The sequence below is a fragment of the Vombatus ursinus genome, unplaced genomic scaffold (genome assembly GCF_900497805.2).
Source record: "Vombatus ursinus unplaced genomic scaffold, bare-nosed wombat genome assembly UNPS02014797.1, whole genome shotgun sequence".
Classification (NCBI taxonomy): Eukaryota; Metazoa; Chordata; class Mammalia; order Diprotodontia; family Vombatidae; genus Vombatus; species Vombatus ursinus.
The window spans coordinates 7,599,532-7,671,620 of record NW_020954575.1 but is presented as its reverse complement, the minus strand read 5'-3'; the positions used below and the strand labels follow the sequence as shown (position 1 = coordinate 7,671,620).

At 38.9% G+C, this 72,089-nt stretch overlaps 2 protein-coding genes across 2 annotated transcripts in view; both read right to left on the bottom strand.

The window, feature by feature from the left end:
• Positions 1 to 12,880: 12,880 nt before the first annotated feature.
• On the bottom strand, positions 12,881 to 40,027 carry TRIM25 (tripartite motif containing 25). Its single transcript, XM_027870354.1, has 8 exons — positions 39,314 to 40,027; positions 35,546 to 35,641; positions 34,447 to 34,680; positions 29,855 to 30,026; positions 21,844 to 21,921; positions 21,641 to 21,715; positions 17,688 to 17,786; positions 12,881 to 15,105 (listed from the first exon to the last, which is right to left on the bottom strand). Exons 1-8 carry the CDS (start codon positions 39,941 to 39,943, stop codon positions 14,576 to 14,578), a joined length of 1,914 nt encoding a protein of 637 aa, XP_027726155.1. The 5' UTR covers positions 39,944 to 40,027; the 3' UTR covers positions 12,881 to 14,575.
• An 18,238-nt stretch (positions 40,028 to 58,265) lies between these two features.
• The window catches only part of COIL (coilin), a 30,643-nt gene continuing 16,819 nt past the window's right edge, over positions 58,266 to 72,089 (bottom strand). The window contains exons 2-7 of the mRNA XM_027870276.1: positions 65,492 to 66,596; positions 63,140 to 63,226; positions 62,155 to 62,202; positions 60,223 to 60,292; positions 59,854 to 59,942; positions 58,266 to 58,523 (exon numbers count right to left, since the gene is read on the bottom strand). Coding sequence (XP_027726077.1) covers positions 58,440 to 58,523; positions 59,854 to 59,942; positions 60,223 to 60,292; positions 62,155 to 62,202; positions 63,140 to 63,226; positions 65,492 to 66,596 — 1,483 coding nt within the window. The 3' untranslated portion in view covers positions 58,266 to 58,439. The remainder of the gene's footprint in view (positions 58,524 to 59,853; positions 59,943 to 60,222; positions 60,293 to 62,154; positions 62,203 to 63,139; positions 63,227 to 65,491; positions 66,597 to 72,089) is intronic.

The window sequence follows — 72,089 nt, the reverse complement described above, 5'->3', positions numbered from 1 at the left end:
CATTGAACCTAACTATTTCTCATAATTGGGATGTTCTGCAAAAAAAAAAAAAAAGAGTATTACAAACACAGAGGAAAGGATGGAGGTGGCAGACATCATATGAACCTCATTCATATCTGAACCAGACATAAGAAGGGTGAAAACACACACATAGACATCAAACTTGGTGTAGAAATACATTAAATTCAACAGGGAAACAGGGAAAAATAGGGAGAGGTCAGAGAGGGGTTTAAGAGGGAGAGAAGAGTTGTGGAAAACATAGCAAGACAAATATTGGAGTGTGGATAATAAAGGGGAAAAGAAAAGAAGAAGAAAGGTTAAGAACCAGGAATCAGGATCTGAGCATGGGGAGGAGACAAGTTTACTTCAATTACAGACCACTAGAGGTGATCACCTGCTTTTTCTTCCACCTCTTCCTTCTTCATTGGAAAAGAGAAAGACAGAGAGGAAAGAGAAGAAAATACATTTCATGATGTGATGGAGGGATGTACACAATTGGTCATAAACATAAAACGGAAGACAGCAAAATGGATGAGACAGCTAAATCCAACAATATCTTGCTTACTTGAAACACGGTCATTCAGTTCAAATGAAGAACTGGAGCAGAATTTGTTATGTTTCACGAGGACCTGAAAAACAGGAAGGCGACAGTAAAAATAGCTTTGGCTAAAAAAGAAAAACAAGTCTAATGTTTAGAAGCACTGCTAGGCCCAGGGGGCTGGGGCGCTATACCCATTCCCCTTCTACTAATGTCCCTCTATTCTGGATCAAGACACAATGTCTGGATTGGATTCAGTCCTGGGGGAAACTGATCTCTAATGTGAGGGGTCAATCTCTCTCTCTTTTTTCCCCCCCAAACTCTTCAACTTGTTGCATCCCTCACCCTGGTGTCCTGGTGAACATTTCTTTTTTTTTTTTTTTTTTTTGGCTAGGCAATGGGGTTAAGCGACTTGCCCAGGGTCACACAGCTAGTAAGTGTTATGTGTCTGAGGCCGGATTTGAACTCAGGTCCTCCTGAGTCCAGGGCCGGTGCTCTATCCACTGCATCACCTAGCTGCCCCAGAACATTTCTTAAGGCTTAGGTTGTAGCTCATACCTAGGTTCTCCCTAAAGTGGGAATTATAAACATACTCAATGTACAATAGGAATCAGATATGGGATAAGTATTTATTTCCTGCACACAAAAGAAAGCAAACTCACAAAAAAAGAATTGACAGAACATAAAACAGGTAAGGACTTATAGTTACTTTTATATCCTCTCAAGAGGCTGATAACACTTAAAGCTTATCAGAACTTAAGGCAGTTTGGGGGTTCTCAAATGGGTATTCTACATTTCACTTTACCTCTGCACTATTTAAAGAATTTCTAGTCTATGTCTTCTGCCTGTTTGGGCCAGGGCTTGGACCCACCATCCTGCTGACAGTCATGTTCTCAGGCAATGATGAAGGAACTTGCATTGCCACCAGACAGCACTGCCAGAGGGACCTAGAACCTTTTCAGCTCAGAAGGCCACCTCCAAGCCTAAACACATACATCTTGTCCATCTAGAGAACATTGTTTGGTAACCACCTAAATTGGCAAAGATGATTAAAAAAGGAAAATGATAGTTGTTGAAAGACATTTGGCAGGATAGGCACACTAATGCACTGCTGGTGGAATGTGAATTGGTACTAGTCAATCTGGGAAGCAATTTGGAACTGTTCTCCAAAAGTTACCAAAGTCTTCATTTCCTTTCATCCTCAGATGTCACTGCTAGACTTATACTGCCTAAGAGGTAAAATAAAGAGCGAAAGGACCCATATGTACAAAAATACAGGGAGTATAGCAGGGAGGAACAATCAGTAGGGCTGGACAAACTATGGTACAGGAATGTAAAAGTAGAATATTATTGCACCCTAGGAAATGATGATAGGGATGGATTCAGAGAAGCAAGAATTCAGGAGAATAAAAACATTACACACCAATACAGAGGTCATTATCATGCATACTTGACCAAAAGGATATACACAGACCTAAGTTTTTCAGTTACAGCTGTCCGTGAATGGATGAAAAAAGCATTTATTAAGTGCTTACTATGTGCAAAGCATTATGTTAAATGCTGTGGATACAAACAGAAAGCTAAAAAGATCCCTGATCTAGACAACACATATAGGAAAGCACAACTGTAGGACAAATGGAAAGGCTTCATCATCCTTAGAAAGCAAGAACAAGGCAGATGAAAATGTAACATTTTTGGCATCACTATTACTAGGTAATTGTGAACTTATCAAAGATAATGTCCTATTTTTTCAATCACCCAATTTATTTTATTTTTTTAAAAAAACATATTTTATTCCCCCCTAACCCCAATTCCATGTTAAAATTTTTTTTGAACATTTGGTTTTTTTTTAGTTTTGAGTTCCAAATTCTATGCCTCCCTTTCTCCCCTCCCCCCTTCCTGAGACAGTAAGCAATCCGATATAAGTTATACATGTGCAGTCATGTAAAACATTTCCATATTAGTCTTATACAAGAAGACTCGAATAAAGGAAAAAAAGAAAGAAAGTCAAAAATAGTATGCTTTAGTCGGTATTCAAACATCAGTTCTTTCTCTGGAGAGAGCTAGTAGGGGCAGCTAGATGGCGCAGTGAATAGAGCACTAGCCCTGGATTCAGGAGGACCTGAGTTCAAATCTGACCTTAGACACATAACACTAGCTGTGTGACCCTAGTCACTTAACCCCATTGCCTAACCAAAAAAAAAAAGAGAGAGAGAGAGAGAGAGAGAGAGAGAGACAGTATGCTTCATCATTAGTCCTTTGGGATTTTCTTTGGTCATTGTATTGCTGAGAATAGCTAAGTCCTTCACAATACTTCACTGAACAACATTGCTGTTACTGTGTATAAAGTTCTCCTGGTTCTATTCTTTTCACTTTGTATCAGTTCATGTAAGTCTTTCCAGGTTTTTCTGAAATCATCCTGACTGTCATTTCTTATAGCACAATAATATTCCATTACAATCATATACCACAGCCTATTTAGCAACTCCCCAACCGATGGTCATTCCTTTGATTTCCACATCTTAGCCACCACAAAAATGTCTTATGAAGCAGTTAGCAATCTTGAGACAGAATAGAATGCTTGCTCTAGAGTAAGAGTTCTTAACTTGGGGTCACTAAACTTCTTGTTTGAATTTTTTGCTACTGTGTTTCAGCAAAATTGGTTTCTTTTGGATTCCTATCCTTTAAAAACTTCATTCTGGAAAGGTCCATGAACTTCCCCAGACTGTCAAAGTGATCCATGACATAAAAAGGGTCAAAAATCTCTGGTCTAGGGCTTGGGTCCAGGGACAGCATGAACTGTGCTTGGGATAGCACTGGAAAAGCAATGGTGTCCTCCGCCCTACTTGGCAAACACTTGGCCAAGATGGTGCCCAGGATTGTTGTGACTGTGGCAGGACTATCTTCCTTAGCCTACCCTCTGCCCCCTAACCGCCACACTTCCATTCCTGGTCAGCATTCATATTTGTAGCATGGAAATGACTTTCCTTCACTCTTCTTGCACCCCCATCCCCAAACACACACACACATACACACACACACACACACACACACACACACACACACACACACACGTTTTCTTTTCATAGCCCAGAAAGCTCTTGTCCAATTCAGAAAGATTTCAACCCCAGGCTGGTTTCCCTCCCTCTTGCCCAACACAATCCCAGCAGTGTCCTCTTACCTCTCAGCTGCTATGCTGCATAGGCATGAGCTGGTTTCCATGTTCAGATTGTCCTTCCATTATCTCCTTTATACTGATGATTCCCAACTCTGTACCTCCAGAAATACATTTCCAATAAACTATCTCTTGAATATCACCCAGGTGTCTATCAGCATCTCAAATTCATTGTCTAAACCAGGGGCTCTTAACCTATTATATGTCATGGGTCCCTGTGTCCCTGTGGCAGTGTTGGTGAAGACTATGAACCCCTTCTTAATATCGTGTTTGTAAATGCATAAAATAAAATTCACAGGGTTAGAAAGAAAAGCAATTATATGAAAATATAGTTATCAAAATATTTTTAAATGAGTTTATAGACTTCAGGTTAAGAACTGTTTGTTGTTCTGTCATTTCAGGCATGTGTGACTCTTTGTGACCCCATTTGGTATTTTCTTGGGAAAGATATGAGAGTGATTTGCCATTTCCTTCTCCAGCTCATTGTATAGATGAGAAAACTGCTAGTCTGACACTACCACCAAATTTCTTCTCTTGACTCCCTTTCTGCCAATTATTTCACTATCCTTCAACTCACCTAGGTATGGGTTATCTTTTGTAAAAAAAAAAAATTTAATTTCGTTGTTTTTAGCTTTCAACATTCACTTTTATATGATTTTGAGTTCTAAATTTTCTTCCTCCCTTCCCTTCCCCTCCCCAAGACAGCACGAAATCCGATGCACATGTAATCATATTAAACCTTCCCACATTAGTCATGTTGTGAAAGAAGAATCAGATCAAAGAGGAAAAATCATGAGAAAGAAAAAAAGAAAGAGAAAATTTTATGCTTCAGTCTGCATTCAGACTCCACAGTTCTTTTTCTGGATGTAGATGGCATTTTCCATAATGAGTCTTTTGGAATTGACTTCGATCATCGTATTGCTGAGAAGAGCTAAGTCTGCCAAAGCTGGTCATCACATAATGTTACTGTCACTGTGTACGATGTTCTCCTAGTTCTGCTCACTTCACTCAGCATCAGTTCATGTAAGTCTTTCCAGGCTTTTCTGAAGTCCACCTGCTCATCACTTCTTATGGAACAATAGTATTCCATTACATTCATATACCACAACTTGTTCAGCTATTCCCCAATTGATGGGCATCCCCTCAATTTCTGATTCTTAGTCATGGGTCATCTTTAATTTACCCCACTCTCCTCCTCACATCCAATTAGTTATCAAAGCTTTTCACTTCTCTTTTAAATACTTTCTGGTTAACTTCTGGTCAAGATGGCTGCCTGATCAGAGGCAGAAACCTTAGCTCCCCCAAACCGACTCCAGCCAAAACCTACAGTTCATATCAGACTGACTAATGATCAAGAAATCCAATGGGAAATTACAGAAAGTGACTACTTCTACCCTAAGACTAAAGAGAAAGTCTGGTAGAAGCCAACAGACACTGGGAAAGACCTGCCAATAAAATCCACAAAACCACAGGTGACCAAACTTGCAACTTCTCAGCATGGGCAGAGATAGGCTAGAAAAAATATGCTGCCTATGTTTGGAGGCAACTAGAACAGACGACTACTCCAGACAGTCCCAGGGTCGGAAATTCACACCCAGAAAGCCTTCCCAGGGAGCAGTAGTAAGCAATAAGGATATAGTAGTGATAAGTGCACATCAGGCATTGCTCAGACCAGGATACCCTAGGCCCAGGTCCTTAAGACTCTGTCCTGAGACACCAGAAAAGGCCCTGAAGATCCAATGCTCTTGACCTCAAAGATCCAAGGGTTCAAAGTCTGGGTAATGGAGGGGTCAGCACAAAAGAACCCAGGAGACCCCAGGTGAAACTAAGACGGACTGATCACTCCAACCAAAAGTGCAGCAGAGGGAAATGACTAGCCCTGGTAAAAAGCCCCAATTCTTTTTTTTTTTTTAAGTGAGGCAAATGGGGTTAAGTGACTTGCCCAGAGTCACACAGCTAGTGAGTTTTTATGTGTCTGTGGCCAGATTTGAACTAAGGTCCTCCTGACTCCAGAGCCGGTGCTCTATCCACTGCACCATCTAGCTGCCCCCCCCCATTCTTTTTAAGACTGGAAAGATAACTAAACTGAAAAAAAACAGCAACCTTTGTAAGCAATTATCATATCATTATAGATTCAGAGTCATCCAAAACCCAATATAAAGGAAAGAGTGGTCAGAACAACTACAAGCAGAGAGACGAGAGAGAAAGGGAGATAGAGACAGAGACAGAGACACAGAGACACAGAGAGAGAAACAGAGAGAGAGAATTTCCACAAAGACTATGTGAATCTGAAGAAGAAATGAAGCAAGAGATCAAAAATGAAATATAAGCTCTTGTGTAAAGAATTAGAAGAAACAGCTTAGAACAGAAAGTGACAAACATTACCCAAGTAACAGAGTTCCTGGAAATTAGAGTAAACTAAGTAGAAGCTTGCTGATTCCACAGTAAGAAATATTAAAACAAGACCCAAAGTTTGAAAAAATAGAAGAAAATGTAAAATATATCGTATCAAAAGCTGCTGGAAAACAGATCAAGAGGTCATTTCAGAATGATTGGACTTCCCTGAAACTCAAAATTAAAAAAAAATAGCCTGGACACTGTATTTCAAGAAATCATAAATGAAATCTACCCCAATATATTAGAACCAGAGGACAAAGTGAAGGCAGAATCCATTACTAACCCCATGGAAGAAAGCTGGGTTTAGAGGGAAGATAACATTGGAGAGGGAATAGTCACCAGCAAAACAAACTTCCTGATTCTGAAAGAAGGATGAGAAGGAAAAAGAAAGGAAAGACAAAGAACTAGACCCTAAGAGGGTGCCCATCAATTTGGGGATAGCTAAACAAATTGTGGCCTATGAATGTACTGGAAAATCATTTCTCCATAAGAAATAACAGAAGGGACAAGTTCAGAGATTAATGGAAAAACATTAATTGATGCAAGGGGAAATGAGTAGAACAAGGGGAACTATTCATATGATTATGACATTTCAAAGAAAAACAACTTTGAAAGACTTAAGGACATCCATAAAAACAATGACCAAATGATTTTCTAGAGGGCTTACAATGAAGTACCACCTCTGACAAAAAAGTGTTGAGCTCAAGGTGCAGAACAGACCAACCAGGCCTTCTGGGTCATATGACCAACAAGATGGAGTACTAGATTTCTGTAATTGTCACATCCTCTCAAACATCTCCAAAATAATAATTCTGGGCAAGAGATTAAGGAATTTCAACTGTCTCCGTGGTTTAAGCACCAGGAACCTAAGGAGACAATTACAAATTATCAGCAGAGAAGGTTAATTCCTAATTCCTAATGCTGTCACTCAACACCACACCCTCTACCCCCTGTCCCATTGGCCACCATGCTTTGGCAGGATTACACAAGCAAGTTCAGTCTCCCCAGAAGTCACATAAGGCAGAAACTAAGGTCAGCGAAGAATGAATTCTCCAGCAAGAGAGGAGGCTGAGACAGTGTTGAAGTCTAACTTCTAGGGAAACCTCAAAGGAGGAAGTCAGAAAATGAGTGATGGGCAATATAGAGGGGAAAGATTGAAATTACCGAAGACCTCCAGAGGAAGAAAACCACACTAAAGACCTTACAGATAGGCTAACAGGAAGATAACAGAAGGTAAAATCTAAACAAGTCCAGAATCCATGAATAAATATTACAAGATGAAGGAAATTGAATCAGCATCTGATAAGGTGGAGAACTTTGTATATTCCCAAGAGACCACAGAACCACAATAAGATATTCCTGAATGGTTTCAGAAAGAAATAAGAATTATGAGAGCAGAATATATGGCCTGTACAGCAGAAATAATTCCACTACTAGACTTATATCCCAAGGAGAGCACTGATAAAAAGAAAGTTATAAACACCAAAATATTTATAGCAGCACAGTTTGTGACAGCAAAGAATTAGAAACAAAGTAGATGCTCATCAAATGCGAAATAGCTAAATAAAATGTGATACATGAATGTAAGAGAATATTATCGTGCTTTAAGAAATAGCAAATATGATGAATACAAAGAAGCATGGAAAGATTTGTGTGAAGTGATGCAGAATGAAATAAATAGAGCGAAGACAATAATATTTATGACTTTTGTTGCTGAGACATTTCAGTCATGTCTAGCTCTCTGTAACCCCATTTGGGTTTTCTTGGCAAAGATACTAGAGTGGTTTGCCATTTCCTTCTCCAGCTCATTTGTGCAGAAACTCAGTGAAAACCGAGGCAACAGGCTTAAGTGACATGCCCAGGGTCACACAGCCAGTAAGTGTCTGAGGTCGTATTTGAACTCAGGTCCTCCTGATTTTAGGGCTGGTGCTCTATCCACTGCACCACCTAGCTGCCCCTTTTCACAACTATAACAATGTAAACACAAAGAACAATCAAAATAATCAAAAGGGAATGATGCCAAATTACAAAGAACAAGCATAGCGCCCAAGAAGAGATTTCAGAAAACACCCCCGCTCCATGCTTTTGTAGAAGCAGAAGTTCTATGGGTATGGTACATTGCACATGTATTTTTTAGACTTGTTCAATGTATTAATTAGTTTTGATGATTTCTTTTTCTCCTTTTCTTTAAAAGAAACTATTTGCTATATGGAATGGCTCCCTGGGAAAGGAAGGAATAAGTATATTGGGAAATATTTTGGTGATATAATCAAACAAAAAATAGCAATAAAGCTTTATTTAAAAAAAAAAAACCCAGCCCAAATAGAAATCAATGACTCTATGAGACAGCAAGAAATATTCAAATAAAATCAAAAGATTGAAAAAATTAAAGAAAATATAAAAGATCTCATACCAAAAATAATTGATCTGGAAAACAGGTTAAGGAAGGTAACTTAATGATCATTGGAATCCCTGAAAATGATTAACAAAAAACCTGGAATCATATCATAAATCATAATGTACAACAAAGGTTATTTGATGGAATCAGCCAAAGTCATGGTAGAATTTAAGTTGTTTGAGGACAAGAACTTCCACTGTTGTATCTGTATCACTAGCACTTTTCATAGTGTCTGGCACAGGGTCAAAGTTTCATAAATATTTATTGATTGATTTTCCCCTTAATGACCTGCTCCCCAACCCATTCCTTTTCAATAGCCTTTTTCATTTTAATGTCTTCTGCTCCTCTTACTGCTCCTTGGATTCATGAACATAATTGCCTAGCTATTATATAAATGAAATTGTTATGCCTCAAAATCATATAGATTCATTTATCACGCAAAGTCCAATAAAGGGCTCAATTCCAACATTATGATGTAACTGCATCATGAGATTGCTGCCTGGGAAATGAGAGTGGAAAGATGTGGGGCCTCAATTGTTGTCAGTAGAAGTGAACAAGGCAGGTCCTTAGACCACAAATAATGGACTTCTTAAACTAGTTCCTTTACAACTCCTCACAAGTTACCAATTCTGCCTCACTGAACAAGTTTCAGAAACCACTGTCTTGAACCCTTTAATGGGAGAGAGTGACTACCAATAAAAGTCTAAAGGATGGTCTTTAAATCAGGGATACTTCAATGGCTGCCCAAGAACAAGCTTATCAGTGAGAGATTATTTGCTCTGCTACAACCAGTGAACTGAGTACGCAGGGCAAGAGGTGAACATAAGAGAAAGAAAGGGGATACAAGGGTCTTTTTTTTCTCTCTTTCCTTCTAATTCTTTTAAATATTTTGTCATTGTTCAGTCATTTCAGTCATGTTTGGCTCTTCATGATACTATTTGGGGTTTTCTTGGCAAAGATACTAGAGTGGTTTGCCATTTCCTTCTCTTTTTTTTTTTGGCAATTAGGGTTAAGTGACTTTCCCAGGGTCACACAGCTAGTAAGTGTCTGAGGCCGAATTTGAACTCAAGTCTTCCTGATTCCAGGACTGGTACTCCATCCACTGTGCCGCCTAGCTACCCATGTTAAATATTTTACTAATGCTCTTTGTTTTAAAATCAGTTATTTCTATATATCCCTTCCCCCTCTCCCCAAAATATCCCTTACAAGGAAAAGGTTAAGCAAAAACAAGTGACTTTGTATGACCATGTATACAACATTTTGCCCCAATACTCTCCCACCTCTCTGCCAAAGGAGCTATTTCATCTGTTCTCTAAAATCAAGACTCGGTTACTCAGCATTTGACTTCCTTTTAGTGTTCATTTATAGTTGTGGTCATTGTATACCTCATTCTTTTGGTTCTATTTATTTCACTCATGCATCAATTCAGAGGCTTCTGATATTTCTCTAAACTATCATTCATCATTTCTAATAGTACTTACTTCATATGGTCCATAATATTCCATTCGCATGCCATTTTGTTCAGCCATTCTCCAGATGATGAGCAGCCATTTTGTTGCCAGTTCTTTCTTCAAAAAAGTGTCATGAAGATTTTGGTATATGTGAGAACTTTCTGTCCTAGACCTCCTACTGTATACAAGTGGGAGTGGGATCACTGGGTCAAAGGGTATGAATAATTTAGTAACTTTTCTCCCACTGCTATCCTTCCCCCTCCCTCATCTCCTTCTTCTCATCTTCCTTTCCCCTTATGTCTCTCCCTTCTTTCTGCACTATTTCTGATCTGTGAACAGCCAATCACCTTTAGTCCTACTGCAGTTCAGAATAACCAAGCTCAAGAGACCCATTAGCCTCCCTGCCAGTTACAGACATGCGTCACCATATCCCTCTTTCCCCTCCATTTCTAAAAGGCTTATATTGTTTCATATTTACAAGAAATGACATTTGGAATAACTTTGGAGGACATCTGTTTCTCCCTAATGGTTCATGTTGTTTGTCCATAATGTTTCAGAGCCCCACCCTTCCAACATACACCAATAGTAAAAAAAAAAAAAAAAAAAAACAGCCATAGTCCATTTCTGATATGATACAACTTTATTGAATTCTATTTTGATGCAATTTTATTGGACTCAGGTTCAAAGGAAGCAACAATTTAGGCCGTGGTTATGTCAGATAATCACAGTATAGACATTTCCCATGGGACATGAAAAATCAATTTCTACAGCTTCTACAATTATCAATGGAGATCAATAGAGGAAAATTTGCAGAATAAGAATTCATTATAGGCTAGAAATCCATCTCAAAGTAATCAATGATAAAAAAAAAACAGATTCAATTTCACAAGTATCTATTAAGCATTTACTACGTATGAAGCACTGAGAATTCAAAGGCAAAAACAAGCCAGGGGGCAGCACGGGACAATGACAAGAGCACTGGTTCTGTGTTCAGAGCTTAGGTTCAAACCCACCTCTGACACTTTTTACCTCTGTGATCTTGAGCAAATTGTTTCACTTGCCTGTCCTCAGTTTCCTCATCTCTAAAATGAGAAGTTTAAATGAGATGGCTTCTGAGGACCTTCTAGCTCTAGGTTTATGATGCTATTAGCTTGTAACTTTTGCTACATCATGCTAAGTAATGGATTGCTATCCATTTCCTTATTAGGAAAACCAATTAAGCAAAAACAACCAAGAGAGTGGCTCTATGAGAATGTATACAATATTTTGCTCCTATTTGTAACACTAGTAATCATGGGGCGGTAATATGGAGGGTGTAATTGGCTGGCCTCAAGCAGCCCTTTCCTCCTTAATCAGCCACACCTTCTTATGACAATTAGCTTGTTTTTTAATCATAGGAACAAAATGATGGTCCCTCAGGACCCCATGGTCCTGGCCCCTGCTGCTCTGTGGCATTTATGTTGAAGGAAAAGCTAGGAATACAATCACAATAGCTCAAAGCTTCCAGTTGGGAAAGTTCCTAACATTCAGATCCGAAACACCAGAGCACGCTTGGTGTGATATTTAAAGAAGAAACCAAAAACATGTTGGAGTTTCATCTATCATTTACACTTTGGGTCAACAAATATTAGGGAGAAACCTGATCTTGCATTACCTTCTTGCTTAAGGAGGTGAGAGCCTAGTGGTCACCTCCTTCTCATTTGTCCCTAGCATCACCAAGGCTAGTCTCCGCCGACGTATTTTTTCCTATTCTACACATATTTGTTATTTATCCCTATAACATAAGGAAAGGGACCTAGAGGCCTTCTTTTCCCCAACTAAAGCTTTCAGAGAAAAGGAACTAAGTAAAACTTTGTACGTCCCGGAGCTCTTCTCAAGATGTCGCATTTATAAATACGTACAGAAGTTTCAACCATTTGTATCAATTTATCTCTTCCAAACAGAGTAACTCTGCTTTATTATTTTCTCACAAACAGAGCAACTCTATGTAGAGAAATAGTAGTGGGTCTTGCCAAGAAGACACAACTCTTTGCCACTCTATCTGGGGTAAGAGAAGAGGACAGGTTCTCTCTCCTTAGGAATCAGGGATTTCTAAAAGGAGGCTCACGGCAAGCCTTCTCTCCCAGAGGACCTAAGAAGGACTTTAAAAGTGGAGAAGGTGACTCCAGAATTTTCCTTCCAGTGTCCAAAGAAGAGTAAAAACAGTTTCCCTTAGGATCCTGAGGCCTAACTATTCCACAAAACCCAGGTCATTACTTCAGGTCATTGAGAAGAAGGGCCCACACCTTTATATTGTGACAGGTTCTATGCAAGTGATTAGACCAGCATGTCCTGAACTATTACACAGGACATGGATAGAGGTTTCTGTGAGATGCTTTCACTGATAATATTTTCCCCTCTTAAAAAAAATACATCAAGTGTGAAAACATCTATGTATCAGAAATACATATTATAGACAATAATTTTCCAGTATGAAAATTGACAATTTCCTTTATTTCTGTTCCATGGTTTTCCCTTGGGATCCTCCCAAACCTCTAATTACCTCCAGGCTAGCATTTCAAATCCCAAAGCATTCTGCAGTCAAATTAGTTGGGGGGGGGCAGTGTGGAGAGGAGGGGAATGCTATACTAGATAATGTAGACAAACAAAGTTCAAAGAGGAAGGAATGAAAAAGAAAAATCTGGAGATCGATGTGGTATAATTGTTAGAGCACTAGACTTGAAATTCAGGAAAAATCTGAGTTCAAATCCTACCTCTGACACTAAGTAGCTGTGTGATTCTACGCAAGTCACTTAAATTCTATATGCCTGTTTCCTCAGCTGTAAAATGAGGAAGTTGGACTTCCCAACATTTACAATGCCTTTGAGCTCTAAATTTATGATACCTATGGCCTCAATTCAAATGAATGCCTACCTATTTTCTTTTTTTGGGGGGGCGCGTCTAGTTTGAAGTTTTAAGTACATGTTCTTGTCTAGCATCCCAACATCACTAGGATGCACTCTCTTAGAGACACAATCACATGGAAGATTCAGACATTGTACATACCTGGTTTTTTTCCAAGACCAATTGCGTCTACATATTGCCAATAACTCATTAGTCCACTGAGATAATAGAGACAAAAAAAGAGTTATTCACAAACAAAAGAGATGAAGAACATCGGCAAAGCCATGGTTATCATGTTAAACAAACTCAGGTTAGAGGGGAGGAGGGAAGATTAATGAGCTTCCAAGAGCCTGGATCAACACCAGTGCTATTTCTCCTCCTGTAAACATGTGCCATGACAGGAAAGGTCTCGGTCCGCTGTAGCAACCGTGAGCCTTTTAGGCGAGGGAGTGGTAGTCAAAGCTTCCCCAAATGATGAGGCTTGACTGAGAACTCAGAAGCTGGGGACTGGCTTATTCAAAGTCAGAGACCATCCCCTCCACAGCCCATTAGCTCATTTGGGACCTGACTCTGAGCCTTGGATTGGATAAGGGATGCTCTGGGCAGTCAGAAAGAAAAATAATATTCTCATCTTAGGAGGTCACATACAGTGACAAAGGATCTAATTCTGCCTGCTCTGGCATTAGAGTACAGGGTTTAGAGAAATAGAATCAGGGTTCCAGTTCTTGCTCAGTTCATGGCCTGTGTGACCTTGAGCAGGTAATAGATTAACTGCATCCCAGTTTATCTAGAAAATGAAGGGGCTAGGCTAAATGATCATTATAATCCCTTTTGGAGCCATATCTAAGACCCTGATATGTCCTTGGAAAGGAAAAGTTTTAGAAATTACCTACAGGGATATTTTTTTTCCCTCTACAAAGACTAAAAAAAAAAAAAAGAATGATTTCTTTTTAAAAATTTTGATCCTCGGTAAAGAATTATTGAAGAATTTCTTCTCTTAGGACGTGAAAATAGATAGCCTCCTCTTCCCTATGCAATACCAAGTTACTATAATTTACTACAACAGCAGTACGTGACTAGTCAGCAAAGCTCTTGAAATTTTTTGGCTTATGAATTAAAATTACTGGGGTTGGAGGGGATGGGGAAAGAGATTGGCATCAAGGTCCCAATCTCAAATGCTTCTCTTTCTACATCGCTTTTTCAAAAAAATCAAAGAGATGAAGATGATCATGAGAGTTAGGGTTGGAAGGAGAAAGGAAGGATGGCAGGGTTATACCACATAAGCTAAACCCAACCCTCAGGGTGCAGCCCAGTAGGACAACCTGTACTACTTATACTTTTCCAGAGGTTGGGTTAGCATTGATCTAAGTCTTTGTGAACTGCCCAATGGCCTGGTATTACCAGCACTGGCCGGTACAACTTTGAGAGGTCACCTTACCTAAACACAATGTGATTTTAGGCCTTAAAATTCAGCTTAACTGAACCCTAAGTGCCATCCTCCCCCACTATCAACATGAATGTTTTTCCCCTTCCCAAATCCACTTCCCAACCTCACACAGAAATACCTGCAAAATGATTCAAAGAAGAATGCCATCATGGTATGGGAGCAGGTTGCTTCTCCTATAACCAGACAGCCTTAGCTCAGAGGATAGTTATTTGAACTCAAGACAGGATGTAACCTGAGTTGGATGGACTGTGAACACTAGGTCCCACCCTTTAAGTAAAACTATTTCCTATTTCAGTGGGCAGATAGATAGAGTGGTACCACTGGAGAATACCCAGAAGGCGGGGTACAGTGCTTCCAAAAACTGTGCCTTGTACTTATAGATAAGGTTAACTTTGTCTGTGATGGCGAAGAAAATGACAAAGCCGTCATCATAATTCAGGAGCACGCCAATCCTGGTGGCCTTGGTGAGGGGCAGGTTTTTCTCCACATCGTTGTGCCAAGTGGAGATCTTGGTGTTGAACCACTCCACGCACCAAGAGGAGCTGTTGCGGCCCAGTCGGCTGTCAGAACCCTGACGATCCATGCTCCCATAGCAGATGCCAATGCCACAAAAGGTGTTCTTCTGCAGCTCCACCTCCCAGTAATGGACTCCTGACTTGTAACCCTGCAGGCCAAGCACCTGAGAGCAGTAGGTGAATCTCTGAGGGTGGGGCGGGTAGGGCTGAGGGACACTGGCCACGGACGCTACAGTGTTGTTATCTGACAAAGCCACTTTGTAGTTGGCGGTGTTGCAGTCCAGAATCACTTGAGTAGCATCTACAGAGACAAAACTCTTGGGTAGGAAGAGTGCAAAGAGCAAACTAAAAAGAGTAGACAGAAGCCTCTTTGACATGGTGAAGCATGATCCTCAACTCTCTTTTCCAACCCCTCCCTGCTCAATCACTCTTCCTCCATCATTCAAATAACTCTTGAAATCCCCTCTTTTTGATGAGATTTTTCCAGATTGAGATCAGGAGAGTTTTGCTTTCCCATCTCCATACTCCAGCCCATATACCTTTTTTTGTCTTCAATATACTAATCTAGCAATTTGATCTAAAATTAACTGACAGGTTTTTTTTTTCATTTTTATTTTTTACTTCTCCATGCTTTCTATCGGAGTTGAAAGGTAATCTAGGCCAATCCACTCATTTTATTATGGAACACTGGGCCAAGAGTCAGGAAGATTTGGAATTCAAATTCAGATTTGGCCTCAGACACTTCCTAGCCATGTGGCCCAGGGGAAATCACTCTGTTTGCCTCAGTTTCCTCTTCTGTAAAATTAGTTAAGATCAAATGAGATAATGATTGTAAAATGTTTAGCACAGTGCCTCGCACATAGTAAGAGCTCTATAAATGTTAGCTATTATTATTGTTATTAATTCTTGAATAGGAAACTGAGGCCCAGATAGGGGAAGTTACGTTCCCAAGATCACACAGTTGGTAAACAACAGAGCCAAGATTCAAGCCCAGGTCACAGGATTTTTCAGTGCTCTTTCCATTTTAACACACCACCAAATAAATATTAGATTATTAGCCCCTAAAGAGGAAGGACTTAGTACCATGCCATGAATCTAGAAAATGGAGTGAACAGAGCACCAGAGTTGGTATCAGGAAGCCTCAAGCTCAAATCCAGTCTAAGACATTTAAGAATTGTGTGACCTGGAAAAGTCACTTAAATTCCTAACTTTGGTTTCCTCATGTGTAAACTAGGGACAGTAATGGTAGCTAACACTTCTAGAGCTGGATTGTTTGCATATATATATATACATATATATATTTTACATATATTACAGCATAATTATATGTGTGTGTGTATATATATATAGATATATAGATATCAATGTGTGTATAATAATAGTACCTACATTATAGGGTTATTATGAGAATCAAATGAGATAATTAGATGAAGTCTGTGTACATCTTAAAGTACTATATGTGTTGTTGTTATTATTATTATTCATTTTAGATTCAAATCCTAACCACCACTATACTATATGGTGATTGTGAGCTCTTTAAGGGCAGGGACTGTCTTTTGTCTTTTTTTGTATCCCTAATGCTTAGCAAATGTTGTCAACATAGTATTCACTTAATAAATATTTAGTGAAAACATAAACAAACTAATTAATTAATTAATTAATTAGTGTTTGATGGCTGACTGGCTAATCCTGGGTAAGCTACTTAACCTACTTTGGGCCTTCATTTTCTCATTGGCACAATGAAAGTAATATTCTGTTAGTCTAAACAGAGTCTAGATTTTGCTCCTACATCTAACTTGTACAACTCAATTGGGCCTGGAATTATGCTGAGATAAGCATCAACTGAGGTAAGAATCCGTTTCATCGAGTGGAAAGAACACTGGGTTTGGAGTTGGGGGATTTGAGTTCAAATCCTGACTCAATCTCCTACTACTTGCATGAAAGTCACTGCCCGTCTCTGAGCCTTAGTTCCTCATCTACAAAATGAAGGGGTTGGATTAGTTGACCTCTCAAGGCCCCTTCCAGCTCTAAATCTAAGAAGATAACAATGAAAGTGATGAAGATCATAGAATCCTATACTTGAGTTGAAGAGACTTTGGAGGCCATCTTGTCCTTATTTTACAGATGAAAAAACTGAGGTCTTGGGCAGTTAAAGTGACTTGCCCAAGGTCACACTCAGAGCTAGTGTTCTCTTTACTGTATCACTACAATGAGGACAGAAGTAATGATTAAAATATAACAAAATATAATAAACCAAAAAGCCTCTTGGTTTTTTAAAAAATATGATATGATAATTTTATGGAGCTTTTTTTTACGTGCTTTTCCTTACTATAGATGTCGTTTAGGGGATACAGCCTATGTTTGGGGACAGCATATATTGGGACCAATATCAGCCATCTTTTCCTTTAGCCATCATTAATAAATAAATGCTTCTTTGTTAGTAAGATTAAATCCTTATAGTGTGATAGAAGTCCAATAACTTTTCATTGAAAAGACATTCAGAACTAAGTGAGATCTAGCACATGTGACAGGCAATATAGTACAGTGGAAAGAGCCCTGAATTTGGAGCTTGAGGATGACTTGGGATCAAATCCTGGGTTCCATTACTTGCCATGTGATCTTGGGCAAGTCCTTTCCCTTCTCTAGAAATCTTTTTTTTTTCCAAGTTGTAAAATAAAGGGGTTTGGACTTGATGAACTCTGAAGTCTCTTCTAACTCTAAATCTGTAATGCTATGATCCCTCTCTGAGCCTCATTTTTCCCATCTGTAAAATGGGAGTAGAGGGTAAGGGAAGTAAAGGGGTGGATGAGATGACCTCTAAGGGCCTTCCCAGCTGTAAATCCTACAATCCCAGGTATTTCCCCCACTGATAATGGCACTTACACTGCAAAAGCTCTGGTCTGGATTTTGCCAAGAAGGCCTCTAGTACTTGTATCTTCCGATTTGGTGAATTCTTTGGTAAGGCTTTGGCTTTTTCTGTAGCTGCAGAGGAGAAATCTGTCATTGTTTCAAAATAAACTCAGGATAAGACATTCAAAAGGCAAGAGCACACATCTCCCTATTCCCAAAAGTACTTACTCTCTAGGAGGGCAAGTGCAACGATGTCACAAAACACTGGAAAATGAATGTTGCAAAATTGTAAAGAACAAGCTTAATACCAAAGAAGAGATATGAAAAGACAGACACTCCCTCTGCTCCTATGCAGAGATGAGGGTGGGAATGGGAGTCTATGGGTATATAACATCAGGGTTTGGTTTTTGTATTAACCAGTTTTGCTGAAATTTTTTTCTTTTCTGCTTCTTAAAAACTTTATTTGTTACATGGGATAGTTCTATGGAAGGGGGAAGGGGAAGAAACATATTGGGTAAATCTATGTGGGGAGCTGGGTGGCACAGTGGATAGAGAGCCCACCTGAAGTCAGGAAGACCTGAGTTTAAATCTGGCCTCAGACACTTAGTAATTATGTGACCCTAGATAAGTCACTCAACTCTATTTGCCTCTGTTTCCTGTAAAGTGAGCTGGAGAAGAAAATGACAAATCACTCCAGTATCTTTGCCAAGAAAATCCCAAATGGGATCATGAGGAGTCAGACACAAATGAAACAACTAAACAACAAAAAAAACTAGGTGATGTAAAAACAAAGACGATTCATAAAAATCTATTTTAAAGACACTGAAAAGCATAAAATTAAATGGACCTTTTCTTACTATAATAAATAATGTTTCTATAAAATGAAAAACCAGCATTATTTGTAATGTGTAAACACTAAAAAGAAGGCTTTCCAATATGATCAAGAGTAATGCAAAGGTGGCCATTATCACCAATACTATTTGATATAGGTCTAGAAATGCTGGCCATAACAGGAGGGAGAAAAGACAAAGAAATAGAAGGAATCAGCTCAAGTAAAGAAGAGGCAAAATCATCTCTATTTGCAGATAATATAATGGCTCCAATGAAAATATTAATCAAAACAATTTATAAGTTCAGAAATTAGCAGAATACAAAATAAACCTACAAAACCAGACTTTCTTTATATTAGTGACAAAACCCAGCAGGAGACAGAAAAAGAAATTCCATTCAATATAGTTACAAAATGTATATAAAATCTTAACACCTACTCAACAATTCACACTCAGAACTTGTATGAATACAAATATAAAACAATCTTCATAATAAGAAATGATGATAGCACCTACATCAGTTAATAGATTGAATGTCATATCAAACTAAGTATCCCAGGACTACTTTATAGAATTAGATACATAATGAAATTCATCTGATGGAATAAAAGATCAAGAACGTCAGAGAAAATAATGCAAAAAAAAAAAAAGGAACGAAGAAGGCCTAACATTACCAAATCTCAAACTATAGTAAAAAACACTAATCAAAATTATTTGGTACAAGTTAAAAAAAAAATTGAGGAGTTGATCAATGGAATGGACAAGGTCAACAAGACTTGGAAATAGTCTTGCATAGTAGTTTAGTGTTCAACAAATCTAAAACACCTAGTATCAAAGACTCCCTAAATCACAAAACTGCTGGGAAAACTAGAAAGCCATTTGGCAGATTAGAGGCAGACTAGTATCTTACACCATAACATAAGGATTATACTAGGGGAAGAATTCTTACCTAAACAAGGGAGAAATGTGATCATATAAGATAATATGGACTATTTCATAAAGCTGAAAAGCTTTTGCATGAAGAAAATCAATGCATTTGAATAAGAATTATAAGAGAAGCTGTTAATTGGGGAAAAAAATCTTTCCCACAAATCTGTCTGATCAAGGTCTGATGTCCAATATATATAGGGAATTGATATAAATATCAATCAATAAGGATTTTTTAAGCATCTGCTATGTTCAGGAACTGTGTAAGGTATGGGAATATAAATATACACAGAATAAATATCAGGTGTGTGACCTTGGGAAGATCACTTATATTCTTTGGAACTCAGTTTCTTCTTCTGTAAAATAAGGGAGTTAGACTAGATGGACTCTGTGGTCCCTTTTGGTGGCTAAACTAATGTCCTTTTTCTTCTGTGTTTTTTCTCCTGTTCCACTCTACCCTTCAGGTTCTCATTCTATTACATTTTTCCCCTTCTTTGATTTCTTTTTCTTTTTCCTTTTTTTTTTTGGTGAGGCAGTTACGGTTAAGTGACTTGCCCAGGGTCATACAGCTAGTAAGTGTTATGTGTCTGAGGCTGGATTTGAACTTAGGTGCTCCTGACTTCAGGGCCAGTGCTTTATCCACTGCGCCACCTAGCTACCCCTTTTTCATTTCTTTTTTTTTTTAAATACGTGTTAGATTTTCTAAGTAGTTAATAAATGCTTTATCTATCTAGTTACCTTCCTATCTGCTCTGAAGGATAACCACACATGTGACCTAACTCAGGATCCCATCTTCCTTGTGGTCTGGCTATTTTATTTATAGTTCCCATGGTGAAATTTATAATATATACACATGCACATTAAAAGTAAAGCTACTAAATATTTTTGAAAACTTTGACTCCACATTTACATTTTAAACAAGAAAGTCTTGCCTACCCCCATCAATTAACCTCCACCTATTTTTCTTTTTAAAAAAATTATGAACTTGACAAATAGAATAAAAAGGTATTTCCACATGCATAGTAGAAAAGAAAAGGGGATTATATGAAATTGCAGATCTCTATTATATAGAGTTCATTTTTCTTTTTAAATATATAATACATTCAACACTTAAACTCCCAAAGCTTTCTTGTTTATCTGTGATTATTTGTGGCTGTCCTGTTCTTTTCTGTGCATTTAAAAAAATCTTTCAGTGATTCAGTTTTCTTTCCTTTCCTTTGACCCTCTACCTTGCCCCTTCTTAATTTTTGGTATGGTCTACAGATATCCCCACCAAACTCTCAAATACTTCAGGAGAGAGTGATATTCTTATCTCCTTCCTCCCAGCAGAAACAGGGATCTACTAGGAAAGAATCTTGTATATCTTATCATATGCAGTCTGCCATATGTATATGGCATATGCTCATGCCAAATACTTGAAAACCACTCTCACATCACCCCGAGTCTCCTCTTCTCCAGCTTAAATACCCCCAGTTCCGTTTCCTATCCTTGAATGACCCAGGGCTGTTGGGATGTGCTGGAGCCTGTGAAGTACCACATAAACACGGGCACTGATATCCAGAGGCCAGAAGGTTGTGTGTCAGGCTTTTGTAACTTGGCATGTGTTTTCTGGGTGTTTTTGCCTGTTTTTATTACAAGGGAGGGTTCAATTTTGAAGAGTTGGGAGAGGAAAGAGGAAGGATGTTTCCAGAAATTACTGTGATGCAAAAACAAAAGGCAGCAATAAAATGTATCTAAAACTGAAAAATAGGGGCAGCTAGGTGTCGCAGTAGATAGAGCATCGGCCCTGAAGTCAGGAGGACCTGAGTTCAAATCCGGCCTCAGACCAAACACTTGACACTTACTAGCTGTGTGACCCTGGGCAAGTCACTTAACCCAAATTACCTAAAACAAAAAACAAAAACAAAATAAAAGTGAAAAATATTTTCCTCCCAGAAGCCAAACATGAAAATATTTTGATATAAAGTTTAAATAAAAGGTCATTGGAGGACCTGGGTTAGCATAGCCACTCTGCTGCTTACTATCTACATCCTCGGACAAGTTACTAAATTTCTCTGGCCTTGTTTTCTTGTCCGTATAATTAGAGGGTTGAACTGGATGATTACCCAGCATCTATTGGTCATGGTAAAATCCTTTTCGCTTCTCAGTGGCTGTCTACTGCGTAGAGATGGCAAAAACAAACAAACAAATAAAAACCCAATTGCTTTTTGTTCTTCCACATTTACTTACTCTCATCTGTAACTCTACTTTTCTCCTGCTGCTGCCTCTGTGGCTTGGGCTGTGGTTTGTCCCCTGGCTTGTCCCCTTTTAAGAGATGAAAATAGAGCCATGAGCATCTTACCAGTAACACCTACCAACAGACTTAGCAATTTCCTCTGCAAAAAGCATCACCATAGGCACAGCGGGGCATAGCCTTATGAGGAATCACTTACTGGGCAGCCGTCTTGTTTGGCGATAATCTCTATTGGGATATGTTGGTCCAAAGAAAGATGAAGGTTTTCCAGATTCATCTATTCCAACAGAGATTGGGATCAGTACACACAACTGAGCTTCAAACAAACACATCAGCCACTTTGCAAACTCCCCAAGATGAGGCAAAGCCCCACCCCCAACCCCATCTATTCTCAGCCTGCTTTTTCTTAGTCTCATTGAGCAAGATTCTTTCCAGCCCAACCAAACTACCTGTTATCTCCTAGAAACATCCTATCATTTCTTACCTCTGTACTTGTACTCACAACATTTACTATACCTATCATACTCTTCTCCCATGTCTGTGACAACTGAAATCTTGCCCATCCTCTAAGACCCTAAGACAAATGTACCTCCCCCACAAAGTTGGAGCTAGCTCTCTGAGATCCCTTTCAGTTCTAAAATTCTATGCTTCTACAAGATTTCCCCCAAGAGAGACCTTATCTCTTGGCCTTCTTGGTTCTACCAGTGCCATGACTTCACGCTAGTGTCTTCCCTCTGATGATTCTCTCATATATAATGTGATATCTTGCACATATCTGCTTTGTTCATAGTTGTTTGTGTGTTGGTTTCCATTAAACTCTGAGCTCCTTGAGAACAGGAACTCTTTTTTGCCTTTCTTTTATATACTCAGCACTTAGCACAGTGCCTGGCACACAGCAGATGCTTAATAAATGCTTATTTTTGAGCACTTAACCCAACCTGTTTTATATACCAGTTGTCTGTATTAGACTCTAAGCCACAGAATGAGCCTATATTTGTCTGTCCTTGTAATCCCCCTGAGCATCTAGCATATGCCTTGAATATAAGCAGATGCCTAACAAATGCTTAATAAATTAATTAAGACATACAGGGGAAATGGGGAGAATTTGGATATTTGAAATTAATGGGTGATTTAAACACCACATTTTGGTCAATACTTTCCAGTGGCCTCTCCACCCAATCAAGTACAATTTCAGTGAGGAAGGTGGTTAGCAGACCAACCTGGAGTTTCTTCTTTTCTGGCCCATACCATCTTTTAGTAGCAAGGCTAATGAGCAAAATGATATGGCTAGGAGGTACTGACAGATCAAACATAGAGAAGTTATAACTTGGATCAAATGTAAAATTCCCTTAAAGTTGATTTAAGTGGCCCCAAACTAATCAGTCAACTTCTGCTAGGACATGACTGGGTGGTGGCAAACAGTCTGTTTTATAAAAAAGAAATAACCAAATGATGATGAAAACCACCCAGCTGAATCCAGAAGAGAGATCAGGAGTGGGGCTATCAATCAACCATCAAGCACTTCTTATTCACCTGGCATCAAGGATACAGATACATTAGTGTAACTGTGCTTGGCTTGTTCTCCATGGAGCTGATACTCTATCAGGCGGAAGACAATGCAAACATATAAGTAGAAATAGTCTATACAATGTAAATAAGTAAAAGATTGAGGAAGAATCAGAGAGTAATAGGAGGTAGTGATTCCTTGCAATTAATCCTGTATAAGATGATAGAGTAGAGCCACCAAAGCTACCAGATGAGATATTTAGTAAGGGTCATAGAAGAAGTGACAAGTAATAGTAATTGTAGTAATAGTAGGTGAATCCCCGATTCGGGGTATGGAGGCAGCTACTTATCAACCTGGTAACAAGAAAAGAGAGGGTAGTTGTCCTCCCAAAACATATACTGAAGACCTACCAGAGAGCCTCCCAAGACTTACCAAAACAGATGATAACATTTACTTCTGGAGATTAATGTGGGCACAAATGGTGCCATGGCCAGCTAGGTGGCCACAGTAGACAGAGCACTACACCTGGAGTCAACAAGACCTGAATTCAAATCTGGACTCAGTCACTTACTAGCTGTGTGATCCTGGGCAAGTCCCTTAACCCTGTTTACCTCAGTTTCCTCATCTGTCAAATGAACTGGAGAAGCAAATGGCAAACCACTCCGGTGTCTTTGCCAAGAAAACCCCAAATGTGATCCATGAAGAGTTGGACATGACTGAAACAACTCAACAACAACATCAAATGGTGCCACAAAAAGGAACCTAAAAAGGCATTGTCAGTGATTATTAAGACACTGGTCAAGAAACTGAAGTGGCATAAGTTTATTGTCCTCACTGTTGTCCCCTGAATGAAACGGATGCAAAAGAAAAAAAAATAATTTGAGATATCAACAGCTGGCTAAGAAGGTGGTGTCTGGAAATGGGATTTGTGCTTCTTGACCATGGCTTAAAATATATAGACAACAGATTTCTGGGCAGCAATGGAGTTGCTGTTCAGTCATGTCTAACTCTTCATGACCCTGTATGGGATTTTCTTGGGAAAGATACTAGAGTGGTTAGGCATTTTTTTCTCCAGTGGATTAGGCAAACAGAGGTTAAGTGACTAGCCTAGAGTCACACAGCTAGTGAATGTCTGAGGCCAGATTTGAACTTAGGTTCAAAAAGTCAGGAAGACTCCAGGACCAGTGCCACATCAACTGAGTTATCTAGCTGCCTGGAAATTGGCTGCGTGTCTTGCCAATCTAATCACATGAGCTTTGAACTAAAAGGGATGGGGGAGGAAGCAGACTGACTACCTACATCCCTCAAGCTAGATAACACAGGATGAAGCTATGTTGGGAGAGAACCAATTCAATACCCGGAAGTTCACGGGAGCCAAAACACAAGAACAGATCCAGCAGCAAAACCTGTGGCCTCAAATGTTTAATGCCCAAAGTTTAGGCAACAAGCCAAATGCAACAGAAGTCCTAATCTAAGGAGATAAATTTGACTTCACAAATATCACTGAGAATTGGGAGAATACAACCCATGAGTGGACTGAGGCTCTGGACCGGTGTATTTCATTCCAAAAGAAATAGAATAGGTAAGAAGTTGGGGGAGTTGGGAACACAGAATATTGAAAAGATATACTCATATGAGGAAATACAGGAGCAGGAGGATGGAATCATGACAGAATGTATTTGGTGAAGGTCAATGGAGGGAGAAACAAGAGTGATTTTGTCATTGAAATATAATACAGACCACCTGGATGGAAAGAGAAATGGACAAGGAGTATAGAAACAGATAACAAGCCTGGTGTAGAGGCATGCTATAGTAGTGATTGGGGCATTTCCATTATCCAGACATCTGATGGAACTCTCTCTCTCTGCCAGAAGCAGAGCAGTTAATAAGTTCTTGGTTTGCCAAAGAGACAATTTATTTCATCCTTCAAAAAGTAGAAGAAACAAGAGGAAATTCTATTCTGGATGTGATTCTCCCCAACTGGGAGTAACCAGTTACTGGAGAGGAAATAATAGGAATGCTAAGGGAGAAATGAACATACCTAAGAGACTGTGATGGAGGAGAGGAGATGCAGGCATAGTCTGTCATGCACCCTGGATCTGGGGAAAGCAGATTTTAATGTATCCAAAGGAAGGATGAGTAAGATCCCATGGAGTAAAATGATACAAAGAAAATCAGCTCAAGGAGAAGATTCTCAAGGATGAAATTCTGAAGATACAAAGGGAAACAGTCCTAATGATAAGAAAAAAATTGGGATTGGTCTAAAGAGACTGATGTGGATGCATATGGGAACTCACTGAACAACTTAGGTTTGGAGGTGGGGATGAGAGGGGGAAGTACAGCAGTAAGAAGCAAGGTCAGGTAACAGAAGATACATATAAAAGTGCGAAACAGACCATACAAAAAAAAAACAAAAACAAACTCAGTATCATATGTGCTAAAGTTCAAAACAAGATGAGGCTGATGAGAAATGCTAAAAAAAAAAAAAAAGGAGGGGGTTTAAAAAAAGAAAAAAACCTAAATTGGGATGAATAAAGAAAGGGTAAAACCTTTACTTGAGAGTAAATGCAATGATAATTAACCACAGAGAGAAAGTACAGCTGATCGGTGCATATATCACTTCTCTTTTCTCTGTAAAGGGCAATGACCTTTACAATGGAAATGATGAAGCAAAAATGAGTAAAAAAGGAACTGATACCCAAGATGAGTAAGAAGATGGCTGAAGAAACTTAGCTGATGTTGATAAATACACATCACTTGGCACCAATCAACCATACCCTCGGATAATAAAAGAACTGGCAGACATGCTTGCTTTCCCACTGTCAGTAATATTTGAAAGATCACAGGAAATAGGAGAGATATTGCAGGGTCAGAGAATGGCAAATATTATCCCAGTTTTCCAAAAATAAAGAAAAAAGAGAAGAGAACAGAGTCTACAAACTCATTTCAATTCCTGGGGAAACTCTTAGAAACTCATTAAAGAGTCCATGAATTTCTAGAAAGGGAAGCAATGATTTCAAAAGACCAGGTCACCCTCTAAGGGAACAGGTCATGCCAGAGTAACCTCTTTTCCTTTGTCATCAGAATAAATCAACAAGCAGATGACAGGAATGGCATAGATATACTTTAACTGAATATTGGTAAAGTTCTTCATAAAGTGCCTCATACTCAGGGGCATGCTGGAGCCAGCTCTAACCAGCTAACAAGAGACAACTGTTAAATTGTCAGTGTGAGCACTGACACTTCAAAAATAGGCAAACACTACAAATCAAGGTCTGTTTTGTATATTGTTAGTTATTGAGGTTTAAGGTGATGGAGAAAATGTGAATAATTTAAGTTAAACTTCCTCTTCCTTTCCTGGTCCCTTGCTGGTGGTCACACAGTTATCAGCACACCTTTGCTTATACTATTCTTGTGGAAAAGATGGAGAAACAGGGACCAGACAAGAAGGCAATTAGATGGATACATGACTTTTTGGATGGCCCGACTCAAAGAATATTTACTAATAGCTCAATATCATTATGGCAGAAGGTTTCCAAGAGAATACTCTATAAATCTGAGTTTGGCCCAGTGCCAGTTAACATTTTTATCAGTGATTCAATTAAATGTATAGATGGAATGCTCAGAAACTACTTGTGTGTCTCTGGGCAAGTCACTTAACCCTGTTTGTCTCAGTTTCCTCATCTATAAAATGAGCTGGAGAAGGAAATGGCAGAGCATTCCAGTATCATTGCCAAGAAAACCCCAAATGGGGTCAAAAGAGTCAGGCAGGACTGAAAAATGATGAAACAATAACAACATAGAAGGAATGCTCATGAAACTTTGCACAAAGATAATACAGAGCTAGGTGGGATCACTAGGATATTGAATGATAGAATCAGGATTCAAAAACATCTGGACTAAAAAAAACATCTGGACTGCCTGGAATATTGGGCTGAATCTGATAAGATGAAATTCAATGGAGATAAAGATAAAAGTCCCTACACTTGGATCAAAAAACAACTCTTCACAAGTTCAAGATGGGAGAGACATGATTAGACAGCAGTTACTCTTAAAAAGGTCTGGGGATTTCAATGGACCAGAAGCTTAATATGAGTCAGCAATGGGATTGATATGGGAGACAAAAAAAGCTAATGTAATCCTGGGCTTCATTAGGAGAATGGTTTCTAGGAATAAGGATATGATAGGGCCACTGTGCAATTCCCTAGTCATACCTCATCTTGAATACTGTGTTTAGTCCTTGTTGCCACAGTTTAAGAAGAACATTGATAAGCTGGTGAGAGTCCAGAGGAGGGGAACCAGGATAATGAAAGGCCTTGAATTCATTTCTTAGGAGGATCAGTTCAGGGTATTGGTAATATTTAGTATGGAGAAGACTCAGGGAGAACATGATAGCTGTCTTCCAGCATCCGAAAGGCTATCATCTGGAGGAGGGATTTTGTTTTGTTTTGTTTTTTTCTTGTTCAGTCATGTCTGACTCATCTGTGGGGTTTTCTTTGCAAAGATGTTAACGTGGTCTGTCATTTTTCCTTCAGCTTATTTTACAGATGAGGAAACTGAGACAAACAGGGTTAAGTGACTTGCCCAGGGTCACACAGCTAGGAAGTGTCTGAGGCCTGATTTGAACTTGGGGAGATGAGTCTTCCTCACTCCAGGTTGGGCACTCTAGCCACTGACCATCTAGTTGGGATTAGACTTACTCTATTTGTCCTTAAAGGGAAGAATCAGAAGTAATGGTGGGAACCCTCAAAGAGGCAAATTCAGGTGTGATGGCAAGAGAAACTTCACAATAATTCGAGCTGTCCAAAAGTGGAATGGGCTGCCTTGAGAGCTCATGGGTTGTCCCCTCTTTGGAGGTCTTCAAGTAAAGATTAGCTGACAACTTGTTGGTTATTTTATAGTAGGGTATGGCAAATAAAATTAATAAAGATAAACTGAGGTACACAGCTGTTAACAAAGTGGGTCTGACTGGCAACCTCAGTGAGAAGGAGGGGACCCTTTTTATGATACACAAAGAAAGGGTTTTGATAGGCATGGAGAAAAAGTGAGAGGTTGTAGGGTTGAGGCAGGAACACCACAATTGGCTAAATTGAGAAAGGTGGGCTGGCATTCACATGAGGCTAATCACCGCTCCTCTCTGACAACTAAGGAATGTTCACTATTCAATGGGACCCATTTGCATCTTGTAATCTTTGCTAGGGGATCAAAACTACCAGATTTGCAGTCTCCTTGGAAAAGGGAAAAACTCCCCTAATTGCACAAGGACATCCAAAGACTGAAGACATATCTTTTCAGGATGGTGCCAAGTTAACTTGTGGGGCATGACTATAACAAACAGATGTCATGGAAGTATCCTAGGGGCTACCAGTATGAGAGAAAACAACTTTTCTTTTAATTATAACTTTAACTCAAACCACAACTCAAGGACATAGAAAGGTAATTTTAGGCAGATACAGATCCAATTACGATATAAAATCAATACATTATAGAATCAAAGTAATATTAATTTTAATTTTCATCAGAGGATTTTTTTAATGTAGATAGCTACCAAGGGTACCCCAGCTCAAAAATTCTGTGATTCTTTATCATACAAGGTAATTGAGGAGAGAGGAAGGGGAATGTTAATTAAGAAGGGACTAATACAGAAGGTGTAGAAGATATTTCAACTGAGCTTTGAAGGAAGATTGGGATTCTAAGAGTTGGAGATGAGGAGAGAATATATTCCAGACATGGGGGACAGTCTATGCAAAGGAAGAGAGTTGAGAGTTGAGAGAAGGCCAGTTCTTCATGCAGAATATGAGAAAGGGAACAATGTGTAATAAGGGTAGAAAAGTAGAGAGGAACCTGGCTGTTGGCTTTAAACAGTATGCACAGAGAATGGAGGAGGTTTTGAAAAGGTACCAAATCTCTTTTCCTTCCCCAAACTGTCCAGTATGGAGAGGATGGTTGAGTTCTCCCCAAAACTACTCTCCATAACCCCCAACTACCACCACCCTACCATCCAGAATAGAATTTTTGTCCCAAATATAATGACTATTAATCCTGGGGCTACTAAGGAATGATGACAAGGATAATTCCAGAGAAACTTTGGAAGATTCATATAAACTGATGCAGAGTGAAGAGGGCAAAATTAAGAGAACATTTTTTTACAATAACAACATTAGTATAAAGAAAAACAACTTTGAAAGACTTCAGGACTCTGATCAATGCAACAATCAATCACAATTCCAGAAGACTGATAAGGAAGCATGCTACCTACCTGCTGACAGAAATATAAAGATTCAGGATGAATAATAAGATATAAATTTTCAGATACAGTCAATGTGAGAATTTGATTTGCTTGGCTATGTATAAATGTCACAAGGACTTTTCTTTTTTTTTAAGTCTTCAATAGGGATTAGAAGGAGAAAGAAGGGGTTAGGGACAGGGTCCCCCAAAAAAAAGAAACAAAAGGAAAAAAAGAATCATTTAAGAATTTTTTTCAGTGCACAGAAGAAAACAGAAGTAAGGCCAGAAAAAGCTACAGGTAAGCAGAACAGCTTTGAAAATTACCTCAAAAAAAGAAAAACAAGCTATATATAATTAATGTCTGCAGTTAAATGTATAAATATTTTTCTGTTCTACTGTGAATATAGAAACTCCAGTTGGATTTGGTATTTGTTAAGATCAAAATAGTTGGTTGTTTTTTTTTTAAAGTAATTACCTGGGCTAGTAGCTTCCTCTGTTTTCTTCTCTTGAAGGTTGTTTATTTCATGTTTTAAAACGTCTTTAAGGGAGTAGGCATTTTGATAAACACTGTGGATCATCTCTTGGTCTAAATCATTCTTTGGTACGTACACAGCCTTGATGACAAGTTCTTGCAGCTTCGAGGCTTTCTAAAACAAGGCAGGTGGTTAGCCCAGGAAAAATACACAAGGTTAAGCTTCAGAGAATCACAAAAGGGACTTTGATTAAGGATCACCTAGCCCAGCCCCCTCACTGAACATTTCTGGACCTGTTTTCCCTTCCGAAAATGAGGGGTGTGCACCGAAACTTCTCAAAGTCTCCCTTCAAGTCATGCAATTTTGCAGCCTAGAAGTCATATTTGCTGCATGCCTCTCCTTGCTCCCTGCCCTATTTGCAAAATGTTGCTGCACCTAGCCCTCCACAATCTCTCACATGCAACCTCTCTCCTCCTCCACAGCCACATCACTTCAGTCCTTCAACACTTCTTAGCAGGACTTTTACAATGGCTTCCTAATAGGTTGCTTCACTTTCAATCATTCCTCTCTCCAAACCACCTTTCATAATAATCTTCCAGTGGTATAGGCCTAACCATATTACTTCCCTGCTCAAAACCCTTCAGTGGCTACCTATTGCTTATAAACTCCCTAACCTGCCTTTGAAAGTCCTAAATAATCTGGCTCCAACCTACTTTTCCAGACTTATCTCAAACTATTCTCCTTCATTAATAACTCTTTGTGTTCAAGTATAGCTGTTCCTGACCTTGACATTTCATCTCCTGCCTCCTCCATGTTTTTATGAATGACTAGCTCTCATGCTTGGCATGGACTCCCTCCCAAGATTCCACCTACAGGAAAATGTTTAAAGCAACCCTTCTTCATTATAGCAGGAACAAAGTGGATATTCAGTAGTTGGGGCATGAGTAAAATGTCATGTATGAATGAAATGGAACTATGAATGAGCTGTATGAAATGACCAATGCTTAAAGAGAAGCCCAATGAAATAAGCAGGACCATGTAAAGGAAGGGGAGGGCACTTTGTAAGATTCCAAAAGGCAGATCAAAGTAGCGATCAAAAATGACCTCTGAGGGCTGTGGGTGAAGTATGAGTCTCATCTTTCCTCCAGGAGTTACTGGACCAGAGGTGTGCAATACAGGAAGCATATTCTGATCTGGCCATTGTATTTTGCGCAATATTCTGATCTGTTACAGGGGAGGCTGTCAGTGGGAAGTGACATGGATGTAAAAGAACAGCAATAAAATATATTTCTTTTAAATGCACTCCCTCCTCCACTCTCCTCTCAGCATCCTTGACTTCCTTCAAGGCTCAGCTCAGTTGCCATGAAAGCTTCCCTGATCCCTCCATTGTCAGTCTAGTCTCCTTCCTCAGATAACCTCCAATTACACTCATTTTTTTATATATATCTTCCTCCCCCCATGCAATAGACTACCAACTCACTGAGAGCAAGCATTGTCATCTTGGTAGCCATAACCCCGACCAAATGTTTCTTGAATTGAATTTGACCAAGGATGTTGAAGCTCAGAGAAAAAAGCAAGTTGCCCAGTATCCCAGAGGTCATCCTTTCAGGTCCAGGTGACTTTGCTGTATCACAGGTGACACCTTGAACCTGAGCCAGGGGGATAAGGACAGGGACTGAGCCTGGGATTTCACAGGTATAGAGAACTCCTGCTTAAAGAAAATCTTCCACCGATACAGATCAGCACCTGCTTTGCAACTTATAGGCTTAGAGTCGCCTAGAGCCCTGAGAGGTTGACTGACTCACCCAAAGTCACATAACCAGGATGAGTTGGGGGGGGCAGAACCTGAATCCAGATCTTCCTGGCTTTGGGGTCAGCTCTCTTTCCATTGTACCACACTATCTCTCACATAATCAAACCCTCATGCACATGCATGACCTTGGCCACAAAGGGAAAGCAGGTGAAACTGCACCACTTTGGGAGACCTTCCACTTCTCCCAACTCCTAGAAAAACAACTGAAAGGAAAGATTTGGCTGAGAGTAGGCAGGGAGTTTGCTAGGGTGTGGGGAGTACAGAACCAAGTTCCATGCTAGGGAAGTGTGGGGCCTGGGACAAATCAGTCTGTGGATCTCCCTCCCCATAATGACAAGGTAGAGGGGCATGTGTGTGCAGGTGGAAGGACACTCATTTGCTACTCCCGAGTAAAGTCCTAACACTGAGCCAGGTGGGAAGGATGGTAGATGAGGATGAGGACAAACTGGGCAGATACTGAAAAGAGGGGAGAGTCCTCCAGCCACGTCATCTTCATGCAGATTTTCCCACACGTCTCCTCATAGCTCTCATTTCTGACTATCCAATAATATTCCAAATCAAAGGATTTGGACACAGATATATAATACCAAAAGCCTTTCTCCCCAATAGACCAGTGGTCAAAGGCTAGAAAGTTTTTAAAAGAAAAATTGCAGACTCTAAGTAACTACTTGACGATATGCTCCAAATCACTAAATAGTAAGAAGAATTCAAGTTAAAACAACTATGAGGCTCCATCTCACATCAAACAAATTGGAGAAAATGATTAAAAAAAACAAGACTCAGTACTGGAGGGGCTGTGGGAAGACAAGCATACTAACATGCTGTTGGTGGAGTGGTGAGAGCTTTTTGAAACTATGCCAGAAAGGTGACTGAACTATCCAAATCCTTTGACCCAGAGACCTTTGGGTAATGAGCCCAAGGAATTCAAAATCAGAAACAAAAGGCCAACATATACAAAACATTCATGGCAGCCTTTTCTCTAGTGGCAAAGAACTGAAAGCAAAAGTAAGGACTCATTGTTTGGAGAAAGGCTATACGAATGCAATGGAACAGTGATGTCCAGTAAGAAATGATAAGTGTGAATCAAGAGCACACAGAAAGTTTTGTATGACCTGATGATGAATGAAAGGAATAAAATCAGGAGCAACACATGCACATATCTACAACAATGCAAATGGAAGGAAAATTAAAAGGAAGTAGAACTCTAAGTAACTGAAAAATAATAATAATATATTATAATAGCTAGCATTTAGATACTGCTTTAAGGGTTGCAATGGGCTTTCAAAACATTATCTGATTTTATCCTCACAACAATCCTGAGGTAGGTACCATTATAATTACCATTTTACAGGTGAGGAAACTGAGACAGTGGTTAAGTGAATTGCCCAAAGTCACACAGCAAGGAAGTATCTGAAGCTGTATTTGAACTCAGGGCTTCCTGAGTCTGGGTCTGAAAGTTTTATCTAGTGCACCACCCGGCCTGCTAAAAGAGATAATATAGCCACCTCCTCCTAGCAGAGTGGGAGGCAGAAGACAACTAGGATAGAACAGGCATTAGCAGGGTCAGTCACCGTATTAGGTATGATTGTGTGTCGTTTTTCAGTCATATTTGATTCTTCATGACCCCATGTGGGGTTTTCTTGGCAAAGACACTGGAGTGATTTGCCATTTCCTTCTCCAACTCATTTTATAGAGGAGGAAACTGAGGCAAACAGGGTTAAGTGACTTGCCCGGGGTCACACAGCTAGTGTCTGCGGCAAGATTTGAACTCAGGAAGATAAGTCTCTTGATTCCAGGTCCAGCACTCTATCCACTGAGCCACCTAGCTACCCTCATAGACAATTATAGATTTATAGATTTAGAGTTTCAAGAGCCCTCAGAGACCATCTAGTCCAACCCTATCACTCTACAGATAAGGAAACTGAAGCCCAAAGAGATTATGTGACTCGCCCCAAATCAGAGAGGTGAGCTTGGACTTGAACCCAGCACATCCTCTTTCTTCTCTAGATTCAGTCATCTTTCCACTGTGCCACACTACGAAGGCAGTAGATATCTCGATATGAATAAATAAATAAAAGCATCATGTCTCAAACAGGGTTAAGTGACTTGCCCAGGGTCACACAGCTAGTAAGTTGTCTGAGGCCACATTTGAACTCGGGAAGATGAGTCTTCTTGACTCCAAACCCAGTGGTCTATCCACTGTGCCACCAAGCTGTTCATAACTGGTACATTTACTAACTGCTTTTTCTTTGTCACAAAGGAGGGTTCAATCTGGAGAAATGGAGGGGGTATTGAAGTGATGGTGGAATAAATATAAGAAGCATCAATAAAACTTTTTTTTTTTTTTAAAGAAAGGCAGGCTCCATGTTCTCGTAGACTTTTACCACCCTATAATGGCTAGGGAGGCAGTGAGGTACAACAAGGAAACAGGCATTTAAGGCCAGGTACTATGGCTGGAGATACAAATATAAGAAAAAAGACAGTCCCTGCCCTGCAGCAGTTTACATTACAATGGGAAAAGACAACATATAATAGAAAATGTCCAGAGAGCTAGCCTTCCCCTGACACATACTTCTCAGTGCAACTCTCTGAGGCTAAAATATAGATCATCTACACTGGGAATTTCCACATTGGGAGTTCCCTGCTCTGATGAAATCACAGGTCCAGAACAACAACAGTGATACTCCTGAAAGGGGAGGGAATCAGAGGAACAGTTGGCCCAGTAAGAGGCAAGGCAGGCATTCAATATAGCCCTTGTGGATCTACTCAATGAGGACTCACCTCCAAAAAGGCAATCTCATCATTTTTTGTGAGCAAAAGTTCAATCTCTTCTTTTATAGACTCAATTTCCCCCTTTTTCTTTTGCAGGACCTGATGAACATGGTCATATTTGTCCAAAACTCTCTTTTCTTCCTCTTTCAGCTTCCTCAGAGAACTCTTCTCTTCTGATTCGATGAGGGCTTTCATTTCTTCATATTCATGTTTCAACAAGTCCATCTTTCTAGCTGCTGTATCCTAAGGGATCCGAAGAAAGATTTTGATTTGGAGTGGCTTTAAATAAGATGGGACAGTCCCAGTGCTTCTACAGAGCTTTTTTCCTATCCCATCACCGTCATTTCACCAGAGGAGTGCTAGATAACCTAACATAAGCAAAGGGCTACATCTGCCCTCTGATTGCAAATGGAATCTAGGTCCCTCTAATCCTGGATGTGAACCTTTGGGCAAGCCCCCCAATTTGTCAACATTTCTACTTAGCAGGCAGAGGGGGAACTGGGTCCAAGGTTACCTTTTAAATCAATGATTGAAATGATTCCATATTTGATATGTAACTAGGATTTCCAAGCTCAACTTTGATTTTTAGCTCTCAAGGAAGGTTAGAATGACTTGTAAGTCCTAGAGAAGCATAGAATCTTTGGGTTCAAAAGGACCTTAGATGTCATCAAATCCAACCTTCCCCACTCTACAACAATCTCCAAAAATTGGTCTTTGGGACTTTGTTGGAACACACCCAGGGATGGGGAACTTAATGCTTCACAAAGCAACCAGTTGCATTGAGAGATGACTTTAATTGGTGCAAAGTTCTTATTAGTGGACTGGAATGACAGGGAGCTGAATTATGCCTCTTCTAATCACTAGTTCTGCCCTCCCCTTGTAAACAGAATCAATCTAATCCATCTTCCCCATGGGAGACCTCCAAATATTTGAAAATCTTAATCTTCAAATTAGTCAGAAGGTTTCAGGCATGGGTCTCTCTAATTCTGGAAGGGAGCTGCTGGGCATGCCTTCAATTTGTCAATATCTCCATTAAAATGGGACAGCTGGGAGTCAGGGAGATAAGTCATCTAAGCCTGGATGACTGGTAAAGGCATTGCCTATTTACCTGGACTGCACGTTGTTTCAACTTTACATCTCTCAAGGCACTTGAAGCCATATTGATATGATCATATATGACTGTCAGCTTCTGCTTCATCTTGGACTGCAATTAAAAACAAGAGTGAGAGAAATTCAAGTGATTGACTGGCAGTGGCCCTCAGCCCAAAATCCATGATGCTCCCAGAAGCTGCCAGGTCCCCATGCTATATCCCAAACACTCTACATTTGTAAAGAACTAATTTTCCATGCCAATCCTCTTTTTCTGTTCTTCTACTTATATGGAAATGGCCATTTTAGTTGTTTTTTCTAAATTCAAAATACAAAATTAATAATTTTTAAAAACCAGCAAAAAATTAATTTTAAAAAGAATTCATCTCTCATTTTAAGTGACTCATTTTCATCTCCCAAATAATCTTGTGATATAGGTATGGATTACCTCTCTCATTTTATGTATGAAGAAACAAACTCAGAATTCCTAACTTGCTGTAAGATCTTGGACAGGTCATTTCAATTTTCTGGGTCTCAGTAGTCTCTCTTGCACAATGGGGAAATTTAGATTTAATTAGACCTAATAAGGTGTTTTTAACTTAGAGTCTGTGAACTTATTCTTTTAATAGTCTAGTAACTATATTTCTCTATAATTGGTTTCTTTAATGATCCTATCTATTATATTTTATCTTATGCATTAAAAAACATTATTCTGAGAAGGGGTACACAGGCTTATACATGGGCTATATACAACAAAAGGTTAAGATTCCTCCAACTCCAAGATATCTAGGGTTACTTTCAGCTCTCACATTCTTACTGGTCAAGGTACATTCTTACTGGTCAAGGTACAAGGTCACATAGCAAGTTCATGGAAAACCTGATTTCAAACTCAGATTGTGGACATAGAAATGGGGATGGGAGAAGAGGTCAGTCTTTTGACAATAAGGTTGCATATGACCTCTTAGGTGCCCAGGAAATAACTTCATTTCCTCTGTTTGATTGGCAATGTCAACCCCCTTAACTCAATCCAGAATCCAGAGCCAGACCTTAAAGCCGAATTTGACATGATAACAGCAGGGAGATGAAGTTACTCTGAAAGCACAGGTCACTGAGAAGTGTCCTGTTTAAAGCCCCAATTATAGGAGGTGCCCTATTAGATTAAAAAAAAAAAACCTGTCTCTTGGGTAAAGCCCCAGCCCCAAAGAGGAAATCACAGAACCACAGAGCTAGAAGGGAACTCAGAGGCAATGTGGTCAGGGACTTGAGAAGACAGAATGTTGGACACAGAGGTGGTCTGCTACTAACTTGCTCTGTTACCTTGGACACATCACAGTTAGAATATTAGAGCTGGAAGCAACTTTAGAGAACATCGAATCTCCTTTATTTTACAGATTACTTTTTTTGTCTGTGTTTTCTTTGGCAGCATAACCTACATATGTCTAATCTACATCAAATAGCCTGCCTTCTCAAAGAGAGGGAAAGGAAGAAAGGAAGGGAGAGAATTTGGAATTCAAAATTTTTAAACGCAATGACTTTTTGCAGTGGCAAAGAATTGGAAATTGAGGGGATGCCCATCAATTGGGAAATGGCTGAACAAGTTGCGGTATATGGTATAATGGAATGTTACTGTGTTGTAAGACATGATGAGCAGGCTGATTTCAGAAAAACCTGTTAAGACTTGTATGAATTGATGCAAAGTGAATTGAGCAGAACCAGGAGAACATTGTACATGGTAATAGCAATACTGTACAATGATCAGCTATGAATGAGTTGGTTATTTTCAGCAATACAATGATCCAAGACAATTCCAAAGGACTCGTGATGAAAAATGTTATTCACCTGCAGAGAAAGAACTGATTGATTCTAAATGCAGATGCAAGCATACTATTTTTCACTTTTCTGTATTTTTTGTGTTTTTTTTTTCCCCTTTGGGTCTGTGTCTTCTTTCACAACATGACTAATACGGTAATATGTTTTGCAGGACTGAACATGTATAACCTACATCAAATTGCTTACCAACTCAGGGAAGAGGGAGGTGAGGAAGGAAGAGAGAAAATTAGGAACTCAATTTAAAAAAAAACAACAAATGTTAAAAACTATCTTTACGTATAACTGGGAGAAAAATAAAATATTATTTTTTTAAAATGCAGTCACCAAAAATCTCCTCAAAACCCCAAGAAGATTCAGATTAAGGAAAAAGGAATGTGTGTGGAGGAACCAATTTTCATCACTAAAAAGAAAAAGGTATGCTTTGCATGACTTCACAAGTATAATGAGTATTGTTGCATGCCTTCTCAATGGGTTTCAGAGAGGCTGGAAGGAGGAAGAGATTTTAGAACTAAAAATTTTAAAAATGAATGTGAAAAGAGTAAAATATTTTTGAAAAGAAAAAAAGGGAGAGAAGATGGTGACGAGTTCATAATTCTCAAAGAATGTTTACAAAAATGCCTTGGGCTTCAAAGACCTAATCATCCTTCAACTCAAGAATTTATTAGATCCCTACTACTATATATATATCCTAGGAGGTTCACATACAAAGAAAAACAACAAAAAAAGAGTTCCTGCTGTCAAGGAGCATATATTTTTACCGGAAGATACAACAGATAATGTAAAAAAAAAGAGAGAGAGAGAGAGAAACTTTAAGGCATTTTTTGGCCCGGTAGAAAGAGAAAAGAGACACAGAGAGACAGAGAGATAGAGGAAGAGACAGAGAGACAGAAACAGAGTGTGAGACAGAGAGGTAGAAACAGAAAGACAGAGAGACTGACAGTAGGACTGGTGGACCCTGTATTTCTGATCATAGGATTTAGAGCTGGAAGGAGCCTTAGAGATCACCTAAGCTAACCCCCTCATTTTACAAGTGAGAAAATTGAAAGCAACAGGAGAAAGAGCTTTGGCTTCAAAGTAAGAGGTTCTGGGTTCAAATCCCTCCTCAAACATTTACTACTTGTGTCACCCTGGTCAAGTACTTTGACCTCAGTTCCTGATCTGCTAAGATCTATGACCCTCTCATCCCAGCTTCATGATTTTAGGGCAGTCACTTCAATCAGGGTCTCAAGGAAACTGAAAGAAGACCTTTTCGTCACTCCCCCATCATACGTTTTAAAATAATTTTGGGGCCTTCGATTTCCCAGATTTCCCGAGTTTAGCAATACTGCCTCATAGATAGGGAGAGACCTCGGGATCCACCCAGCACCTCTCTGAGAGAATTCTGGAGAAGGAATCTCCCTCGATCAAAGCAAAACAGCATGAACTCTGTAATTTATAAGTTACCTGGGGCAGTGAGGGGGTTAAGAGACTTGCCCAGGGTCATACGGCCACTATATAGGAGGCAGGGCTTGAACCCCAAAGAACTACTCTGCAAGCAAGCCCTCTCGCTTTGACTGTCGCTTTTCCTCCTAACAAGTCTGGGTACGGGACAGGATTACTTCGCATCTTTCTACAGACCAAGAAATTAACAGGCTCACATAGAAAAGGGACCCAAACACCTTTGCCCAGCCTGGCGTCTACAGAGAATAGGTGCCCCGAGATTCTTGAGCCTCTCTCGCCCACATTCACAAGCCCCCTAACCTGTTTCTTGGCTCAACTACAGGGTCTTCCCCTTGAAAGTCCGAAACTCCAGGGAAGAGAAACTAATCCTGGCATGGGGAAATTGAAGCTAAGCCGGGCATTGCTACCAGCTTCCCGCAAGGGCCTGAGGCTGGAGCCCGGGGTCAGGCTTCCACGGAGCCGCTACTCAGCCCAGGACCTCCCCCGCCGTGCCTGTCCCCCCTCCCCCTCTGCCCACCTTCAGCTCGGTCCTGGCCACGTCCAGGGCCACCGGGGAGCAGGTCTTGTGCCCCACCAGGCAGATGCAGCAGATGCTGACGCCGTGCTGAGAGCAGAAGAACTCCCGCAAGCGGCCGTGCTCAGGGCACTTGCGACGGGCCAGGTCCCCGACGGGCGATTGCAGCTCGTGGCCGTGGAACGTGGGGTTGTCCAGATGCGGACGCAGGTGCTCCTGGCAGAAGGACGCCATGCAGGTGAAGCACGTCTTGGCCGCAGGAGCCTGGAAGCAGTAGTCACAGGCCACGATCCCAACCATCTCATCCTTCGCCTGGTCCCCCTTCCTCGACTGCGGGTCCAAGGGCTCGCCATCTTGGGACGCACTGTGGGGCTGCCCCAAATCCCTGTGGATCTTAACTTGCTGTAGCTGTTCCACCAGTGCGCACAGCACCGTGTTCTTCTTCAGCTGTGGCCTCTTCTGGAAGGGTTCTCGGCACTGGGGGCAGTAGAATTGGAAGCTCTGGCCGGTCCACGTCTTGTCCAGGCAGGGCAAGCAAAAGTTGTGGCCGCACGGGGTAGTCACGGGCTGCTGGAAGATCTCCAGGCAGATGGAGCAGGTCAGCTCATCGGCCAGGGGCTGCAGCTCGGCCATCGAGATCCTCTCCAGACGCCTTCAAGGAAGAAAACAGTTTCAGGATGGCTCCTGAGGAGAGAGAAATGAAACTAGCTCTAGGGGAGGGGAACCCAAGAGTTACGGGAAATCACGTGATGGGGGGAGTGGCAGGGCGGAGATGGCCCTGGGGGTTGTTAAAGGAAAATATCAATAGTGAGCCTTTTATACACAAGTAGGCCAGAAAGAGCGATATTTCATTTAACATTCTGTAGAGAAGTAAACAAACATTTATTAATTACCTACTATGGGTCAGGCGATGTACTAAACACTAGGGGTACACAGAAAGGCAAAAATAAAAATAAAAACAAAAACCCATAATCCCTGTCCTTGAATAGCGAACATTCTAATGCAAACTATATATGTGTGTGTGTGTATATGTATCTATATAGTATGTATATATATAGTATGTATACTATATACATATACATATACATACATATAGTATGTATACTAAATACATATCACAATCACAAAGAGAAAGCGCTAATATTAAGGGGGATTTGTAAAGGCTTCTTGTAGAAGGTAGGACATGAATTTGAGGAAGGCAAGAGGATAGAATGAGAAGAGAAAGCATTCCAGGCATGGAAGGAGAGCCAGTGAAAATGCAGAGTCCAAAGAAGGACCGTCTCCTGCAAGGGGCGTCCGGGAGGCTAGATTGAATAGTGTGCAGAGCAGAGTAAATGTCAGGAGACTGGAGAAGCAGGAGGGAGTCAAGTTATGAAGGACTTTAAGCCTTTGTAGCTTGGAGAGAGAGAGAGAGTTGTCCAAAGTAGTACAGCCTCTGACACGTCACTCTACCACAAGATGACATAAGGTAGAATTTACAGGAATCTTGAACAAAGAGAAGATCACAATATGTTAAAACACAGTTTGGGGTTAACTTTCCAGAATAGTCATTACTCAGTTCCTTCTTGGACCATTCCCTTCAAGGATTGAAAAAGGTTACTTCCTACTCCCACCTCCTCTCCCTCCTAGCCTCCATCAATACCTTAATCATGAGTGGAAGGGGCAGCTAGATGGTGCAGTGGATGGAATACCGGCCTTGGATTCAGGAGGACCTGAGTTCAAACCGGGCCTCAGACACATAACACTTACTAGCTGTGTGACCCTGGGCAAGTCACTTAACCCCATTGCCTGACCAAAAAAAACCAAAAAACCAACAAAGTGGAGTCTGGACACCCCAACCAATCCTTGACAGTGTTTTTCACCCTGGGCCAGCAGAGCCTTTCCTAGTCTTGCTCTCTTTCGTCATCCCAAACCTCCTCCCTAGTTACTCAGGTTACTTCTGTGATTTAGAGCTGGAGGTGTACTTAGAATAAACCATCTCATCCAGTTTCCTCATTTTACCAAGAGGAATCTTGGTACCAAAGGGGTGAAGCCATTCGTTCAAGGGCATACAGGTTGTGTGTGGCAAAGTCAGGATTGAAAGTCTAGATCTAACTCCAGACCCAGAACTCTTCACCGTGTAATTCAGACTTCTCCCTTGCATCTAGTACTGGCTGGTTTTGTTTCTAGGTAGTCCATTTAAACTGGGAAAGGGGATCTTTGCTTCAAGTCATTTTTCATCCTTTTCTTACGTCCTTTCCTGGGCATATGGATGCAGAAATCTATCCAAGAAAGGACATCTTCCCTGCCCTGATGGAATAGGAGGCAGCTAGCTATGTTACAGTGGAGAGAACACTAGCTTGGGCTTCAGGGGTATGTGATCTCAGATCTCCTCCAACCCTCTCTGATACTGTGAAGTGGCTAATCTGAGCCTCAGTTTCCTAAATATCTCTAAAATAATCTTACAAAATATCTAAATAAATCTCTAAAATAAAGGATTAGGCTAGGTCCATTCCAGTTCTGGATTCATGATCCTGTTGTCTATATTTGGAGGAATGGATTGCTGACATAGAGAGTTACTTGGTGAGGAAACTCCCTCTACCATTGTAAGGCAGCCCATTCTGTACGATTTATAGTGTCAAGTCAACAAGTATTTATTAAATACCTGCTATACCCTGGGGATACAGAGAAACAGGGGAAGAAGTGTCACCTAGAACACTAAGAGATGAAGTGTGTCATAGCTAATATATGTCAGAGCTAGGACTTGAACCCAGATCTTCCTTGGTGTGGAGGCTGATCTTCTAGCCACAAAGCTCCACTGCCTCTATGGTATATCCATTCCATAAAAAATAAATAAGGAAATGGAGGGGGGGATGAGAGAGTAATGTGGGGTTGAGTCAAAACTTGAAGTCCTAGATGGAATCCCCTAATGCTTCTTGCTTCTGCACACCCTCATCTCTCAGCTAAATTTTGGGGGAGATCCCTTTTGAGGTGGGACTAAGAAACAATGACCAAAATAATTATTCAATTTGTTGAAAGAGTAATTAATTTTAAACCCCATTAAAAGGAAACCCCTTTGCAAAATTGCATGACTACAGGGGATCAGAGCATAGGACATCTCTAGGAGTAGCCCTAGGTATAAGGGTTACTCCTTTAGGATATAGGAAGTTGCTCAATTAGACCTAGATAGAGCATGAGTCATTGAATGAAGGCAATTGATACTTACTGCAAAATCTAGGAATGGACTGAAAAGATTGTCCTTGACCTTTGAGACTATTTATAGAGTAAGCTAGCCAGGTATGTCAGTCAAGAAGAACACAACTATGGAGGAAGAGCTCAGCTTCAGAGGGGGCTCTACCTTTCCCTTTGCTCCTATTATAAAATGGCTGTAGTTGGGGAGGAATGGTATATCCCCTCCCCACAGTAATGGCAACTTGAAACAGAAACATATGCCAGTTCCAGGGCAGAAGGGAGTCCAGCAAAGTCTAGCTAAGTGTGTCAGGGAGATAAATCAAGAGTTAGCTGCCAAGAGAGAGGATTTTACTCAAGAGACGGCAATCCCCAAAAATGACAATCTTGCTAGTCTTATGGTTTGTGCCCTATTTTCTTCTAGAAATACATCATAGTACCCTAGACCAAAATATTAGCTTAGCCCAAAGCTGGAGGGAGTGGTTGTTGATTAGTGAATCAGACTCTACCAGAGCCTGGGAAAACCAGGTTAGTGGAAGGAATTGGAGGACATCAACCATCAGTGGTTTCCCCCTTGAAGGACCAAGCTGAGTTAATTGATGCAGCACATTTTTTTTATCCATAAGGCAAAAAAAAATGGGGATAGCATAAAAATTCAAAGCAAAATTATAACAAAATTTTCATGTTAATTGATGCATCTGGTCCTTCTGTGTTAAGCACCTCTATGTGCTAGGCACTGTGCTAAGCAGTGGAGATATCAAGGTAAAAACAGTCCATACTCGAGGAGTTTACAATCTATTGGGGAAGACAACATGCAAACTGCTATGTATGTATAAAACATACAGTATAAATGGGGGTCAATCTTAGAGGAAAGGCACTAGCATTAAGAGGGAGGAAGTTTTCTTGCAGAAGGTGGGATTTTAGCTGAGACTACAGGTTAAGGTAAATGTATGGTGGGAACTTGTGAACTATAGTATTAGGAGTGTGGACCTACAGAGTCCTTGAGGACTCAACCTACTTGTTTAAATGTGGATGGCAGGGTGTCCCAGAGGGATACCCCAATTATATTATTGTGAAACACACAGGTTTTCTCATGCCAAAGGACTTGGAGGAGTGTTTGAACTAGAAGAATTGCCATTTTTCTCCATGATAATAATAAAGATGAAGCAAATTCATTTTATAATGAAAATTTCCTCCCTGAAACTAAAATGTTCAGTGGATTTTTTTAATGGAATATTCTAAATAAATCAATGTAAGATCTTCAAATTCACATAGAACCATGAACCTCAGCTAAGCTGTCCACTGGGATACCCAACCTGCAAGTAGGTGGGTGCCCCCAGGCATTATATGTATGCAACTTTTATCGTTGTATTAAAATTGTTTATGTGTTACAAAAGTGTTAATAAATTCTGAATTTTATTTGAATAAAGTATGAGACAAAACAACATGGGGTAGAAGAGGAAGGTGTCATTATATTAAGTTTGGAAACCTTGGCGTTTCAATCTGTCTTCCAACTCCACCAATGTATTAAAAGTACCATCTCCAAGGTTACTAATATTTTTAACTGAAGCCCAGGGAGTGTGAGTGTCTTACTCAAGGTCACACACAGTTATAAGTGGCAGGGATAGGACTCTAGCTCAGGTCTCCTAACTAAGCTCCTTCTTCATGGAGAGTTTAGAACAGCAGAATAGTTGTTGAAATGGATGGTAGGAAGATGCTACCTACCTACCTTGTGTCTTGAAGCTAAAGTGATTTATCTCCATTTGTGTAAGTCCTGTCCTTTTTGTGATTCTTATCCTTTTTTCCTCATTTCTCCCAGTCTGGGGGCAAGGGGTAAGGGTGGGAAGGAGGACAGAAAGAGACTGCTAATAAATTATGTATTTTTTCCAGTCTTTTTTCAGTCCTGTCCAACTCTTCATGACCCTATTTGGGGTTTTCTTGGCAAAGATACTGGAGTGGTTTGCTATTTCCTTCTCCAGCTCATTTGATAAAGGAGGAAACTGAGGCAAACAGGATTAACTGACTTGTCCAGGGTCACACAGCTAGTAAGTTTCTGAGGCAAGATTGAACTCAAGAAGATGAGTCTTTCTGACTCCACACTAAGCATTCTATCTACTGTGCCATCTAGCTGTCCCAAAACATATATATTCTAGAAATTAAATGCAACACATCTCTCTTGGTTGGGGCCTTTTGCCAGAAGTTGTTCTGGCTTTGCTCTCCCAAGATGGGGTAAAGGATGTGGTTTGTATTGATAATACTCTTATAAAAATAAAGGCTAATTAGTTAGTAAGCATAAATTGAGAGCATATATTAAGTACCTAAGGAAAATTTTAAAAGAAGTAAGACACTGATTCTTTTTCACCCCTATCTGGGGTTTTACCGGTGTAGGAAACTCCTGGTGAGGAAATTTCTCCTAATAATACAGATAGGCAATTGTCCTGCAATTTAAGAGTCTTAGAACTTTGCTGGGACAGGGTCAGCAAACTTTTTCTGTAAGGGGTTAGATAGCAAATATTTTAGCCTTTGCAGGCCAAGAGGCAAAACTGAAGATATTATGTAGGTACTGACATAAGAGAGAAAACAAATTTCCAAAAATTTTTATTGATGAAATTCAAAATACTATAATAATAATGATAATAGAGTATAATTTTTTGTAATGCAGGCCTACTAATAAGAATGGAATTCTTTTTCGGGGGATAAAATTTCACTTAATTGGGGCCCAAAATTAGTGTTCTCTATGATCAAAATTTATTACAAATGTTTATCTGTCAATGGTGATTTGTAATGATATTATTTGATCTTTGAAAATGATTTTTCACATAGATATGAGCTGGGAAATACTGATCAGTCCATTGGCATATTTTGTTTTTGTTTTTTGGGTTTGTTTGTTTTCTTTTTGGTGAGGCAATCAGGGTTAAGTGACTTGCCCAGGGTCACACAACTAGTAAGTGTCAAGTGTCTGAGGCTGGATTTGAAATCAGATCCTCCTGACTTCAATCTATCCACTGCGCCACCTAGCTGCCCCCAGCCTATAGTTTTAATTCTGCATATTCATTGCTTAGAAGGCATTTATAGAATTCTATTTTATTTTTCTTTTGATATTTGCCTTGTAGCTTGTTATTACATTACAGATTAATCACTTCCGATTGAAGATTAGGTGGAGGCTCCTCAGTTGCATAGTTAAATGGATTTTGAAATATGAACATTTCTTTTACACTTATGTTAAGGTCCAAAAAAACACTCCTGCAACTGTAGTTTGAGCTCAGAAAATATATCTAATGCAAATTTGTGTAGAAATGGAGATCTCATTTTTTGTCTTAATGTTTGAGAGCATGAGAAATACACAAAGCAGCTTGACATTACTTGTGAATTCAAACAATGTTGATTGTCCTAGAATTGACCTTACCACAGTATAAGTTTCACATAGAAGTGTTGCTTTGACTTGTAAATTTAAGTCGAATTCACAAAGAAACACTATCAACTCTATAACAAAGGTTAATTTCCAAAGCCATTTATTGTTTGATAACAGTCTCAGCGATAATAGTCTCAGCCCTGAACTTGAAATATTGTAATAAAACTTTTTTTTCTCTTCTTTTCTTGTTTTGACATGATGGGACTGAACTGATAATTAAAAAAAAAAAATAAGATGTTGCAGCATATGCAGCAATATGCATGGCACTCAAAATGCTGCCAAGTTATAACTACGTCACTGGATTTGTAGCGCACTGACAAGTGGTACAAAGAGATGAGAGCGCCACATGCTCTTGGAACTTCTCAACTCTGCTGCTGTAGCTCACAAGCAGTCACAGACAATACGTAAATGAATATGGATAGCTGTGTTCCAACAAAACTGTACTTACGGACATGAAAATTTGAATTTCATGTACATTTTCACACATCACAAAATATTATTCTTCTTTTGATTTTTTTTCAACCATTTAAAAATGCTAAAAGCATTCTTGTTTCAGGGATCCTATAAAAACAATTGAGGGAGGATAGGGCAGTCGTAGCTTACTGAACCCTGGGACAGGCAACTTGCCCAAAGTCATAGAGCCAATGTTTGCTAAAAGCAGTGCTTGAAACAATTATGAGGCTATCTCCCTATCCACTAAATCACAGAGTTCCTAGAAAAATTATAGCCCAGGCAGAGAATATTGATATCCGACAATAGAACATGTTGCCATAAACATGAAGAGACATTCTGGATTCTGCTTTCCTCCTCTCCCACTCTCCTCTTTGCTCTCTTTCACTTTTTCAGCTCCTCTTCTACACTGTCTTCCCTTTTCTTTCTAAAGCAAAACTATGACTACATCATCTCTCTTTTCAAAATCCCTGAGCACAAAATAAATTCATTTGGCTCCAACCTACCTCTCCAGTTTTATTTCCCATCATTTCCCTTTGCACACTATTTTCCAGTCAATTTAGATAACTACATGATCTTGAAACTTGGCATTCCATCCATTCAGTCACACAAGTCACTCCTTGTGCCTAGAACATACTCTCTCTTCATCTTTATTATAATACTTATCTTCCTGCAAGGTGCCACAACTTCCGTGAAACCTTTCCTGATTTCCCATACTTCTTTCCCCACAGGTAGTGCTCAATCCCTTCTCAAATTGTCATTATATTTACTTAAAGCACAGGTGTGACTGTGTCATACTCCCCCTCTCTGATCCAACTCAAAAAGCCCCAGAGGTAACCCCTGTTACTCCAGGAGCAAATACAAAATTTTCTCCTTGACTTTTCAAGTCCATCTCAGCCTAGGCACTTCCTACTTTTCAAGTTTTCTTACATTTGCTCCCATCCATGTACTCTATGATTCCGTGACACTGGCCTCATTACACAAGATACACCACCTCCTGACCTCCCAAGTGCCTTTTCCCTGCTTGTTCCCTGTGCCTAGAATGCTCTTCCTCGAAACCTATACTTCCTAGCTTCCTTGGATTCCTTCAAATCTCACTTTCTCTCTCCCCCACCTGCCTCTTCCATTATAGATACACATTGTGTGTGTCTGTGTGTCTGTGTGTGTGGGTGGGTGGGTGTGTGTGTGCATATGCACGCGCACGTGTTATATCCTTCCCAGAGGATCATTGTTTTTGGTAGACACAACAGAAGTGAAATAGCGTTGGGCAGTTCTGCCTTCTCTCTGTAATTCATCACATATCTCATCCAGTACTTTGCTTTTCCTTTTAACCTCAGCATAGCTCTCAGATCACCTTTGGCTAACCTTAACATATTTTGCCAGCCTTGGCTTATTCTGCACTTTTGCCCTTGATTATATTCTAGGCAACATTTCTATCAGTGATTTGGATGATGACATAGTGGACATGTTTAGCAATCACCATACATGATACAGACCCAGGAAGAGCACAGAATATGTTTGAATGACAGAATTTTCAAAAAGGTTTCAAAAAGCAGCAACAGTGAGCCTAAACTAATAAGATAAAGGTTGATAAGGGTGAATTTAAAGTTCTACACTCAACATTTTTTTTTTAAAGTTCAAGTATATATTCAAGATTAGGGAGACTGGCTCATGTGGAGGAAAAAAATCTGAGGATTTTTGTTGACAACAAGCTCAGTGTGAGTGAACCATATAATCCTGCCTCCTCCTCAAATCCTCCTCAAAAATGATGTAATTGTTGACTTCATTATTAAAAATAAAGTAACAAGGACAAGAGATAATATAATTCTGCTCTAATTAGACCACACATACTCTGATCAGTTTTCTGAGAAATCTACTTCAGTATACATCTAAAGTTTTAAAAGTATAATCAGTCGATGCATAGACTATTTTAGTCCTGCTTTCCTGCATTTTTATATCTTTGTGCATTTCTTTATGTACTCACATCCATTCTTTTTCTAAATGTTAATATTATTTCATAATATTCGTATGCTCTAATCTAGTTGTTTTTTTGTTTGTTTTTAATATAGTTTATTTGTTTTAACTTTCATTTTTAAAAGTTTTGAGTTCCAAATTCTCTCCCTCCCTTCAGCCCCTTCCAGATCCATTGAGAAAGCAAGCAACATATTAATGATAAATGTGAAGTCATGCAAAACATACTTCCATATTAACCATGTTGCAAAAAATAACAATAAAGTAAGTGAAAAAAGTATGCTTCAATCTGCCCTCAGAATTTATCAGCTCTCTCTCTCTGGAGGTGAATAGCATTTTTCATCAAGTGTCCTTTGGAATTATCTTGGATCATTAATTAGAGTAGGTAAATCTTTCCCAGTTGATCATTATAATGTTGTTTGTACTGTATAACATATTCTAGCAATTCTGCTCACTTCACTTTACATCAATTCATGTCTTCCTGTGTTTTTCTGAAACCATCCCCTTCATTATTTCTTATAGCACAATAGTGGACATATAGTTTCTTTTCAGGTTTTAGCATATATATGCTAGCATAGATATGAATATTTCTGCTGACCCATCTCCCCCACACATCTTTTTTACTTACATTTTTTGGGTATGTTCTCTATCGATATGGTTTGTAGGTCTAAGTATCAGAGCTCCATGACTTCTTAGGTAAATTCCTTTCCCTGCCCCCCATCTCGCCCAAAAAGGATACAAATTGAATCAGAAAATGTCATCAAGGGCACAGCTGCTACTTTGTGATATACAATCATCACTGCCAAGTCCTTCAGTGATCTTTACATTGAAAATAATGCCAAGGTTGTGACCTAGGACACTGCAAGGATGGTGGTCTTCTAGATAGAAATAGAGAAAATTGGCAGAGATATGGACTTGGGGGAAAATAATGAGTTTCGTTTTGGACATACTGAGTTTGAGATGCCCATGAGAAATTCAGTTTGAAATTTCCAATAGATAGTTGGGAGGTGTGTGGCCAGAACTTAGGAGAGAGGCTGAGGCTGGATAAAGTGATCTGGGAAGTCATTTACATAGGAATGATATTTAAGCCCATGGGAACTGACAGAATCACTAAGTGATAGGGGATAGAGAGAACAGCATCCTGGACAAAGCCTTGGGGGTACAGTTAGAGGGTGCAAAACAGTTGGTGGATTGCTCAGACAGGTAGAAGGAGAGACAGGAGAGTAGTGTCATGAAAACCCACAGGAGAGAAAGTATCAGTGTCAAATGCTGCAGAGAGGCAAAAAAAAAAAAAAAAAGTCAAGAAATAAGAAAAAAATAATTTGAGCAATTAGAGGTTATTGATAATTTTGGAGATAGCAGTTTCAAGATAAATGGAAAAGCCAGATTGTGAAAAATTAAGAAGTTAGGGAGAAAAGAAGAAGTGAAGGCAAAAAGGGTAGACAGATTTTTCTAGTTCGATTGTGAAAGGGAGAAAAGCATTCTCCAGATTATCATATCTCTATTTAAGTATTTCTGGCCTTATAAAGAAAAAAGTAACTTACAGAATTTCAGAAGGACCTTATACAGTTTCACAAGGTATAGTTTGCTTTTTTTTTTTTTTTTTTTTTTGGTCCTTTCAGCTTTAAATCTATGGTCTTATGAAGATTTGATTCCAGAATACTCCAGCAATATATCTTTATACAAACTGAAGGGTAAAGTAGTTAAGTCTGTGGTAAACCAGGTTGGGAGGAAAATAACAAAGGTCTTCAGAAAAGTCCAACCACCAAAAGTAACCTTCAGATGCTGCTCTAGTCCTTTCCACTACTCCCATACACAGCTGTCTGGGACAGAGTCAATAACCAGATGTGACACACAGAACCATTATTAGGACTTCAATATGTCTTTCATAAGCACTGAAATAATTAGTGGGCCAATAGCCTTACTATTTTTATTGTTTCTGTGATTTGTTCTTTCACCCACTCATTATTTAGTATTAGGTTATTTAGTTTCAAATTAATTTTAATCTATCTTTCCACAGTCCTTTATTGAATGTAATTTTTATTGCATTATGATCTTAAAAGGACATTTAATATTTATGCCTTTCTGCATTTGAGTATGAGAGGTTTTATGCCTTAATACATGGTCAATTTTTGTGTAGGTGCCATGTACCACTGCGAAAAAGGTATATTTCTTTTTATCCCTATTCAGTTTTCTTTAAAATTATCATAGATAACTTTTCTAAAATTCTATTCATCTCTTTTCTTATTCTTTTGGTTAGATTTATCTATTTCTGAGAAGGGAAAGTTGAGGTCCCCCATAGTATAGTTTTCTGTCTATTTCCTCACTTCTCCTTTACAAATTCAGATGCTATATCATTTGCTACATGTATGTTGAGTATTGAAATTATTTCATTATCTATGGTAACTTCCTTATCTCTTTTAATTAGATCTATTTTTGCTCCTGCTTTGCCTGAGATCATGATTGCTACTCCTGCTTTTTTTACTTCAGCTGAAGTATAATAGATTCTACTCCAGCCCCTTACCTTTATTCTGTGCATGTCTCTGTGCTTCAAATGTGTTTCTTGTAAACAATATGTTATAGGATATTGATTTTTAATCAATATGTACTTCTCTGCTATCCACTTCCATTTTATGGGTGAATTCATTCCTTTCACATTCACAGTTAAAATTACTGTGTATTCCCTCCATCCTATTTCCCTCCATTTCTCTCTCTCTCTTTCTTTCTCTCTCTCTCTCTCTCTCTCTCTTTCCTTTCATACTTTCCTCTCTTTACCAGTGTTTTGCTTCTGACTACCACCTCCCCAAATCTGCCCTCCCTTCTATCAGTCCTCTTCTCCTTCTCTTGTCCCTTCCTTCCTGTTTCCCTATAGGGTAAGATAAATTTCTATATCCAATTGAATGTGTATGTTATTCCCTCTTTGAGCTAATTCTAATGAGAGCATGGTTCAAGTGATGTCCACCCCTCAACTTTCCCTCCACTGTAATAGGTCTTTTGCACCTTTCCATGTGAGATAATTTACTCCATTCTACCTCTTCCCTCCTCTCCCAGTGCAATATTCTTTTTTTTTTATGCCATCCAATCAAAGTCAACTTATATGCACACCCTCTGTCTATGTATGCTCCTTCTAACTACCCTAATACTAATAAAGTTCTAAAGAGTTACAAGTATCATCTTCCCATGTAGGAATATAAACATTTTAACTTTGTTGAATCCCTTATGTTTTCTCTTTCCTGTTTACCTTTTTATGCTTCTTTGAGTCTTGTATTTGAAAATCAAATTTTCTCCTCTGCTCTGGTCTTTACATCAGGAATTCTTGAAAGTCCTTTATTTCACTGAATATCCAATTTTTTTCTCTTGAAGGATTATACTCAGTTTTGCTGGGTAGGTTGTAATCATGGCTTTTCTGCCCTCTGGAATATCATATTCCAAGCCTTCTAATCCTTTAATATAGAAGCTGCTAAATCCTGTGTAATCTTGACTGTGACTCCATGATACTTGAATTGTTTATTTCTTACTGCTTGCAGTATTTTCTCCTTGACCTGGGAGTTCTGGAATTTGGCTATAATATTCCTGGGAGTTTTAATTTTGGGATCTCTACCAGGTGATCAGTGGATTCTTTCCATTTCTATTTTACCCCCTGGCTCTAGGATATCAGAGCAATTTTCCTTGATAATTTCTTGAGACATGCTGTCCAGGCTCTTCTTTTGATCATGGCTTTCAGGTAGTCGAATAATTCTTAAGTTATCTCTCCTGGACCTATTTTCCAGGTCAATTGTTTTTTCCAATAAGATAGTTCACACTTTCTTCTATTTTTTCATTTTTAAACATTTTACTTTATTGTTTCTTGATGTCTCACGCAGTCATTAGCTTCCACTCACCTAATTCTGATTTTTAAGGAATTATTTTCTTCAGTTAGCTTTTCTGCCTCCTTTTCCATTTGGTCAATTCTACTTGTTAAGGAGTTGTTTTCTTCAGTGAATTTTCATACATCTTTTTCCATTTCCTTTGTACAGTGGATAGATATAGGATCAACCAGTGGATAGAAGTTAAGATGGCTGGGGTCACCTTAATATAAGGGGAATTTTTTAAAATAATTCAACATACATTTAATTAAGTACCTACTATGTACCAGGCACTATGTTAAGTGCTAGAGATATAAAAAACTAAATGAAACAATTAGAGTTGCTAAAAATAGGATTGTGAAATAGTGAATTCCCCAACTGTGAAAGTGCTCAATAAGAGTCAGGTTGTTGGAGAAGGATTTCATACATCAGGTGGGTTAGATAACCTTTGGAGTCCCTTCCAACTCAAGTATGACATGATGTGGGAAAGGCAGAGGGATATTCTATCCAAAGTCCAGGCAGATGAAGTTTTGGGCTTGAGCTCACTACAATATGAGAGGTGAGGACTAAATATAGATAAGGCATCATCAGTCTAGTCAAACTTAGAAAAATGAGTTTTGCAGCCTTCCACCTCCCACCAAAAAATGTTTTCACAGAGGAAGGGATAAGCTGGAAGGAGGGAATTGGCAGTTGGAGTTGGGATTGACTTATTCCTGTCCATTAAAAATGTGACTAACACCGATCACCTCACCATAAAGCAAAAAAAAAAAAAAATGTGACTAACCCAGAATAGGACAGGTGACCCAAAAAAGGATGATGGAACTAAAATGGCGTATATATTTGAGTAAGTAACTTAGAAAAGGTATCTTGGTGGTAAAAGGGTGCGTATGTTTGAGAAGGGAAGAAAAGGCATATATGTCATTCGCTGGTTTCTAGGCTCTAGGCAACAAGTGATCATTCCTCATTCCTCAGCCTGGCATTCAATATCTTCCACTGTCTGATTCTACTTCTACCCAGACTTATCTACCACTACAACACCAGGGCAAAACTCTCCCCTCGATCAAGATCTTTTCCTTGCTGTCCCCTAAACATGTCATGATTATTCTGATGGTACTTTTATTTAGTCTGCCTGGCAAATAGTGACTTCTCCCTTCCTTTCAACATGTTCAAACCCTAGCCAGCCTGCAAATCTGACTCCTATACAGTCTCCTCTAATTTCCTCAGTTCAGTTTTCTCTCATTTCTCTGCACCACATAATTTAACAGTTCATTACAATTTAATAGGCAAGGCTGTCAAGTAATGAGGATTTAAACAAACATACCAGAACGGGGCAGTTAGGTGGCACAATGAATACAGTACTGGAATTGGAGTCGGAAAGACTCCTCTTCATGAGTTCAAATCCAGTCTCAAACACTTCCTATCTATGTGACCTTGGGCAAGTCATTTAATTCTGTTTGTCTCAGTTTCCTCATCTGTAAAATGAGCTGGAGAAAGAAATGGCAAACTACTTCAGGATCTTTGCCAAGAAAACCCCAAATGCGGTCACAAAGAGATGGACATGACTAAAAAAACAACCAAACAACTAGAACTTGTCCATTGAATCAATAAGCGTTTGTTATCTGTTATGTGTTAGGCATCCGGAATATAAAGATAATAATGAAAACAATCCCTGCCCTCCATGCAGTTATATTCTATTGGGAGAAACAACATGTATACACACAGACACACATATCCAAAGACACCATGCATACATGCATTCTTACATACATGTGTTTGTGTGCGTGTGTGTGTGCACACACAAAATACAAGGTAATTATTTGCAGGAGGGAGCAGTTGGGGGTTGGGGTGGTATGAAGGTCTTATGTAGGAGGTGGCAATTAATCCATATCATTGTTATCCTTGAAAGTCATCTCCTTGGGAGGTTATATGTTTATTTATATGATGCCACTGCTCAAAAGCCTATTTGCAGCTTCTCTTTGAGAATTACCTTATGAGGCAATTTATGAGATACACAACAATATCTCTTATAAAGATCATACCTTCTTTTCTGACCAAAATCAGTTTCACCAGCTTGACCTCTGACCTCGCCCTTAACCAGCTTGACGATGGATGGCTTTGCTCCCCCAATCCAATCCAATCTCAAGAGATTAAGAATTGCCACCACTGATGTTATCCAAAAGGCTCTAAAGGTAATTTTAAAAGCAGAGGAATAGAGGAATATAGAAGACAGAGGATCTCTCTTTCTCTGTGACTGTAAGGAAAGAGATAGTTAGGGATAGATGTAAACCGGAGGTGTCAAATACATGGCCCTGCTGAGTACAGCCAATAAAGATTAAAATGTAAAAGGAAAATACTTAACAAAAATAAATAAAAATATAATAAAATACAGATAACATTACATTTTAACACTGTCAATATGCAGTCAACGGGGATCCTTATGTAGGGATCAGTGGCCACCATTTTATATGAGTCTGACACCATTGCTATAAACCATAACGACATATTTTTGGTACATCAACTAAGTCCTTGGGGAAAACTACTAATTGGAAGGTTAAGAACGGCTTAAGTTAATCTTGGTGCCTTTCTTTGAAGACTATCTCCAATTTATCCTGTATCTACATCTTGTTTGTACCTAGCTGTTTTATGTTGTTTCCTCCCATTAGACTATGAACTCTTTGAGAGCAGGAACTGGTTTTTTGCCTTTCTTTGCATCCCGTGCTTAATACAGTACCTGGAGGTAGGGGCTTAATAAATGTTAGTTGACTAACTGGGGAATGTGAAAAGGCATCAAAAAGCAAAACATGGGGAAGTGTTGGGTGGGATATGAAGTACTGGGGAAAAACAAGAATGATCTACAGAGAGTATTTACTGAAAACCCATGGGAGAGATAGAAAAGATGGCAGGAAGGAACCTAGAGAGTGTGGTTCTGGGGAATGATTGGCCAAAAGACTTTGTATACACGTAACAGATTTAACCACAGGATGGAAAATGTGTTACTAGCCACTAAGTTTGTAGGCTAAGAGAAGAATTAGGAGGATGTGATAACTAACTTCAAAAGAGGGATTGGGAAAGATTGAGATGGACAAAAATCACAAGAGGGCCTTCTTAACCAGAAGGTCACCGAGAATGACAAAACGTCAGAGGGACTTCCAGAGGTAACCAGTCTTGATGAATGAGAAGGAAAAGGTAGAAATAAGCCAAATACCTGAAGGGCATGCTTGGAGAGAAACTTGACCATTGCAACAGTATATTGGGGCGAATATATTCCTCTTCAAGTGAAGAAAGTATAGATAATAAATCCTTTCCAACTCAATGACATTAACTCTAACTCCTTAAGTAAATCACCTTCCTTTGTTTTAATTAAAAATTTTTTTTAACAAAGCAAATGAATACAAGTGAACTGCCTCCCAAAAGTTAAGCAAAACAGCACAAAAGTGACTAATTGTTCATACACTGGCATACTTTTGTAATTTGCTATTCGTTGAAAGAAAGTAAGATTGTCTACCTTAATAAGGTAGTAACAATGATGCCCATTGTATTGAACCTGAGTTTTGATGCCATGTAACGTTGTCTTCATTCACCCAGAAGTACGTACTCTGTATTATTCCTTTGGATTTGCTTTCTTTGCTCTGCATCCCCTCATACAAGTTTTCCTCTATTTCTTATAATTCTTAATAGTTGCAGTATCACGCAATTAAGCATGATAATATTCAATTATTTGCATATTACACAATTTATTCTGCTATTCCCTAATTACTTGGCACATAGTCTGTTTCCAAATGTTTAAAATTACAAAAGGCTGGTTTGAATGTTTTTGTTCAGAGAATCTTTTCTTCTAGTCAATGACCTTTGAGGAATGATTTATTATACCCTTATTTTATTCCAATCAGTATTAGCTTATTGTAATTCCATAGGATTAAGTGATTATTAGTGACATCTCTATGAATACATTTAGTCAGTCTAGTCAACTGATATTAGTATAGGAATTACATATATTAATATATAATTTAAAAAATTAATAATAATTTACATTTATTATATTTAGGAATAACTAAATAAGACAAATTCTTTCTTATAATAGGCCTCAAACTTTAAACTACAAGCTATAAGTTCATTAGCTTGTTAAGCTGTAAGTTCACTAACCCATTATAAAGTTCACTTGCCTAACCACAATACTGACTAGAAGGAAGGCCTCCACTTTTTGGGGTAGTAAGTGTGTGAGCAAGCTCAGCGTGGGTGGGATCATGTGATATGCAAAGTCCTCCAACTTATTTTTGTATCTCTGGACCACCTTCTTGCCCAACAACATGAGGAGGAGCCCATCTTATGACCACTTGGTGGAGATGAACCTTGCCTTGCCCATCCTGTGACCATCCATGCTGATGCATCATTTCTGGCCTTCCTGGAGGGTTATGAGCAAGGTCTATCAACCAGTAAGACTGTTTTATTTTGCCTCTTCTGAGTGTCTGGGTATCAAGTCCTGTAAACGTAAGGCCCTGAAGAAAAGGGGTATCTCAGATTGTGAGGGGATCCAGTACCTTTAATAAATGGTTATTGGCTTGGAGCTTTGCCTCAGTGGTTTTTCTTGAGGATTTGACAATTTTGGACCCTGCACCTTCTTTGATGGGGAGTTGCGGAGGAGGTGGTGGATGAGTCAAAAATGTATGAAGAATTTCTTAACTTTTATTGCATAATTTTATATTGCTTTCTAAAATGACTCGTCCAATTCACAGTTCTACTACCAGTGAATTAATGTGCTTGTTTTCTTACAGTACTGCCAACATTAAATTTCCCATTTTGTCAATTTGATGGATTTAGAGTATTCAGTTTTTAAAACTGTATTTCTCTATATATTCACCAAGTGACGTACTTAATTCTTCAAATATCTGACAATTGTTAACTGGTGTTGATGATCCTCATTACAGAATCATAGATTTAAAATTGGAAGTGACCCTAGAAGTCATCAGATCTAACTCCTTTGTTTTATACATGAAAAAAACGAGGCCCAGAGAAGCCAACTTGCCCATGGTCGCAAAGATGACAAATATCAGAGGCAGAGTTTGTTTCATTTCTGTCTTGCTGCTGTGATACCTACATGTGAATTTTTGTTGTTGTTCAATCAAGTCTGACTCTTCATGACCCCAGCTGGAGTTTTCTTGGCACAGATACTGGAGTAATTTGCCATTTCCTTCTCCAGCTCATTTTACAGATGAGGAAACTGAGGCAAAGAGGATTAAGTGACTTGCCCAGGGTCACACAGCTAGGAAGTGTCTGAAACTGGATTTGAACTCCGGAAGATGAGTCTTCCTGACTACAGGCCCAGTGCTCTATTCACTGCACTGTCTAGCTGCCCTCATAGATAATCAAGGATATAGATTTAGAGCCTGAAGGGACCTCAGAGACCATCAAAACAGAGAGGACAGAGTTTTTCTTCCACAGTATAAGCGTAAGGATGACTGTTCCCATGATGGAGCCAAACACAGAGCTGAGAGACTTTTCACTAAATTAATCTAAACCTCATACCATAGTATCTCCCATGCTATCTTACAGAAGCTAAGAAATAGTTGTTTCCAAATTCTCATACACAAAGTTTCTTGTGTTATCTTCCTCAGACAGGGTCTCACAAATTCTGTACACTTTTTCTCACAGGAAATGTGAAAGGTTCACAGAACCTAACTTCCCAAATATCTGAAAACATTTATACAAATACCATTATATGTTAAGAAAATCTGTCTATAAATGAAACTAAACTTCAATGGACAGGATTATTAACATGTGGAAATTTACTTTAGTGGTTTAAATGTTACCCAACTGGCATATTAAAAAAAAAAATACGTAGTCTCTTTTCTTACATTACCACCCAGTGGCCAAACAGTTTATTAACTTCACAGCACTCAATGGTTACGTCAAATTCTGTTATGAAAGTCCTACTGACTTTCAGGATTTGATGGTGGGGTCTGGGGAAGAAATTACACAGCAGTGATCCTAAAACTATGGTTAATTTAAGATAACAATTCTGTAACATATTACATGTTTTAAAGTGACTAGTTTTAATATTAAGAGGTAGATATTTTATAAAGTACTTAACATAAAAAAAGATACTAAAAAATTTACTCTATGATATTGAAATACTTTATTTAGAAAAGGTCCAAACTATAGTCACTTTCACAAGATCATAAAACAAAAAAAAATTATAAACCATTTGAACACATATGTTTAGTCCTTAATCTGACAATATATACACTGGGTGTATAATAAAGTGGAATGGGTGGAATGAAAAAGGTCAGGCCTGTTCTGTACTTGGAGTATCAGCATGAGGCTCAATAATCAGCCTTGGCTCGATCAGTTCTTTCCAACAAATAGTTATCTGGGGAAAAATGCAAAAAATTAATCAATATGGTGATATTACCTTTCTGGTAGACTGTTCTAGTGAAATAAATTCATTATCAAACATAGTCAACTTTCATAAACCAAAACAATGGAGAACATTGTCTTCTAGTTAGTAAATACCCTGGCTGAGTTATAATAAATTATATGTACATCGGGATATAATGAAATACATGTAACACTAAAACTGAACATATACAAAAACCCTAATAAAACAACTGAAACATGTTTCATTATCTCCCTTCTAGACTAAGCTCAGGGAACATATCCTACTTAAACTTTGTATCTCACATGGCAGAGTGCTTTGCATACAGCAGGGACTTAATAAATACTTGTTGAACTGAATTAATCTTTCATTATTCAGAAGGGTCTTTAGAACCCTGTTCCTCAGACAGAAGACATCTGTTCCCTGTGATTATCAGATGCTAAAGTCACCCCCTCTTTTTGCTACTCTGCATTCCATAGATCTATTCTTTTTTTTTAAAGTATTTTACTTCTTGCTATGGTAAAGCATGGATTTATTAATTTCTATCAGCTGGCCTACAATTACAATGACACTGACTTTCTTAATGATGCAGAAGCATCATTTAATGGCAAAAATGATAAGTCAACTAATAAGCCTACCTGCATAAGCAGCACATGGAGTAAAATAATGTTTCTTATTATCTACTTAACAACAAAATTTCCAGAAATGCACACACAGTGGCAAAAAGTCTATGATACAGAGATCAGAAGTAAAATAGATTGGGTTAGTATATATTCATTCCAATCACATACTCTGAAAGTTGATCTTTTAAAAAATAAGCATGAGAGCTTTCTACCTCTCTTATAAAGTTAGAAAAACCTTTCATAAAATATAGAAAAACCTATGTATTTGAGCTTCCCAATTATTTAAGTTTGGGACAAAATGGGGGTTTACTGTTTATGAAGTTCATCTAAAATACAAAACCTTTAAATGAAGCACTGTCTTAAATGTAAAACTCATATTTTTTCATTTTAGTATTGGCAAAATAAAAAAGTCAATTCATGTCAAAAAAACTTTAAACCTTTAGATTTCAAATATAAGTACTGAAAAGTTTCTGATTGCTCTACTAACCTAAATCAAACATTCTTAAAGACAAAAATTTCCCTAGTTTAAACAAATAGCATAGAAAAAAGCCAAACTATGCTTAACAGAATTACAGAACAACACTACTAATAGAAAGTTTACCACAACAAAAATCCTGGGAAGTCATTGTGTTTAAAGTAAAGCACTAATAAAACTTTTTAAAAAAGAATGATACCAAGTAGTTCCCAGAACAGAAGCATACCCTTTTATCCTGTGACACTGCATACTCCACCACTTCAGTTCCATTTTCATTCTGGTACACCAGGTCAAACTTCCCAGGTTCCTTCACCACTGAAACCACAGATGGGAGAGAGGGTGGGGAGGGGGGAAGTGTAAGTGTGTGCAACTTCTAGGCAATTAAGATATTCTGCTAAACACTATTCTCTTCATTTTACATAGAAGTGTCAGTTGGATAGTTGCTGTGAAGAAGGATAAGAGTCTTTAAAAAGTAGACAGTACAGTTCTAATGTCAAGGAGGTCATTCAAAACTTGTCCACCTCTATGAAAGTTGTTTAAAAGCACTCTAGAAACCCACAGCCAATGTTACAAAATTGGCTCTAAAAGGACTTACCTGGTAAAGAGGAAAGGATTTCTATGTCCACTTCCTGAGCATCAGGATTGTAGTTTATTATTTTCCCCTCCTTCAAAAATAAAAAAGTTTACATCAAAGTTACCTATAGTTTAGTAAACATCTCACTTCAACAACACAGGCATTCCTCAACACAAATAAAACAAAATTTCATTTAAGCCAATACACATTCAAATCTGGAAGACCAGAGACAAACTAAATATCATAATAAGGTATGATTATATGGAACTGAGACTGAACCAACATAGCAGAGCACATTCAGCCAAATGACTATGCACTCATTTCAATAAGGCTGTCATTGTTATCAACTTCTTTGGAAACTCTTTCTTCTTCTGAGCATGAGATGGAAATCCCTAGGGGGAAACGGGGAGATAGCAAAGTTGCATAGTTGGTGCTACATCTTTATTAACCTGAACATCCCTTTGCTCACAAGATTCCATCTTCTCTTCTCCCCAGACACATATTCTGGTACTCAATGCTAGTTTTCCTGCTGTCCTTAACACTGACTGGTCAGTAGGGCCATCCTGATTCTTCTGCTCTGGCCAAGAAATTGCTACTACACATACAACATGGTAGCAGTTGTAGGACAGAGAAACTTGTAAGTAAAAATCAGTAGGACACACTAAAACACTGATGACTCCCCATTCTTGCGTGAGGATCTCCATTACAATATGACCTGAAAAACGTGATGTTATTAAATTAACCAGAATGATCAAGTGAAAAGAGACAGAGAGAGGAGTGGAAAGAGAAGGAAGAGAAACGCAGAGGGGGAGGGGAAAATACAGAAGTTCTTATCAAGATTTTATTATAAAACCAAAATCTTAAAGGCATGTTCTGGAATTTCAAACTCAGACCAATTTCTTACATTTTCCATAACTACTGTGTAAGTTTACAACATAATTAATGAGAATTTTAATGCACTGGGAAATCACAAGAGGAATGGTGCTGAGTGTACTTTGCTAAAGAAATGTACTAATATACCTTAGAAAGACTTTCATTGAGTTATTTTTTAAAAGAAGCAGAGTCAAAGTAACCAAGGATAAATAAACCAACATATTGTTTCTTGATTATTCTGGTTAAATCAAAGTTTTACTGAATTGCAATATGTAATCTGTCAATAGAAAGTCTCAAAGAGATATTAAATAGCTCAATTAAAAAAAAATAAACTTACACACTGACAACTCAAAAGAAATGTTAACATAACTATCATTAGTATAATTATGTAAAACTTTAATCTTAGAATTATCTAAGTTTTTAACAGCTTTTGCTTATAATCACTCAGCTCAAAGTTCACAATGGGAAGTGTCCTGAAAAATATGATGTCATAGATCGACAAGGCTGATTTCAAAAAATGATTTATTTGGATGAAAATGTTCATCCTTTATGAAGTACAAGGGAAAATTCACCCATTACTAGGCTTAAAATAGAGATGATTCCTAAAGAAAGCCAGTTACTTTGTTTATAAATTAATAAGTTTTTCATTCTTCTATCAATTATACTACTCAGTTCAATTTCCTATACTGTCTGTATCTATTAGGCTACAGAGAATCAGCACGATATGGAAAATATAGCACTAGATTTGAAGACCCCTGAATCTGAAACTCACTGAAGACAAATATGAGCTATATGTTCACTGGTAAGTCACTGGCTCTCAGGGTCTCCTCTGTAAAATGGGGATAATAATACACGTGCCACATACTTTACAGACTTGTCAGGAGGAAAGTACTGTGTAAACTTTAAAAAGTAGCACATAAGTGTGAGCTATTATATGAAAGTCTATATAACAACTAAAAACACCAATCCTTTTGAAGGAGGTATCAAACCCTACAAATATGGTTTACAAAGATTACTTCTAAACCATGTGCTCTAAATACCTTTACTTTTGTCATATGACAATTTTAAAATAAGTAGTACCTTGTAACTAGAGACATCAGGAGAATAATCTGCTGTCAATTCCAAAAGCTAAGAAAGATAAACAAACAAAAAAAAGGTATTTACTATAAGCTATATAATTGTTCATTTTTTAAATTCTTTAAATGCTGATAAACATGACAAGAACATTTAGCCATTGCACTGTTGATAACACTGGGGGAAATACTAGAGGTTTTCCATATTAATAAGTAATACCCATTTACCACTGATGGAGCATATGAGGGTGGGACAATACCGAGGGAAGGGGAGAAATACTGAGAGAAATTAGATCTGGAAAAAAATGGGATATGGATTATGGCTGCTCTGGGTCTTCTCATTCTTGAGAAAGGCTGTCTTATAACTTCTCACTTCTAATTCCCCAAGATAGTATAGTAGTGTCAGAATGCTGACCTCTCCTACTTCATCTGCCCAACCAACATGTCTAACAGATGAGTGAATGGCAGAGGTAGAAGTGGGAAATAATTTTAAGCTATTTTGTTACATAATCCAATAGACCTGGGGGTTTGTAATTTTTTGTAACAGGGCTTCCTTCGGTAGTCTGGTGAAGCCTGTGGACTCCTCAGGATCATTTTTGAATGTGTAAGATAAAATACATAGAATTGCCAAGAAAACCATTTATATTGAAATTTGTGTTGTTTTAGTCACACCCATGATGCGAATTGGAACTTTCTGGACAAAGATACTGACGTGGTTTACCAGCTCATTCTATAGACGAGGAAACTGAGGCAAACAGGGTTAAGTGACTTGCCCGGGGTCATACAACTGTCTAAGGCCAAATTTGAACTCATGAAGATGAGTCTTCCTGACTCCAGGCCAGGCACTCTATCCACTCACTGTACCACCTAACTGCAAAAACATTTTTTTTTTCAAAGTTCACAGACCCCAAGAAATCCATGGACCCCAGATTAAGAACCCCTGCAATATATTCTAGTTGTTTAGGTCATTTAGACGTTAGGAGGAAAAATACCTTAAATGCAATCTTTTCCCCTACCCGAGGGGGTGCTGCTAATTGAGGAAGTAAACTGTAGTCCTTCTGAGGCGTCTCCACTGGATTCTACAAAAACAATGGTGTCTATGAAGAGTTGACCCTTATCACCAAGACCAGCCCTTTACATTTATTCCTGAAACCATCTCTTTCCATCTTTCCCAGATTATTGCCAGCACTATCATCCTATACATCTTTCTTTAATCTTTAATCTCTCCCCATTTAGCGGTTCCTTCCTTGCTGCTTAGAATCATACTTAAGTCTCTATACCACTCTCTCATTAGATCCTTCCATCTCCTTACTGCTGTTTGTCCTTCATTTTTGAAGAGGACCATGACATCGGGAAGGTAATGCCATGACATGCATGTGAATTGGATTTAAGTGAGAGAGGACTATGCAAATTCACCAGGCTCACTTTATCCTCCGGAGCCAGCTCCATCTCCTTAAGCTTTTTCCTCTCTCTCCTCTCCTTTTCAGCTAAATTTCTAGAAAAAGCTATCCACATTCATTGCCTCCACTTTCTGTCAACCCTTTGCAATGTCTTCCAACCTCATTATTCAATTAAAATTGCTTTCTTCAAAGTTACCAATGATCTCTTAGTTGCTACATCTGATGACTTTTTTTCAGTCTTCATCCTTTCCAATCTCTTCGCAGCATCTCCCACTACTCTCTACCCTCTTCCTCTGGATCCTTTCTTGCTCTGGGTTTTCATAGCAATGCTTTACCTAGGTTCTCCTACTACCTGTATGGCTACTCCCTCTTGGCCTCCTTTTTTTTTTTAATTAATTTATATTTAGTTTTCAACATTCACTTCCATAAGATTTTGAGTTTTAAATTTTCTCCCCCTTCCACTTCTCCCCGTCCCCAAGATGGCATGCATTCTGATATAGGCTCTACATACACATTCATATTAAACATATTTTCACATTAGTCATGTAAAGAAGAATTAGAACCAATGGGAGGAACCATGAGAAAGAAGTGACAAAACAAAACAACAATAAAAAAAGAAAGCAAATAGTATGCTTCCATCTGCATTCAGACTCCCAAGTTCTTTCTCTGGATGTGAACAGGATTTTCCGTCATGATTCTTTTGGAACTGTCTTAGATCCTTGCATTGCCCTTCCAGTCTCCTTTGCTGGGTCATTATCTATATCAGGGTGCCTAACTCTGGGTACACCACTAGGCTTTCCAGAGCTCTCTATATTCTTTCACAGGCTTAATTAAAATTTCTGTTCAGATGACTCCCAGATCTATATATCCAGTCCCAGGATGGCCCTTGAACTTTGGTCAAGCATTTTCAAACGCCTATTGGACACTTCCAACCAGAAGTTTAGTAAGCACCTCTAACTCAATAAGTCTAAAACAGAACGCTAAATTCCCCCTAAATGTACCCTTTCCCTAAACATTCCTATTTTGCCTAGGACACCACCATTATACTAGTTTCTCAGGTTTATAACTTTAGTATTCTCTCTCCACATTGCCTCATCCTCTCTCATTTTATATACCTAATCAGTTATCAAATCTTGTTTATACCACTATAACATCCTGGTACAGGATCACCTCATCACCTCAGCATGGACTACTGCAAATTCTTCTAACTGGTCTCCTAGTCTCAAGTATCTCTCCAATCCATTCTCCACTTAGATGTCCAAATTATTTTCTTCAAGAACAGGTCAGACCACATCACTACCCTAACTCCAACTCCAATTTACACCTTATCATTTCTAGGATCAATTCTAAATCCCTGTTTGGCTTTTGAAGCACTTCGTAGCCTGGGGCCCACCTACCTTTCCAACCGTCTTTGACATTATTCTTTTTCCCCTGCACTGTTTGGTCCACCTAGACCAGCCACCTTGCTCTTCTTCACCCAGGGCATTCCATTGTCCATTTCTGTGCCTCTGCACTGGATGTCCTCCCTCCATGGCTGGAAGGTTGCCTCCATGCCTCCTCACCTGAGCCTTTTAAATCCTGATTCTTTCAAAACTCAGCTCAAAAGCCACCTTCTACGTGAAACATGTCCTGAGCCATCCAGCTCCTTGTGCCCTAATCCCCAAAATTAACTTGTATTTATACTTAAACACACATACAAACATAGAGTCTCCCCCAACAGAGTTTTTAATCCTTGAGGGTAGAGACTGTTTCATTTTTGTCTCTGTATCCCTAGCACAATGACTGGCATATAAGCAGATACTTAATAAATGCTCAATGACTAACTGATTTCATTAGCAGTAATAAATACTGAATAGAAAAACTCCAGGCTCACCATATCTCAGGCTGGTTATATATGTAGGGAGTAAAAATAAATAGATAAAAGAAGAAAGGAAGGCTACCCACCTGGATAATAATGGAAGTGTTTTTCACTACTTCAGTTAATTGCTGCTGTTTCTGGGATTCACCATTAAACACATAATTAATGTTTCCCCCTCTCCCTCGTCCTCTGATTCCACGAAAACCTCGTCCCCTAGGTCCCCTCCAGGGGAAAATGTCTTCCCCTCTTCCCCTCCCCCTTCCAAAACTGCTGGGATGAGAAGCTGCTTGTAGAGCCAGAGGTGTCAGCTGTTTCCCACTATTCCCCAATACTGGCTTATCCCAGAGATCGGGGTATCGCATCTCCTGTCTTGTTCCTAAGTGATTGTCTGTATCTGGACCATTTCCCTGTGAAGATCCTGGAGATACTCCAGTTCCAGTCGGTGGAGGAGCCAATGCTGGAGTTCTCTTTGGCACCCTGCTCTGGTCATCTGAACTGGAACTGGAATCCAAACTAGAGGATGATGCTTGAGTTCCTTTGCCCTTGACAGAGGGTGCATTACTGCCAATGCTGGTAATAAGCCTATCTGCAGTTGGGTGAGAACCAGTTGGTTTTGATGTGATAAATGATGGCTTCTCTATTAATTTCTTGCCACCAAGACTTGTCTTGTTGTGGCTATCATCTGATGATGTGTCAGAAGAATCAGAATCTGATGAGGTATCAGGGTTAGCTTTAGCAGACAAGCCAACATCCTTTTTCCTCTCGGTTTCAGCTAAATTCTTTTTACTGGAAGCACTCTTCTGAATACTACAGCTCTTTTTGGTCCGTTCTGGCAATGTCTTTGCTTTAGAAGGCTTTGGAGATTTTTTCTGCTTCTTATCTTCAGCTTTCCCTTCCTTCTCCTTCCCTAGTTTTTTGGGGGTCCATTTGCCATTATTTTCACTTCCTCCTTCATTCCTTTTTCTCTTCTTGTTTTTCTTCCTTGTGCCTTGATTTGGTTCTAGAGAAGAAGAGGTTTCACTGATCTCTCCCCTTTTCCAATGCTTCTCTGTGTACTGATCATTTTCTGCATCAGACTCTTCTTCTTCCTCCCAGGTGGTTCTCCTCTTTCGTGCTTTTTTGTATGAATAACTGAGTCCATTACTGACTGCTACAGAGTTCTCAATAATTTCAACATCTTCTAATTTAACTCTGTCAAAAGAGTAAGAGAAGGCTAGGTCAGTGAGAAACCTGTGACAATTTTTCCATACGAAAGCACTATGAACTACTCAAATTCTATATCAACATTCAATAGAAAAGTTACCAGTCTCCAAGACAGTAGTTGTAATTGCTTTCATGGATATGATTAATACAATCAAATCTTAATCATCTAATGATGAAAAGAATAACATAAATAACCTCAAAGCTTAATATAAAGGTGGTGTTTATATTTGGTTTTAGAATGCAATTTTTAAAACCACTACAAATTTATTTTCATATCATATATTTAGTAAAATGTTAAGTTTATTGGAATTTGAGTACATTCACTGGTGAGGCAGAGACAGTCCAGAAAAAAATTCTATGATATTTTACCCAAAACACTGCACTGACAAACTTTCACTTAATATTTTACCATACCCACAGTCGCTGCAGGGGCCATCCCTCTATATAACTCACTGTGGCATATCACAACTAGAAGACAATCTTAGCACACCTTCTCACCCAAGGACTTCCTTTGCAGAAAATGCAATTTGCATTTTGATGACAATTTTTAGTAGCCCATAAAGGACTACAGAATGATATATTATGAGTTAAAAGAGGAAATATTAGTGAACAATGTAAATGAACTATAACTTAAATTTATATCATGCTTTACTGTTACAAAGCACTTTGTTAAACATGGTCTAATTTGATCTTCACCGACAGCCCTGTGAGGCAGCTGATACACAAGTATTATAATCCCCACTCACAGATGAAGAAACAGACCCAGAGAGATCAAAAGATCAGCCTAGGTCACATGGCTAGCAACTGTCAGAGCCAGGCATGAGTCTAGATCTTTTGACTCTAATTCTATCATTTTTTCAACTAAAATGACAAATGAATGGATTACAAATATTCTCTAAGGGATTAAAAAAAATCACACTGGAACGCTGTTATTAAAGAATAATAAATACACTGATGTATTCACATGTGGGGCAGGCAGGTGGCACAGTGGATAGAGTGCCAAGCCTGGAGTCAGGATGACTTCTCGTCATGAGTTCAAATCCCACCTTAGATACTTACTAGCTGTGTGACCCTAGGTAAGTCACTAAACACTATTTGCCTCAGTTTCCTCACCTGTAAAATGAGATGGAGAAGGAAATGGCAAACCACTCTAATATCTTTGCCAAGAAAACCCCAAATGGGGGTCACAAAGAGCTGGACACGACTGAAAAATGACTGAACAACAAAAATTCATATGTGGATATCAGCAACAAATGATCTACAATCATTCTCTAGGAATTCATAGCACACAAGTTCATAGATATGAACAAATCAAGACCAATATAAAAGCTACTAAGATTAATGAAGAGAGAAATATAACACCTTGAAATACTATCCATTCAAATGATAAACACATATCACTGTTACCACCACACAAGAGCAATGAAGCTGTCCTATAAGTTCACTTTCCAGCTAATCAACAAATAGGACAAATTAAGTCCTAGCAACAGCAAGCCTTAAAAGAAATTCTTTAAGAATAATATAAATGAGGGGCAGCTAGGTGGCCCAGTGGATAGAACCTTGGAATCAGGAGGACCCGAGTTAAAATCTGGTCTCAGACACTTGACACTTACTAGCTGTGTGACCCTGGGCAAGTCAATTAACCCCAATTGCCTAAGCAAAAAAAAAGAATAATACGAATGTTTTGCATAGTTGAATATGTATAACTTCTACCAAATTGCTTACTGTCTCAGGGAGGAGGGAGGTGAAGGAGGGAGAGAGAAAATTTGGAACTCAAAAAACTTTTTTAAATAAATGTAAAAAATTGTCTACATGTAACTGGGGGAAAATAAAATATTTTTTAAAAAGCATAATATTAAGTTCTTTATGTTGATGCAGTAACAAGGATGGAGTTTAAATTCTGTCATAAGCAACAAAACTGAACTTAATACAACTAAGTCAAAGACTCATTTCTAGGCAGCTTGGAAAATAATCCCAAAACTTTTCCCATAAAAATGGCAATAAACACATTTAATAATTATTTTGAAGCACTTGATGTGTGCTCAGCATTAAATAAAACCCAAAATCAATAATTACGGTCCCTGTTTTCAAGAGACTTAAAATCTACTTAGGGTGACAAAATTTATTAATCAATTAACCAATTAAGACACATTTGCTGATGAGGAAAAAGCTATGTTAGGTCCTGGAAAAAGCAAAAAATTTTTAGAGATAGCCTTTGATTTAATGGATCTTAGAATCTAGTAGGGAAATAAACATCAACACAGATATTGAGCTATTATGTAAGGTGGAAAGCGGAAGGTCATGAATAAAAGGTAGTTTATAATCAAATACTAAATTGGGTGGTAGACAGTCTTTACTGTGGTTCTATGTCCCCATTCAGGCTTTCATTACTTAGTGCTACAAGAAATCAAAGAGCCAGAAGACTAAAGTAAATGTCCTAGATTCCAAAATGACTGCCATTCTGAAGCAATAGTTATAAATTTATACTGGTAATCTAGTTTTAGGAGGAGAGAAAATAATCTCCCACAGAGCTGGATGTTTATCTAGAAATGAAACATAGATCTACAAGGATGCCCACCATAGATAGATGTAACTACAGTAGCCTATACCAAAAAGCCTATACAAAATACAAAGTCCCCCAGAAAAGCTATCAAAACTAAACTAAAAATAGAAAAATGCTTATTAAGCATCAAGGGCTTCCTAGTCCTTTGCTAGGCACTGTAGGACATACACAAGTACCATACCACCTGCCTTAAATCTTGTTGGGCAGATCAGATTAGGATTCTTTAATTATATACTAGCTTGAATAGCAGAATGGTAACCACATCCCTGTACGGGCCAAGCAATCATTAAAATTGTGTGGTACAGACAAGTGCTAAAGAAGGAACTATCTGGGGGGCAGCTAGACGGTGCAGTGGATAGAGCTCCAGCCTTGGAGTCAGGAGGACCTGAGTTCAAATCTGGCCTCAGACACTTGACACTTACTAGCTGTGTGATCACGGGCAAGTCACTTAACCCTGATTGCCCCACCAAAAAATAAAAAAATAAATAAAAAAAAGAAGGAACTATCTGGATGCTGAGGTGAAAATAACTACTACATCCTAGATTACAGGATATCTCTCCAGGATAGAAAACTGGGCACAGTCTGGCATGCACTCGATATCTTGGAAAAGCAGATTTCAATGGGTTTAAGAAAAAATAAGTAGGATCCCAAAAAAGCAAAATGCTACAGGGAAAGGCAGCTTAGTGGGAATGAGAGATGTTTAAGAATGAAATTCTGAAGTTGACACTTAATAAGAAGGCACTAACTCCTTGGGGGCAGCTAGTTGGCCCAGTGGATTGTCTTAAAAAAAAAAAAGGCACTAATTCCACTGAGTTTAAAAAATGGAATTTACTGAAAGAGACTGATGTGGATGCACAGGGAGCAAACTAACCAACTTAGACTTAAAAAAGAAATGTACAGAAGATAGAAGCCAGGTAAGAGAAGAGAAAGGGCAGTTAGGTGGTGCAGTAGATAGAGCACTGGGGTTTGGAATCAGAAGATTATCTTCATGAGTTCAAATCTGATCTCAGACATGTACTAGATGTGGGACCATGAGCAAGTCACTTAACCCTGTTTGCCTCAGTTTCCTCATCTGTAAAATGGTCTGCAGAAGGAATTGGCAAACCATTCCAGTATTTTTGCCAAGAAAATGCCAAATGTCACAGAGTCAGACATAACTGAAATGAATGAACGACGAAAAAGAGAAATATAAGAATGTGATACAGTCCAATAAAAAACTTCCAAGTAATGCTGAAGTTCTGAATGAGTTGAAGAAGCTGGTGAAAGAAGCTAAGGACAAAAAAAAAGTATTTTATAGTTATACTGGGAGAAAAAGAAAGAATGATTAGTCAGTCACTAAACATTTATTAAGTGCCAACTATGTGCCAGGCATTGTGCTAAGTGCCAGGGATACAAAGAAAGATGAAGTCCCTGCTTTCAAAGAGTTCACAATATAAGGGGGAGACAATATACAAATAACAATGTACAAAGAAGCTATATAGAGAATAAACTGGAAATAAGCATCAGAGGGAAAGCACTACAATTAAGAGGGATCAGAATACTTCTTGTAGAAGGTAAGATTTTAGCTGGGAATTGAAGGAAACCAGGTAAGTCAGGATACAGAAATGAAGGAAGAGCACTCTATGCAATGGGGACGGTTTGAGAAAATGCCCGAGTTGGGAAATGAAGTGTCCTGTTTGAGAAACAGTGAAGCTAGTTTTACTGGATTAAAGAGTTTGGGGGCTGGGGGCATAAGGGATAAGAAGACTAGAAAGGTAGGGAAGGGGAGTTTATGTTTAAACGTCAAACCGAGGATTTTCTATTTAACCCTAGAGGTGACAGGGAAGCACTAGATTACTGCGTACTGGGGAGAATGACATGGTCAGATCTGTGCTTTAGGAAGACCACTTTGACAGCTGAGGGGAAGATAGGACTGAAGGAGGGAGAGACTTGGGGCAGAGACCAATCAAGAGATTACTGTAACAGTTCATCTGACTGAAGTAATGAGGGCTTGTACCAAGGTGGTGGCAGTATCAGAGGAAAGAAGAGGGCATATATGAGAGAAAGCAAAATCTGTAAGTCTTGGTATCAGATTGGATATGGAGGGGTGAAGAAAGAATGAGGAGCTGAGACAACACCTAGGTTGCAAGCACAGGGAACGATAGAAGGAGTGGCACCCTCAACAATAATAGGGAAGTTTGGAAGGGGTGAGTTATGGGGAAGAAAGATAAAGAGTTAAGCTTTGGACATGAATTTAAGATGTTTACAGGACATCTAGTTCAAGGTATCTAATATCTGATAGACAACTGGAGTTGCAAAACTGAAGGTCAACAGAGAGGATGCTAGATTAGATTTGCTAGATAAGTAGATCTGAGAATCATCAGCATAGGGATGCTAATTTAATTTATGAGAGTTGATGAGATTACCAAGTGCAATAGTGTGGAGGAGAAGAGAGCCCAGGACAGAACACTGAGGGATGTTCATGAGCAGTTGGATGAAGATCCAGCAAAGGAAAATAAGAAGGAAAAGTCATATAAGTAGGAAAAGAATCAGGACAGCACAGTATCTCAAAAAATCTAGAAAGACCAGAATATCAAAGAGAAAAGAGTAATCAACAGTGTCAAAGGCTACAGAGAGGTCAAAAAGGATGAAGATTAAGAAAAGTCTGGGGCAGCTAGGTGGCTCAGTGGATAGAGCACTGGCCCTGGAGTCAGGAGGACCTGAGTTCAAATCTAATCATAGACACATAACATTCACTAGCTGTATAACCCTGGGCAAGTCACTTAACCCCAATTGCCTCACTAAAAACAAAAAAAAAAAAAACCCCACAAAAGGCTGTTAGATTTGGCCATTAAGAGATCACTAGCAACTTTGGAGAAAGTTTTGGTTGAACGATGAGGTCAGAAGCCAGAATGTAGAGAGTTAAGAAGAGAGTGAGA

Excerpts from the sequence above, each read along its gene's own strand:
- TRIM25 (XM_027870354.1), bottom strand. The coding sequence starts at position 39,943 with ATGGCCGAGCTGCAGCCCCTGGCCGATGAGCTGACCTGCTCCATCTGC. Across the intron at positions 30,027-34,446 it reads ATGAGATTGCCTTTTTGGAG|AAAGCCTCGAAGCTGCAAGA; the intron begins GTGAGTCCTCAT and ends GCCTTGTTTTAG. Across the intron at positions 21,922-29,854 it reads AGAGGAAGCTACTAGCCCAG|ATGAATCTGGAAAACCTTCA; the intron begins GTAATTACTTTA and ends CTGTTGGAATAG.